The 60,948-nt window shown below is 49.8% G+C and overlaps 2 protein-coding genes across 2 annotated transcripts; one reads left to right on the top strand and one right to left on the bottom strand.

The window, feature by feature from the left end:
- Positions 1 to 3,098: 3,098 nt before the first annotated feature.
- Positions 3,099 to 37,527, top strand: GNB1L (G protein subunit beta 1 like; the record flags this gene model as incomplete). The annotated part of the gene is given in 10 exon segments (XM_079543766.1): positions 3,099 to 3,113; positions 3,115 to 3,205; positions 3,208 to 3,260; positions 3,263 to 3,288; positions 21,867 to 22,034; positions 22,236 to 22,361; positions 24,065 to 24,227; positions 27,916 to 28,014; positions 32,385 to 32,600; positions 37,261 to 37,527. Coding segments are annotated over 10 exon segments (1,224 nt in total).
- An 11,965-nt stretch (positions 37,528 to 49,492) lies between these two features.
- TBX1 (T-box transcription factor 1) lies at positions 49,493 to 56,875 on the bottom strand (the record flags this gene model as incomplete). The annotated part of the gene is made up of 8 exons (XM_079543783.1): positions 49,493 to 49,911; positions 50,285 to 50,385; positions 50,496 to 50,563; positions 51,277 to 51,432; positions 51,597 to 51,768; positions 52,699 to 52,800; positions 55,186 to 55,594; positions 56,683 to 56,875. 8 exons carry the CDS (start codon positions 56,873 to 56,875, stop codon positions 49,493 to 49,495), a joined length of 1,620 nt encoding a protein of 539 aa, XP_079399909.1.
- Between the last annotated feature and the right edge of the window lie 4,073 nt (positions 56,876 to 60,948).

Below are 60,948 nucleotides of genomic sequence, written 5' to 3'. Positions count from 1 at the left end.
CCCCCCACATCAGTGCAAGGTCCTCCCAGGCAGGTCACAGCAGTGCTTCTGTGGGGTGGCACCTCTGAATTTCAGAGCTTGCTGTGCAAGTGTGCTACACTAGGAAACGGTGGAATCAGAAGCAAAGGTGGAAGGGATGTTCCCATGTAGTTAAGAGTCTGTTTTTCCTCACTAGCTGTGTAAGGAAATGAGCTTCCTGCATAGGATGAGACGTCATTTGCTGTCCTGAAGCCTTTGTGGCCTGACTGGTCTGCTCTTTTGGGTGCCAGCAGCCAGGGCAGGTCTGTTCCGTGTGTGATTGCTCTCCCTCGTGTGCCTTGACATGTCTTCCAGGAGGATCTGTTCCATGATCTTCCCATGCACAGAGGTGGGGCTCACCGGCCTGTAGTTCCCCATGTCCTCCTTCCTCCGTCCTCGTAAATGGCAGTGATGTTTCCCTTCTTCCAGACCCCGGGGACTTTGCGTGACAGCCATGACTTTTCAGATATGACAGAGTGGCTTGGCACCCATATCAGCCGGGTCCCTCAGGTCCCTGGGATGTGTGTCTTCTGCGCCATAGACTTGTACACGTTCAGTCCCAGGAGGTGATGCTGGACTTGCCCTTTGAGCTGGGGGGAGTTTGCTCCTCCGTTTCCCGCCTAGAGGTTCGGGGGATGTGAGGTTCAGGGGTGTGAGAAATATGAGATTCCTGGCTGCCATTTCATTTAAGGATGAGAATAGTGTCTTTTTTCTTTTTAAGTATGGATCAATCATGTATGAAGATGAACTCCCACTCAGCCTCCCTTCATCCCTAATACTTTCATTTCATTCTCCTGCTGCTTGCTCTTTTATGGTTTTGTCCTTGACTGGTAACATTTCTCTCTTGTTCTCCCTTACATGCACCATTAAGAATGGGAAGAACTTCTATTAAAAACTCAAGCCTCATGTAGATCTTAAGCTGTAAATAATGTTTTATACAGATTCTAAGATTGTTAAATCCTTCCAGTTTGCCTCCCTCCTACTTCAGCCTACAGTTCATTTGATTAGAGCAGAGATATTCTTTTGAAAATGAACTATTTCTGTTTTGATTTTGCAAGCAGCCTTGAGAAGATACAGTCTGGCTGTGTGCATTGTTAATCAGAAGACTGGCCACATGAATCCAGAAACACTGCCTTCAAGAGAACTGACTGTTGGCATGTAAAAAAAAGCACACCAGAGAAACCCTGGAATTCTGAGATGTAGCTGACTTTCTAAATACAGGCAAGTTGCAATTAAAAACCAGTTATTTGGGGAGAGATGCATTCAAAATACAGATCTTTGGAGGGGGCTGGCAGGCACATCACAAGTGAAATAAATTAGTAATGTGAGGAGGTAGCTATGCTCAAGGATTAACTGATTTTGGACAGCTGTAGGAGCCAACCCACTGGGCTCTGTGCATTGCCTCACTGTAAGTATTTATCCTGCTCCTCTGGATACCAGGGCATCACAGAGCCAGGCATCTGAAATGCAGCTTTTCCTTACGAATGCAACTAAACCAGCTGCCGCATTCTGCAGAGATCCTGACACTGTAGTGCTGAGCTGCTCTCCATCCCGCTTGATGAAATCTGCTCGCCTCAGCCTGCGTGTTAGGGGTATGGCCAGTCAGTCAGGCTTTGCTAGTATGGGGCTGAGCATGGAGAAATATCCTCAGCGATATTTACTGCAAAGCTGCTGAAAGGCTTCACAGTAGACAGCCTACGCAACGAAACTATCTCCTCCAATTAGTCCATGGTCATCAGTGAGGTAAATGTCTCTGCCTTCTGACCCAGACAGGGTGGAGTTTTAATAACAGACATAAATCTGTTGTGCTTCTCTCCTCATGACCTAACATATGCTGTCAGGGCAATGCATGCCTCAGAGAAGTAGAATTTATGTGTACGATAAAACAATAGAGCTTCAGTGCTATCAGCTGTTTGATGAACTTTAATATACATCTGCTATAAAAAAGGCAGCGAGCACCAGAATGTGATACTCAAATAAAAACCCTTGATCCATTTGCATGACAGATCCTCAATTTACTCACATTCACGTGAGGGACACGCATAAAAATTATATCCACCCTTAAATTCACTTAGAAGCAGCCTGAAATACCCCCCAGTTGCAAGTGATACTGCAGTTCTTAGCTAGTACTCATGTTTCCGTGGCTTTGCCTTCATGATTCTTCCAGTGGTTCCTTTATGTTTTCTGGTATTTTGCCAAACACCTGTGAATCGGTGCACAACAAATATTCTTGCCATTTAATTTAGACTTGCACAGAAAGGCTATAGTAGGCCGGCTGCACACCTAATCCCAAACCTCTAAAGAGGTTTAAGGCACTCTGGTTTCACCTAATCCCGAAACCTAAACCAGAATCATTGAAAAACTCCATGACACCATAGGAATGGGCAAATAAAGGGTTTCCACTATGAAATTATTAAAGGGACACGGTGTATCTTTTGGATTTGAGACCTTAGGCTTTACCTAAGGAGCTTGGTGTTCACAATGCAGTGTTTGTTTTGAAGACAGGAGGTTGAAAGCTTTATTTAACTAGAGATTTGGCTTCTTCCTCCTGCCCAACAAGAGGGTGATCCCTTGGAGGAATGGAGGACGGGTAGGAGGGGGACCTGCTAGCAGGGGTGGCTGTGCAGCACAGCGGGACACACAGGTGTGGGCTCTGCAATACTGGTGGTTGGTACTGGGGGTACTGGGAGTACTGGTGGTTGGTACTGGGGGTACTGGCAGTGCACTGCTGCTGCTGGGAACAGAGATTGTGCTGCTGAGAGCTCTGAGAGGGGCAGCAGCGTGTAAAATCCTGCACTGTGATGGGACTTTCAGCGACAAACTGCACCCGACTGTGGCACATTTCAGCTGGCGTTAATTCCAGTTCCATTAATTGCATTCTGACCTTCCTGAATTCTTGCCCACGCCTCGTTATCTGTGTCCTGAAGGGGTGCTGCACGCTCAGGATGGCTGGGGCCGCAGATCCGCACCCCATTCTAACCAACACCTGCCGAGCAAACCGAGCGCGCTCTGCACGCGGCCCAACCGTGACCGGCGGCGCCCGGCTGCTCCGCGGCCCTCCATCGCGCTCCGCTCGGCGCATGCGCACCGCACCGCCATCCCCCGGCGGGTGCCAAGAGCGGCCCGCGGGCATCACGTGGGTCCGGCCTGCCGCCGCGCGGCGCTCCGCGCGTGCCCGGTCCCCAGGAGAGGCCCCAGGTACGGCGGGGGAGCACCGGATCGGCGGCGTTTCGCTTCCCACCCCCCCACCCCGAGGCGGAGCGACGCTCGGTGAGGGACGGCGGCGGGGCGGGCGGGAAGCGTCGGCTCGGGGGAGGCGGAGTGCGCCTGCGCGGGGCGTCGCCGTGACGACGGCGGAGCGGCTGCGGGGCGGCGTGGAACGGCGGCCGTCCTCGCGCAGCGCCCGCCCGTCCCGCGCGGAGGGGCGCGGCTCCGTCTCGCTGAGGCGGCGGAGCGGCCCCTGGGCCGGTGCTTTCGTAGCCGCCAGAAGCGCGTCTTTTTAAGGCGTTTAAAAGGGAGCGGTAACGAACGAGCTCAAGTAAAACCCGCGCGGACGCAGGTGGGGCACGGAGCCGAACCCCGCCTTTCGGGGCCGGATCTCCCGCCCGTGCAGAGCGCAGCCCCGCGGAATCCCGCTGAGGTAACGCTGCGCCGCAGCCGGCGTCGGCGCGTGCCGGCACGGAGCGCTGCGAACAGCCGAGGGCGCGGAGCTCCGCGCTGCGCTGCAGCCGGGCCCCCGAATGGCCGCACTGCGCCCCCTGGCGGCGGCACGGCTCGGGAGCGGCGGCCGTGGAAGTGACGAACGTGTTCTGTGCGGCTCCTTCACGTGCCGCTTTCCGGTAGAAAGTCAGCTCATGCCCAGATCCAACAACTTTTGAAATAAATAAGGTAAAAGAGAAGGGCGTGCTGTTTGGTAGCGCTCTGGGAAGAAATAAAGGCTGTGAGGGATCGGAGTCGGGGTGTCCTAGTGCTCCTTTGCAGCCGTTTGTTGGAGCCTTGCGGTTTCCTTGCAGCCCGCCGGCTGCCTGCCTGGGCAGGACGAGGTGTGTGCCCGTGTGTGAGCCGTAGGGCTGGGGGCACATGTACTTCTTGTTGTCCATATCGGTACATTTTAAATAAAATACTGACTTTTTAAAGTGTTTTAACCTGTTTTTAATGATTTCTGTTAAGGGTTTAATTGGTCTGCAGGCAGGCTCGTCACTGTAACAACATCCTGTGGTCAGGTAATCTAAGCTGGTTCCTTCAGATGTGCCGTTATCAGTTATCAGTCGATTATGATGGTTTTGCAGATGGAAGTGACGTTTCTGCACACGCTGGGATAGCTGCCAGCTTCTCATTTCAAGCAGACTGGTTTTGGTTCACAGCTGCAGTTTCAAGCATTAGAATTTAACATAGTGCAGATCAGATCTGTGGTCTGCATGCACCGCGCCTTTCCAGAACCTGCTGGTCATTTCAGAATACAGCGAGTGTCTTTTTGCAGTGAAACCTTTAGGACTCGCTCTGACGTTCTGAAGAGGTGTCTGTTGTCACATACATCTGCTGGGTTGTGTTTTGTGTTTGCATGCTTTCATGTTTATCTCGAGTGCTGTTTCTCTGCAATAACATTTCAGTGTAGTGGTGAGAACTGCAAACCAGTCAGTTGTTGCTAATTAGCAGGTGTGGGAATTTAGAGCTGAAAATTCTTGCTTTCCAGTATTTACCTACGAAGCATTGTCTTTGTGGTGGAAAACAGCTGCTGTGACTCTGTGTGCTTTGTAGTAAATGGTGCTGTTGTGGGCAGGCTGGGTTAGAGGTGCGCGTTACATTCCTGGGGTTGTAAAGACAAATCTAGAGAGGATTAAAAAACATTCTTTTTACTTTTTGCACACCTTTTCTAAGGTGTAGTACATTATGTGGTGCTTGACTTTTGTACGAGTTTGAACCTTGGCACAGGATTGCGTGGTTGTGAGGATGTCTTTACGTAGAAAAAAAGTAAGTTTCATAGCAGTAGTAGCACTTTGATCCAAAAATTCAGTGTGGATGGATTTGTTTTCTTTACGTGAATACAGTTTGACTCACTGCAATATACCTGATAGTACAAATGATGGGTTTCCAATTAGTTATACCTTGAACGCCTATTTAACTATTGTTTTGTGGGTTTGTTGTTGTTTCTTTCTTAAAATACTGGTCTCTATGGAGCAGTAGAAGTGCTCACAGAGCCATGAGAAAGAAATACATCTACAAAAATGTCTGTGTATTTTTTGCCTGAGCAGAAGAGCTTCCTTTGGAGCCTTGTGCTGGCACCGCTCTATGCTAAAAGGAAGCGGACTCTGCTTTTCCTAAGCAAAATACGTGTGTACGTATATATATTATTACTCTCTCTCTATATATATGTATATATATATATATATACACACACACTCATATATGTTTCACAACTTTCTACAGCACGTTTTGTTGATGTGCTGCTAACGATGGCACAGCTCATCTTTCCTGATGTTGTTTCATTTCTAACGCTGTTTTGCTGGACGCGTCCTCACAGCGAGGGGCTGTTTGAGAGAACTGGAGCTTTGTGGGATGTCAGGTTTGCTGTGCTGTGAAAAGCAACTCATAAAGAGCAGATGCTGTTATCAAGGGTGCAGGTCTTTGTAGGTCTTGGGTAGGTGGCAGACATGACACAGATCTCCTCAGGGACGGAGGTATTACTGGCTGTTGTTTTCAGAGGCACTTATTATCCTCAGCAGGTTGCTGAGCACTCGGCTGCAGGCTCTGGGCTGTGTTGTGGTTCAGGAGTTCAGGTACCAGCCTGCCTCTTCTGCATCTCAGAAGTGGGGGCTGCAGAACAGCCTTTGCTAAGGGCGGGTTTATTCTCACTGCTCTTTGGAGGGGCGTAGGATCGGAGCGTTGTGCTGTAAGCAAATGAGGAGTCCTGGGAGTAAAATCCTTCCAGTCTGCAAATTCTCTCCCTTGTAATTTATTTTTAAAGGTCAAACTGTGACTGTTACAGAAAAAAGAAAAGTAATTTGTACAGGAAAACCTTTCCAGGTGATACTCAACCCTGACCTCTGCCTTTAGGTTTCCCAGAGCTGCTGGGTGGCTGCTGGCTGAAGGGCAAAGCTGAGCAGGAACTATTTGCAAAGAAATGCAGAGCGGTGCTTTGCCTTTACATTTTTTTTTAATTATCATTTTAAGTTACTCTGTGATTTTTTTAGTAGCCGTTAAATTCTTTGATTTAGAGAAGGAAAGGATTCTGCTTTAAAACAAAGCAGGTAGGAATACCAGGATGGCCGTTTCACACTCAGACAGCTGGAGCAGCTGTGTGTTCCCCACTGAGATGAAAACGCTGCTCTCTGAGATTTAGAAAGGTAAAAAGTGTGACTGGAGCATTAACTGGGAGGGCCACATGATACCAAAAGTTAGCTCTGTGTTCATTGTAAAGAAAATCCTCATTGTAGAAGGGAAAAAATGAACTTGTTCCACCACTTTCTTTTTTTCCTCAGGAGAAAACACAGAATATATCCTAGGTAATAAATCTGTTTTATGGCTCACATGAGAAAGGGTGGAGAAACTCCCATTATTTTCTTCCCAGAAATTGAAATGCACATGAGCTAACATGGAGACACTGGGATTTTCATCCAGCAAACGCACAGCTGGCTTCTGCTTTTATTATTTTCCTAAGCCTAATAATTTTTCATTTGATTAGCTGGTGGCTGACACAGCTATCACTTGCTCAGTGTTCTGTATATTTAGTAGAGTAGGTGTAATGCAAAAATGATAGTGTAATACATACCCAGAAGCATAGCTCAACTTGCTCGTTTGATGAGCAGTTTCTGCTTCCCTCTCTTTAAAATGCCAGTTTCTATCTTCAAGTTTTGTGTTTGAGCAGAAAAAAGTAACTGCTTGAGGACTGGAGGCAGGAGAGCTGTGTAAGCATCTAAGAATTCATTCTTGATATTTGCGTTATGGAGTCAGTACAGATTTGCGTGATGCTGTGTGCATGGAAAGGGATGGCAGGGATGAGGTGGAAGTCTGCAGGGCAGCTGGGCCTGTGGATGTGCTGGGAGGATCTGAGGAAGGAAAGTCCTGGTGAGAGTGAAGATTTTTAACCTTGATGAGTTCGTTAGAAATCTTGACTTCTGCCTCACTGATGTCAGTTTGGTGCTCTTTTATACAGTGAGTGCCTGGGGAAGGAGTGGTTTGTAAGGATTAGTAGAACCTGTGTCCTACATATCTGCATTCTGACCTGAGTCCATTGCTCTCAGTAGTTGCTGATAAGCTCAAGCTCTGGAGCTGGAAGGTGATGACTTTGCTAAATGCCACGAGCCAGTGTATGTTCCCTGCTAGAGAAAATGACCTTAATGGAAAAAGGGGAGACAACATTGTGGAAACTCTCTTTGGCTCTCTCTTAGAGACTTCGTGCCTGCTGCATACCAGAGTACCAAGCGCTGGTGTCTCTGGCATGGGAGGAGCTGCCATGCTGGCTCCTGGCTGGGGAGAGTGCTGCGTCTGGAGGGGAGCAGCTGGGGATGCTGGTGGGGAGGCGTTGGGGCAGGCATGGTTTGCTGTGGAAGCACTCACCTTTTCTGCAGCACAGCACCGTGGCCCTTCCTTTGCACGCTGATCCCTTGCCCCAGGTGCACAGGGCTCCGACTGTCCTCCTGTTGAGGCAGTGCGCAGTGCTGTGCTGCATAGACGTGGTGCAGGGAGATGCGGCTGGGAGCAGTTAGGCTCAATTGAACAAGACTCTCGAATTCGAGATGAATTGGGAAAATGTGAAACATGCAATATTTTCATGTTTACTTCTTTTTTTTAATGGTGCATTCAGGTCCTCCTCCTTTCACTTCAACAATTGAGGGTGTTGGTTACTTCCTCCCATGTTTATGTAAGGCGAGCTTTTTATAGTCCGTTTTCCATTGCTGTATGCGTTATTCTTCCCACCCGCTCACAGCCAGTTGCACTGATAGAAGGCCTTCATTTGTTGCTTTTTTTAATCTGGTTTGTTGTGGTTTTTATGGTGTTTTTTAAATAATGGAGCTATGGGATTGGACACGGTCATTACTCCTGCTTAGAAATGTGGTTTTTGACAAACTCTGTTTTGTTCTCAGTAAAGGAAAGCCATGTAATGTAGCAAGGCATGATCAGCCATGCTTAGCTGACAGGGCGTTTGGTTTGAGCTGCGCGCCTCCAGCCCAGTTCTTGCTTGGCTGAAGATCCGCCTGGAAGAAAAAAAAAAAAAAACAAGAAGAGTTTTGTCAAAAATGGCCTGCATCCTGTTTTTTTTTTTACAAAAAACAAATTGTTATTGTAATGCCAAATGTAAAGAATTTTTCATTATTATCCATTCCAACTTCCGTAGGAGTGACCTGTGTGAACGTAGTGTGAGGTGGACCGAGCTGCCTGACTGCTCCGGGTCTTTGCTGTGCTTGGTCTCTGTACAGGCTGCTGCTTTTCCCAGTGACCAGTTTGAAGGTGACACCGGGGTTCTGAACAGCAAGGTCAGGAATTCACTCATTTGCCACAACTGTCCACCAGCTGCACTGCAGAGCTGCAGCAGCGACAACCAAAGGTAGATGTGAAGGACGCCGTGCCTGGCCCTGAGGAACCTTGCATCTCACAGCCCTGCTGCGATGCCCGAGGGTCTGACGTTTCCCCCTCTTGCACTGTCTGAGTCCTCTTTGGAAATAACTTTTTAAAGGTACTTGTTTATTTTATTGCTCCGTTGCTGAATTATTATAATCAACAGTCAGCATTTAATTATAGCAATTTTATGCTGTAAAGGTTGTGTATGGCTGATGATGTAATTGGACGTTTAATAATATCCTTAATTTAAAAGTAAAAAGGGAGAATCTCTGAAATGAGTGCTGTGTGCTTGTGCCTGTTAAATCTGTTATCGTTATCTAGTGACAACGCGTGCTGTTCACAGCTAGAGTTCTCTGTCATGCTGGTGCTGTCTTTGTGCTACATCACTCCTGACTGAGGAGCACCTCGGGGTGGGAAATGAACGCGTCCCCAGGGCCTCCTTAGATGTCACCTTTGGCTGGGGGGGAATGGCAGCAGCAAGGGCTGAGCCCTTCTGTCACTGCAGGCAGCACAAAGCAGGCACAGGGCCGTGCGTTTGGTACCTGGGAGTCACAGGGAGCGCGGTGTGGGCAGCGGGGTGACGCTGTTTGTCATCCATGCGAGGGCAGGCGGGCAGGAGCGCGTCTGAGTCACCGCGCCTCCGGGGCGGCGCTGCTGGGGGCGGTGCTGCCGCGTGCAGCCCGGTGCAAGACTGAGCCTGAAGGCTTCGCAGGCCTGACTGCGTGTTCCACGGCAGCCTGACCTTCTGGTGATGACTTCGATATGATTCAGTGTTTCTCTTTTGCCTGATCTTGTTGATGAGCCTTCATGCCCGATCCTTCCCCCTGTCGTGGCAGCACGCAGGCCGTCCCGTGCCGTCGGTGCGGTTGCTGCTCGGCTCAGCAGCCGGCATTGGCGCGTTTTGGTGCATTGCTGGCAGCGCTGCTGTTTACCGCAGTGGACCAAGACTTGTAGAAAAATGAGTGACCCTGGAGCTGCTCTGTGAACCTTTGTAACTCTGAGGCTCGCTCAGATGATGGGGGCAGAGCGGTGTGCAGCACTGGGTCCTGGTACTGCTTGCCAGTTCACGTTCGTTGTGATTGCCTGAAATTAGAGCTCCTGAGGCAAGTGTGTGCGAAGGGCAAAGCACCCAGTGCTGGGTGGACGTGTGGAGAATGGCTGGGATGTAGGTTCCTGTGGGTCACAGTACTTACTATAGAATACTAATAATAGCAAACAGACTCATTCCATTCCCACATCTCTAGGGTTTTAAAAATCCAGCAGAACCATCAAAATACCTAAAGCTCAGCCAGTGAAATCCAGCCAGATTTTGTACAGATTACAGTGCTAGTTTCAATTAAATATAAATTGTGCACTTAAAGCATACAGTTTGCTTAAAATGAGTTACTTTGCCAAACCGTAAATGTACCAATTACTAAACTAAGAAATAGCAGTTTAAGGAATCCACGTTTATGAGGTTTGGAAAAAAAGCCTTTCAGGTATTTTTACTGCTTTTATTTAACCATGTGATTCATGTTTAAACCTGGTTAGACTTAATTCATACATAGATATCTTTATAGCAGGCTGGGCGCTTCTCTTTGGCAAGTGCCTGCTGTGTCACCACTTTGTTCAGCGAGGGCTGGGGGGACAGAGTACAACTCAGTCACGTCGTCTTATGCGTATATGAGAAGTCTGTCTCGCATTATACCTACAAGAAATACACGGGTGCTCATAATTCATTCATATCTCATAAAATGTAGAAGAGCGTTCTGAGACTGTAAATGAAGGTAATTTATGTATAAAACCTCATCTGTGAAGAATTTATTGCTATAGTAGGTATAATATGCTTTGGCAGTCTTCTTCCCTGAAACTGGGACTTGCAGATTTGAAAAGAGAAATTACCTTGCAGGCTGACTTATACCTGCTTTTATAGAAAGCACATTATGATGAAGACTTTTGTGTTCGAGAGAGATAAAGACAGCTGCTGGGTTAGTGTTCCTTGGCTGCTGCTCACAGATGTGCGTGCACATCTTCACTGCATGAAGTCTTCTTAAAATCTGTGTTGCTTTCATGGTGCTGCTCTTGTGTAAAATTACTGATGTATTTTGGACCTTGGTGGGAACTGTTTTACCAGTGAGGAAACTGCAGAAGTATATCTGCAGTTACAACATTTTCTGGAGCATCCTATCTGAAAGTGAATGTTGAAGCAGTTTCATGAAATCCAGTTCTCATTTCCTCATTCAAGGGCTTCACAGGGAGCACGTGGGCTCACCCTGCCCTCCGTACTTGTGCAGAGCTACCGGAGAAGGACCGTGAGGTCCATCCATCTCATGGCCTATAAGACAAAGGTGTTTCCAGGTGACCATGGGGAGATGTGGCTGATGTGTCACAGCAGATTTTGGATGTGGTGGTGGAAGGGAGGCTGGAGCAGTGGTTGTGGTGCAGTGATGCTGTGCCCAGCCCTGGGGAGGTTGCAGCACCATCTCCTCCCTGTGTCAGAGGAACGCTGACAGAATGGCATCTGACATGGGAGTCTGTGGGGCACAGGTGTGTCATTGAGCTCCTCTGTGCAGAAAAAATGGCACCCACTGGCATTCATTGATGCTTGCTGATTGATGATGGAGACCCAGCAGTGTCTGTGAGCTCAGTGAGGGTAGTGACAGTGATGTGAAAGACAAGCCATGCCCCACACAGCCATGCAGGTTGTTACGAGCACAGCACGCAGCTCTTGTTCATTGTGGTGAAAGTGCACAGCTGGGGGTGGTGACTGTGTGTTGCAGCTGAGCATTTTCTCCATCCAATTATTGTGCTCTTAGATGCAGTTCCAATGGCAGTGAATAGGAGGTGTTACTTTTGGAGCAAATGGTGTATTTTTTTGTTTGTTTGTTTCTTGTGCTGGGATTCTAAGATTACATTGTGCACGTATGATTTTATAATGTTTGCCTCTTTTGGCCTGAATGCTTCACTTCCATTAATATTGGTTTGCTTTTTCTCTCAATTTTCATCTCATACAATCATTGCTACTCCAGATTTTACACATAGCGCAAAGTAACGTTAAAACAGGGAATGATCTAACTGTAAATTATGCCACTTAAATGCATGTAGCTGGGAATGAAGAGAAAGAGCTGATAGTGTATGTTAGAGGGTCCTGGTCCCACGAGGCAGTGGAGGCTGTAGGGCTCATCACTGCAGAAATGGACCAAAGCTCTGCGGGTTGATACAGAGCAGGTGGGATCTTTATTCTCTTCCCTGACGGACAGACGGTTATGTAGGGAAGCTAGAAGCATGCAGTGCTTTCCTTTGAAAAGGTCTGGTTGTTAATGTGCTGAATTCTTGTGAGGATAGTCAAGAAATAATTGGTAGCAAGCCTGTTAATACTGCATTGTTGGTACTGGAAGTATTTTAATGTTTCAGAGTCTGATCCATTGATAGTCAAATGCCTGCCTGCTACTACACGTGTTACTGACGTGACATTTATTTGGAAAATGTACAGATCGCGAAGCAAATGTTGTGTGTGTGTTTGTGGTTCTTTTCTTGGCAGTGAGTGTTGGCTATCCCTGAAGTGAAGAGCCAGGTGCTGCGCGGTGCCCTGAAGGTGCAGGTGGTAGCTCTGCAGGAAGCAGTTTCTGGTTAGGAGCAGTTTCCTCATGCTGCAGTACTGCCCGAGATGGCTTTGTGCTCATTTCAAGTTGGCCAGGTGGAAGGGTGAGACAGAAGAGGGACTGCAGGCTGTGCACACCCACAGGCAGGCCCAGGGCTTGGGGCTCGATTGCCGTGCGCCTTCCTGTGGGCCGGGGCATCCACACACACGTGGTGCCTGCCCAGCTCCTGAGGCCCAGGCAAACCCTGCCTGTACGTGGGGTGCTGCTTTTTGTGCAGCACGCAGCAGTTCTGTTACTTACGTCAAGTTTCTGTGGACTCAGACGTTGTTTCGTAGCATTCGGAGGGCACCTGCGAGGGGGGGGAAGCAGCACTAAAACACCTCTGTATAGCAAACACAGGTTTTTAAGAATGTCTGGGTTGTATTTTTGGAAACAAAACTGTGCTGTTTTAATTAGAGGATGTGGGTGTTCTTGTCAAATGGAGAACTCCCCATGCCTGTGTTGCTGCCCTGGACACAGGCTTTGGGCAGAGGCCCTTCCATGCGCTGTGACATTCAAGGTTGCTTCGCTGCGTCTGAGGAAACCCAGAGTGGCACTGATGAGAAACCCAGCATCAAGAAACCCTCGGCGATGCTCTCAGAGGTGCTGCTGGGAAACGTTTGGTTTTGAGTCGAACGAAACAGAGGCCCAATTCTTAGGAGTATCTTCTTTTCACCCTTCAGTTCAGTGCATGTTAGCACAGACGAGGAGCTGAGCTGTCTGAGCAAAGCCTGAGCGAAGCGAGCCTCCGTCCGGTGAGCGTTCTGATGTCATCGCCGTGTTTTCCAGGGCAGCGCTTCGGCTGCAGGGCAAAAATAAACGCAGCCTTTTAAGTCTTCACACCTAAATATGTTTGTGCATATTTTTAGTCACTATTTACTGTTTGCAAATATATCTCGATGTGAAAAAAAAAAATTCAAAGTATTGTTCTCTTAACAAAGGTTTGACCCTCGCCTCTACAGACACAATTTCACTATTTTTCCTCCGGCCTTTAGTTCAAAGGAGCTTCTAAGCACGCAGGCATTGTATGAAGCAGAGATGTGTGCTTTATGTCACAGGAGTTTAGAGAACAATGCGAAGGTCAATTGTGTTGCTTGCTCTCCTGTCACACGGTGGGTGTGTACATGAATGCATCCCTGGAATTCCACTGTGGGATTTGCATCTTTGAAGCCGCTGCTAAAATTACTGGCGAGGCTCTTCCAAAGGCGGATACTGATAGAAGATTCAATGGAATCGAAGGTCGCCAGCCTGGTAAGCGTTGAAAGATACCTGGCTATGATACTATTTCTGATTTAATAATGCGAATGGGAGGCTAGCCCTTTGTAATAATTAGGACTAATTACTGAAGAGGTGTTGACAGATGGGCTAAGAGGAAACAAACTGCCTTTATCCAATGGCTTAGAGTCAGATTACTAGTCTTGTGTTATCTGTTTCTCAGAAAGTAGAGGCTTCAATCATTCACTGAGTCTTCAAAGGGGAAAGGGATCCTCACAACGTGCAGGATTTGGGATGAAGCTATGAAATACGTCTTTGACTCAAAATAGCTAGATTAATCTCCTTTCCGTAAATTATCATACTTTTAAAGTTTGAGTTACAGATGGAGAATCTGATTATGGTCCTGCAGAATAAGTGAAATCAATCTGATGGATGTCCTGTTGTTCATTACCGCTGCTCGTGGGCTCGCCTACCCTCCATTCCTCGCTGTTTGTAATGTCACGATTTCTTTGTTTTCATCTCGCGCCACGCTTGTTACCCAGATGAGAAGGAGACCAGGGAAGATACGCAGCAATCCCCCACGTGTGTTTTATGCAGATCTCACCTTTGCTTCTGGGCAGAAAATGCATCTTCCAAAAGATGACAGTTCCTTACCTTTTTAGGAGGCAGGATCACGGGCATTTTAGGGAGAAGAAAACGGTAATTGGGTTTACCAAGTAATTCCTCACTGACGTAACATTTCCTTAAAATATTTCTCTCCTTTCGGAGGTGGTGGCCATCCAGTACAGCTGGGGAGGTGGGTACGGCACGGCTGTGCGATGTGGATGGGCTGGCAGAGACATTCAGGGTTAATCTGTTGCCACAAGAGTGGGGCTCATGCGGCTTACTGAAGGCGAGGGCTCAGCAGCCCTCCCTAAGCCCCGTTTTTTCGGAGAAGCACGAGATAAATACAATTGCATTTAATAGCATCAGAAGAAGTAGCTTTCATTATTTATTTACTTTTTAACAGAAGCAGCCTTTCAATTAGTGTTTAAATATTTAATAACAGTTTTATTGTGCTGTAAAATTGGTTATACTTCGATCTAGCTTTTCTGGCTGGAGGTAATAGGACGGGTGAAAGTTTTCCTAATGAATTTGGTCAGAAGATGACATAGTGTGATGATCTGGTGAAAGACACTGCAGCTCCTGCATGGCAGCGCCGTGTGCTGGGGCTGATGGCGCAGTCGGAGGCTGGGAGTTCAAGTTCAGGTGCAGCAGAGTTGTTCTGAGCTCCCATGAGAGCAGCGACACAGCTCTGCATTTCACTCCATTTTTTCGCCAGGAAGTTTATTGCAGGTGACAGGAGTGAAGTTTGAGGTCACGTGTGTGAACCATGGAACTCTGGTTTTACGTCTGTCCGTTTGCTAGATGTTAATTAGCAGTATTCCTTAAGGCAGGTCAGCTAGTTGGTCAGAACGTCACAGACACAGGAAACAGTGCTGGGAGCTGAGAGCTGAGCATGGTCACTATTCAGCTGCTGTTCAGCTTGGCACCCACTTTTCATTAATATTAATTAAAATTAATAGATTAATATCATTAACACAACTGTTTAGTATGTGATCAGGCTCAGAGCTTTGGACATGAGAGCATATTTAATGAAAGCATCCTACGTGCTCTTTCAAAATGGATGTAGCCTTACTTGGTGAAACTGGCATGAAAGAACAGCTGCAGGTTTGTATCTCAAGTGCAAGGTTAGGTTAAACTGTTACAATAAACTTTTTTATTCTATATTCAGGTAATATTTGCCTTGTAAACGTCAGCCCTGTTTGCACTGGTATTACAGTGGTTCTCATTAGATTTCTTAGATTAATTTGTTCTCCAACAGCAATTTGACTTCTCCAAATGAAATTTGTTTGCACTTTATTGGAATCTTAATAGACAAATTATTAATGAATTTTGGGCGGTATTTCATAGCATAACAGTTCTTTATAATCTTTGATGTACACTTGAACACAGCGTAGGTAATGCTCCCCTTTTTTGTCTTTGTGCTCGCAACCTCCTCCCGCTCACAGCTGGGCGCGTTCGTGTTCTCTATGGGGCATTCATGTCCAAAGGAGCTTCAGGACTTCGATCTGTAAGTGGCAGTAATTTTTATTTCAAGTGTGGCCAAAGCAAAATAGAACACACTGCTAAATAGCTGTATACGTTTCTGTTTTAACACAGTTAGGCTGCTTGTAGAGTAAGAAGAGTTGTAGCTGCACGTACGGTAACCTGGTGTAAGATTGAAATGTGGCTCTCATAAAACTGCCTGAAACATTACAATTAACGTGATTTGAAGATAAGTGTGACGATGAGTTTTGGCCCCATCCTTCCTCCGGGGCTGTGAAGCCACGTTCGGAGCATGTTTCTGCGTCGGTTTCCGGCAGCTCCAGACTTGGTCCTGCGCCCCAGGAATCGATCGGTGAGGCGCGGCTGATGCCTTTCAGAGGTGCACATTAATTTCCTATAGGCTGTTTTTATGACAGCAGATCATTTTACGCGTATTTTGCTTAATTCCGCACTCTTCAGTTATATTTCACACTGAAGAAAAAAGCGTAGAAGACAAAATGTCATCCGCTGTGTATTGTGTTTCCTGTGCCCTGTGGGAGGAAAAGAAAAGTAATAGAACAGACAAATAAATAAAAGCGGTGTTGAAACTGCTGTGACAGCTTCTGCTCTTGCACCACGGAACTGCAATCAATTTTTTGTCTTCGTTGGTCAGGTGCCAGAATAACAGCATCATATCTTACAAGAGTAGATTAATTAGGGCAATTATAACAGAATAAATTAAATAATCATAAAAGTTTGTCATGGGAAAAATATGTGTTTAGAATTAATTAGTTTTCAAATAAAGCAATACTTTAATTGGGCAGAGTTACAGAATCCTTAATTGCAGGCACAGTTCCGGCTCAAATAACTTCAGTTGCTGTAACAACTTGATACATTTTTTCTCTGTCAATTCTTTTAACAGTTTGTTACCAAAGAAGATTACTGCAGGAAATGTCTGCTCAGACGTCCGCAGGGTTAATGAAGCCCCGCTACCCGAGGGCGCTGTGAGCTGTGAGCAGCAGGCGCGCCGTGCAGCATTGCTGCTGGCTGCAGGGCTGGGGCTGCTCTGCTCCCGGCTGTGCTGCAGCAGTCGGACGCCCGCAGTCCATCCCGCTGTGTTGCAGTGAGGCAGCTGGGTGAAGTCTTCTTTGCACTGACGTTCTGTATTATTTTCACATTCTCTGGATTTTCTAGGAGATCCGGCCTTGTCATTTTGTTTTTCAATATTTTTTTTGGTGTTCCCTTTATGGAGGGTGTGTCGCAGAGAACAACTGCTGTGTTCTGTGCCTACATCACCTCATGTACCGAGCAGGTAGTGGTTCCCAGAGTACATCGTAGGGCGTCTTTCCTCATCTGCAGCGTGAAGCTGTTGATGAAACAGCAGAACTTTGTGCACCTCAGCTGTATTTCCACACTGCGTTTCAGGCTGTCCTTACTGAAAGCCAGTGTGCTGATATCGTGAGGGAGGGGTCTTCTGATTTCAGCCTCCATATCTTTAGTGTGAATGTAACTGTGATATTTGGCTGTCTTCAAAATGCTGCCTTCGGTGAGACGTGCAGTGCCCCAAAGGTGTAACGGTGCTGGAAGAGGCCAGGCAGCCGATGGCTGAAGGCAAATGTGTCAGAATGAAAGGCTGAAAAAAATTATCAGTCTGACACAGTGGGAGTATTAGAATGATTAATGTTTATGTTAATTTATGGCTTCTACATATTGATTAATAGCTTTTTGTTTCAGTGACCAAAGTGTGTAAGTGGCAATGAGATCCATATGCTAACTCCATGTCTTGCAGATAATTACTGTCCTTCTTCCTTTTGTTCCCATGCTGACTCTGTTTTTGTCTGGAAAATAATTATTACAGAGTGACTTTAAAAATTGCAGATAGAAGAATTTGAAGGTGAGCCTCAAGGCAGGGCTGCAGGGCTCGGCGTTCCTGAAGGCAGTGCACTCTTCATGCAAACTTCGTTACTTAAAATCATAACGTACTGTGCTGTCGTGTCTTCCTGCTGTGGGACGCTGGTGTTCTGTGAGGTGCTGACGCTGGGTGAAGCCCATTGCGATGTGCTGTTGTTGCAGGCGCTTGTGGGGCTTTTCTTCCTGCTCCCATCGCATTGCTTGGCGTCCCGCCAGCTGCTGATCTGCAGTTTTGTTTGCTGCCGATCCGGCGGCTGGCTGTTACAATTAAAATGTGGAAACTTCCACCACTGGTTGTGTAAGTGTGAGCTGGGGGAGCTGCTGTCAGTGACACGGGGCTGCACGGCCAGGCGGTGCGAACCTGTGCGTTCTCTTTGACACTGAGGTGTCTCTAGCAAGTTTCTTGAGCAGAAGCTTTCCGTCTGGAAATGTGCCTGGATTCTGCGTCCTCAGTGCACACTGCTGAGTGCTTCCCGTCCTGTCCTGTGATTGCTGTGTTTTTTTGTGTTTTTTTTTTTTTTGGGGGGGGGGGGGGGGGGGAGGGGGGTGTAGGGTAAGTTTCAAGGGCAAATATAAAATACAAACATACCTCACTGTGCCTAATTTGTACTTTGGTTATCATTGGTAATATGGAAAATAACTAGTTTGAATAGAATGCATTGGTTATCCTTACATCTAAACATTGACTGCTTTATTTACACATTTTGCTGGCTACATCAGACATCGAAGTTCTGCTTGAAATCAGTTTCTCGATTCAAAGATTTCTACTGATTTCTAATTTAAATTTGAAATACATATTCTTAAAAATAGTGCTAAAGAAATCCTAAGAGTACAGTACAGGTTCGTATCTGCATTTAGCACCAAAGACTGTAATTGGAGCTTTAAACTGAAAGAGTAACGCAGTGGTGTTGGTTGGCAGGTGAGTGAGTTCTGAGTGTGCTCAGCACTGCGCAGCGCTCCCACAGCTCCCAGCCGTGCAGGCAGTTGCTGTGCAGGCTTTCCTTCTGGATCTGCTTTCAGCAGTGCACGTTTCTGTGGCTGCACACAACACAGACTGTGTTTTTCAGGGCTCTGGAGTGAGAATGCCAAAATCGGGCTGCCTGGCTTTTAATTTGGGCTTTAAATCTCAGTCCCCCTTCATTCTTCCCTAAGCGTTTCATACGTGCTGACTTGATGCTGAATGCAGAAAGGCTTTTCTTTGTGCCGTTCTTTTTCACCCAGGTGCAAACAGATTTCTCCATAAGATTGCCTCGTGTTTTCTCTTTATTTATATTAACAGCTGACTTTGCTGTTTCACTGTAATCTGTCATTGTCACTGGTGTATGCAGAATGAAGAACCGGGCTTAAAAATTGCCAAAACGCACCTAACAGCGTTTGTGCACCAATGCTGTCAGTAAAATACAAGCGCTGCTGCTGAGGTGAGCTGCGATCATTCAGCTCGTGCCCCGAGTGGCAGCAGTGGCACCGAACGGCGAGGGCAGGTTTGTGCAGCAGCACAGGCTGAGAAGAGGCTTTGTGTGAATGAAAAAGGAGCCGTGGAAGGAGGAGGAGGATCAATTCATTCACATCTTTCTCAACTCGTGCTGTGCTGGGTTTTCCTGTGGCAGGGTGGCATCTGGCAGACTAGGAATTAAGAAATCCCTGTTCTGTTTTTTGTAGCTAGTGGTGAGCACACCTGGATGTGCTGAATTTTCGCAGTAGTAATTGCGCCTGCACACCTGCTGGTTTCAGTCCCCAATCAGTTTGCCAGACGTGCTTAGAGATTTATTTCACCTGTGCCTGAAAAAGTGCTCTGACAGTGGAGTTCTACTGTGAGTGAGCCTGAAGAGCAGAGCACCTTTTCCATGTTTTGCTGGAGCCGTTGGTATCTCAAGCAGAACTGTGGAGTTTGTAGGGGGGGAGAGGGTTTGGATGATATTTTAATAGCAATTTGTTTTTGCTTCCATGTGTGATAGAAATACAAGTGACAGGAGTGGGAACAGGAGAGTTGCTGAATTCTGCTGGAATTTTTCCTGTGGGAATCTGTTAATGTTTTTAATTCTCTGAGAGATTTTTCTAAGGTAATCCTTTTGACATTTACATATTTTAAATGACTCTCATAAAATAAAAGCTTAGCTTTTTTTAATATATATGTATAAAATGTGGAAGTGATGATACCGGAATAGCACTGCACAGAACTCAACGGGCTCAAAGAGTATTCTGCAGCCTATAGAGGATCAGCTCTGTGCAGGAGATTAATAGTGAGTTGTTCTTCAAAATAATGAAACTTTGGAGGAATTCAGTTGTTGTGGCACTTAGCAGAAGCACGTTTTCTGGACAGAAGAACCCTTTTTGTACCTAACGTGCTGCATGTAGCCATTTGCTGATGTGAGCAGCTGAGTTTCCCCTTGTTGCTCACACAGGGATTTAATCGGGAGCTCAGGGGTTTGCAGCACACCTTGTGAGCAGTGCCTTCCGTGGTTTGTGCTGTGCTGAGGTGAAGCTCAGAATCCAAGAGATGCGACCGCGAGCACAGGAAGGCCAAAGTGGGAAAAATAAGACAAGAAAGCTTTCTTATGAACTCACGCAGCTTGCTGCTTCAGGCCCCTGAGCCAGATTTCGATTTCAGACCAGCCTAAATGCTAAGCAAATCGTTTCATTAAATTTGCTGCAGATATCCCCAGTTAACAAGAGCAGATTGGTCTCCCTGAGGCTAAATGGAGCTAACGATAAAATAAATGTTGTGCTAATTAGAGAACTCATTTTCTGACACCTGGGGTGAAACTTTAAGAGGTCCTAGAGATTTTGGACTGCGCGTTCATGGATGTGAGCCTTATACTTGTGCTTCACGTGGGGGCTTCTGCAAAAGGTACCCGAGGGTGGTAAGATCACACAGGCTTCGCATTCAGCATGGCTGTCGCTGTGTGTTGAAGTGCAGCATGGCACAGCTGCTGCCTGTCAGCATCAGCTCAGCGCTGTGTGTTCTGTCATCTGTGTAAGGGAGCAGGGAGCGCTGAGCCCCTCGGCGCTGTGGGTGCGCTGCCACATCTTAGAGGATGCTCCTGTGTGTCTGCAGGAGCTGGTGGGTGCTTTCTGGGGGTTTAATTTCATTCAGGTTCTCGTGGGACTTTTTGCTGGCTTAGGTACCTGAGAGCAAGAATGTATCAAAAGTTCTTACCTGATTTGTCCAGGCTCATGGATACAGAAGGCACCACAGACGTGTTTTTATAGTTCAGCACTTGCAGAAAGATAAACGAGACACTTAAGACTGTCATACTGCTGTTCACTTGTTGAGTCATGATAGGAAGTAATAAGAAGTCATTTCGTATGCTCAATAAAAAAACAATATGGGCTTAATATTAAGCTTCGTTTCATAATTCACATACCTGAATTGCAAAAAAAAAAAAACCAACACCAAACCAAACAGAAACAAAACAACCAAGCAAAGAACCTGGCTCCAGAGAGCAAGACGTTGCTTCATTTGCTTATAAATGGAGATTGTTTTGTTTTTTGTTTTGCTGTAGCCAGTCTGAAGATTTTTCTGAGGCGCTGCCCTTGTGAAGACATGCACTTGCAGTGTCTGCCTGATGCCAGATAAAACCCTTCCCATAGGCAGGCACACAGTTGTGGTCTGTCAGCAAAACTTCTGTGTCAGTAATTGGAAAAATGCTATTAAAAACAACCTGCCCAGTAATCCCCGCCTGCTTTGTCTTCCTCGCTCAGCGTGGTCTCAGTGCTGTTCCTCCCTGCAGAAGGACCAGCTCCTCTGTCGAGCCGCCCAGCTGTTATTTCTGTGGCTCCACAGAGTGTTGTTTTGAGGGTGACAGCACGCTGCTGCCCCAAGGTGACCTTCTGTGACAAAATTCAGGATTAGAGCGCAGGTGAAGCGTGTTCGTGATGGGTGTTCAGAGCTGGAGCTCACCATTCCTGCCCCGTGGAATAAAATGTTTAACTCGAGTCTAGGTAGTGTGAAAGAACGCGTTTCTTTTTTCAAGTAACCATGCCTGCAACCAGAAGGTGAAGCACTGGGGAGTGATGGAAGTCTTGTGTAAAAATGATCACAGCTCCGATCTCATCTGAAATTGTTCTCACTCGACATACATCCTGCAGTACTTTTCTGTAAATGGTTGTGGTTAGAAAGCACAAACAGAGCATTTGATGGTGAAGAAAGGGAAAGACTTTCCAGGAGGATAAGTGGAACGATAAATTATTGCATTGAGTTTCTTGCGTTTAGTGTCTGTTCCTTTCTGCAGCAGAGAGAACAGCTGAACAATTCTGTATTAGGGGTGCATGCACATGGCAACTTGGCAACCAGCGAGCTTAGAAGGAAACACCACCTAATGTCAGCTTGCAGATTGGGTGGATGCTCAATCGCTCAGAGCTAAGAGGAATTACTTCCAAAGGATTGTATGTTACCAATTCCCAATATTAGATGCTACTTCTAAGAAAAGCTAATGTCTTGATCCAAAAATATTTACAGCTGTAACTTCCCTGCAGGCTGCCTTGCCCTCCATGGTATCCGTGTTGTTTTGCTCTCCCAGAGGCTCGGATGGCTCAGCCACCTCCAGGCCCACGCTTTGTGCTCAGAGGTTCCAGTGCTGCTGTCCATGCGCTGCGTTTTTCCTGCGGAGGTGAAGAACCTGCCGTCCCCATTCTCTTCTCTGGGTGAGTAAATCTGGATTTCTGGCTAAGCTGAGCGCTGTAGAGACGTTTCCTTTTAAAATAAAGGATGTTATTTAGATAAAGAACAAAATGGATGGCTGGTGAATGATGGGTCTGCTGTCTTTGTATGTGTAACTTCTATGTGGGGGAAAAAGAAGGGAGGAAGTATTGGATTGTCTTATCAGCATTTGTTATTGCTGCCAGGTCTGAGAATGGGTTTATCCATGTCTGGAACCTGAAAACTCACAGAGTGGACGCGGCCCTGGATGGCCATGGAAGAAAATCTGTCTTCTGGTTGGAAAAAATGGATGGTGAAGACAGGCTCCTGAGGTTAGTGAGGCTGGCAAACAAAGTGAAAATTATTTTTGTCCCTGTTATATACCTGAGTTTAAAAAAAAGAACAACAAAAAAATATAAGGAGCAGGACTATTTTATTTTTGGAGTCACTGATAGCCTCCCCAGCACATACAGAAAATGTACAGAAGTACAAATACCCAGAATTACTATGATCAGTTAATTTCTTCATGATGCACGTGAGACTGCATTGCAGTGTGACTACACGTGTATCATGAAGAAATTAATTGTACCATTTTTCATTGTAATTTCCCAGTGTCCTTTTTACTGCGCTGACATCAGGTGAAGTTTCTGCTTAAAGGAAATGGGTTCGAAGTTAGGTGCTTCACAACTGTTTTTCAGGGAAAATCAAGTCTGGTACAGTACAGAAATTGTGAGGAGAAGGAGGAAAAGGGGAGGAGAAGAACCAGAGATGGGAGAATGGTGCGAAATGAGCAGGAATGCTGAGCTGCACGCCCGTGTTGCAAAACGCCCGTGTTCTCGTTTAGGAACGGGAGGTTGGGCAGATCTGTGTACCTTGGATTAGACAGGTGATCTGAGCGAGTGGATGCCAAAGTGTCTGTATGACTAGGAGGTGTTCTGACATGTTTATCTGGAGAAGACATCTCTTATAATGCACAGTGGAACTCATTAGCATTTATATTTGTTATCTACTTAAGTACAATTATCAACACTCTCCCCCATAAAATCCTATTGAATGAGTATTGTTTGTATTCTTATAGAGCTTTTCATTACCTCTATTTTTGGTGTATAACAGTTCATACAGCAGTGCAATTTTGGGACACTGTTTACCTGTATTCTTTGCTATTCTGCTCTAAATCACAGCAGTTTCTTGCAGTCCCGCCACATTTTTGTATTCCTAGCACTGTGTTTTCATAGCTCGTCATTCAGCTGAACAGCAGATGGGAGTTTCTGTACTGATGTTGAAGAAGCCCTAAATCAGTCAGATTTGCATCTACTCCTGTTCTGTTTACGTGGTTCTGTCAAGCAATACTGCTAATTCAAATAAGAAATGGACAAGGAATTTCTGATGACCCCTTCTCCCAGGCAGTAACAGGATGGGTATCCTGTGCTGCTGTAGTTTAACTCCAAAACTGCTGCTTCTCCACAGCAATGTTTTGTTCCGGGGCAACTGGAGCTGGCTCAGTGTGCAGCGAGCCGTGCTGTGCTCTGACTGGCCTTCTTGGCCGCTCTGTGTGGGACCACAGGGGCTTTCCCTGGGACGAGGAGGTGTCTGAATCTGCTTCTGCATGTGGCTGCGTGCAGCTGGCCACTGAGGCCACTTTACATTTGTGGTCCCTCTTGTCTCGCTCTTTGTCTTTCAGCTGTCAACAAACCTGATCATTCCGTTTCACTGTTATGGTGAAAGAGTGCTAAATATGCTGATGTGTAGTATTCTTGTCAGGAAAATATTCAAGTACTCATTAAAAAAATCATAAATAGTTGCATATGTAAATAACATAACTGTGTTTGATGGCTCTCTCTTGGTAGGAAAGCGTGGCTGACAGTGAGGGTGGTGTGTCTGACTCTCAGGTCCTCTCTCCTCCTGGTAGCTTCTGAAGCTTTACTAAGCTCAGTCCTTATTACGTATTAAAGTCCCAACTTTGAGATACTGACCTGCAGGAAGGCAGGTTTCCTCAGTCCTGCTGCTCACAGGACAACTTGCTTTATTGTAAAAGTCAAGGTCGTGACCAGAGGATCTGCCTGTGGGATTTAGCAGAGGGACGGACTGCAGTGACGGATTCTGTCTTCACGGAGAATGTGGGATTCTGCAGAAGCTCGCTGTTGAAGGTGGCACAGGGACGCTGGCTGATGGCCACGGCAGCCAAGGCCCTGGAGGAGGTAGGAAATGCTGCTTTTTCCGGTGCTTGGAATGTTGCTTTTGTTTCTTAAATAAGAAAGTTTGGAAGGAGAAACATCATTGCTCTGAAATCCGCTGCTCGAGAGGGGGCAGCACGAGGAACCTCCGGGGCTCCTAATCACCATTACCTGCCAGAAAAATGACTGAGTTATATAACTCATGCTCTAATAACAAGGATACCACCCCAAGTTTTGTGTAACGTTTAAGTATTTGCAGCTGCTGATGGCCTTTCATGTGCAGGAGGTTTGAAAGCTCCTGTGGTGCCGCTGCTGAATGCTGTTAAAAGGGGAAAAGAGTCCTTCTGGGGAGCTAACAGTCAGAAGTCTGTCGTCAGATGGCCGTTCTCATCTGCTGTCTCTGGCTGGAAGTTGTGCATGCTGAGAGGAGGGGAGGTGCAGGTGATTTGTAATGCGATATGTGGTCTTTCACCTCGGGCTAATTCTTTAACTGGTACTTTGGCTGGAAATAGTGGAATTACTATTAGCAGCAAGAGGTTTGCTCTGTTTGAAATAATTGTAGGGTTCACTTCAGTTCCTACTGTATACACCCACATTGCATACCCATTATCACAGCAGTCATAGACTGACAGCTTTGTTGGCATTTTCCACGTCTGTTTTGTACAAATTGTATTTTTGTTTTCTTTAAAGACTGCTTGAGGACATGATACAAAATTAAATTGATTCACATGCTTGACATTAAAATACCAAAAGTATGAAAAAAGAGGTGATATGAGTAAACAAAAGCAATGTTGTAGTTAAATTGCAAGTTGTTCATAAGCATAGAAGATCAGGAGCTCACCTGGACTGCAGGATGTATATCCTGGAAGTTACATTTTGTGTGCACTAAGCAGTGTGTGGGATGGCGCCCGCACTGCGAGATGTGGGCTCTGTCACTCAGAAGCTGAGATGTGTGTAAGTACTGTGCTGGCCCACAGCCAGAATATTCAGCATTTTACAGAAGTGAGTAAGTGGAGAAACAGCCTCTGTGCCACGAAATGAAACCGTTCTCGGGCGCATCCATGTTGTGATCAAACAGAGAACTGCTCCTGTTTGACAGAGGTGCTCAATGATATTTAACTTAAACCTGAAAAGTGCTGTCTTGCATCATGTGGAGAGGAACTTGTTTCAGGCGAAGTGCGCACACTGTTCACAAAGAATTAAACAGTCATAGAGAGGAGCTGCTTTACCCAAGTGTCTCTTGCAATTCATCTCTGGTTTACTTTCATTTGTTTGCTTGGGCTTTGCAAGCTGGTAATGATTTGCTGTCTCCTGAGGTAAGATTTCCTCTCTCTGTGTGAACTTGACACTGGAACTCTGTCAGTTTTCAATAAATGCACATACATACGCTCCCATAATATGCAGTGTTTCCAAATAGGCAGCACTGTGAGACACAGTACATTTGCAGCTTATGATTAAAATTAAGACTTAATAAGTGTTTATGCTTGGCTGGTGCCCAAAGAAGAGTAATTTTGTCTTAAAGCAGGTTCAGTCCATAAATAATGAGATCTGAACAGGCATTTATTTGTTCGTGATTGCATTTAAATCACCAATTATGAGTTACATGCACTTTTCTTGCCAGTTTGCCAGAAACATGTTAAAAGCTTTATTAATGTGGAAAAGAAAAAGGGTGTGTTTCCTTGTGGCCAGTTTTAGCCACCCAGGAACACTATTAACCTCAGGCAAAGGAAAATCTTTCTCCTATTAAGCAAAACCAATATAAACACAGAACTTCAAGTTTTAGGTTACAGATGTCAAAATACATGAAATAGTATTTATTTCTAAGGCTCAGTTGTCTAATGCAGGCAATCTCTGGAACTGTCAGTCTAGCACAGGCAGCTCACGCCCGATTGCCTTCTGCAGAAAAAATCCTCTTCTCTGCTTTCCTTTGTCCTTCGCAGGCTCAACCGTAGCCCTTGTAAGAGGTCTTTCCTTTTGAATCAAGGTAAAATAAAGGAGTGGCTTTTTAAGAATGACTCTTAACCTGCAGAGGTGCATTTATCCCAGTGCGTTCATCTTCCCTTGTTAACTAAAAGTTGCAGTCCTGGTTTCCTTGTAGTCTGGAAGATGATGCCCCACGGGGAGCCAGTGATGAAAGGCACAAGATGAGAGTGGGTCACCTCCATGTTTACAGCTGGTTTTCTCCAATAGCTAACTTGGTCATTATACTGATAGCAAGAAAGTTGCCAAGAGAAAAGAATCTTTTGTTAAGAGCACAGCTCCAAAGAAGCACAATTCCCAGATGCTCCAGCTTTGGTCTGTACACTGCAAGGCTCTGCTATAGCCTCCATCTGTCAAATCTGGAGAACAGTTTCCTGCTCCATTGCTAACTGGCTTTAGAAAATGCTCTGTATATTGTGTTTAGTACATCATTGACTTGCAGTCCTAGAGTGCAGCTGGCTTTTGGCAGGCTAGTTGACAATCTCTAGAAATAGGAAGATGTTCTGGCAAGCTTTGAACTAAAGGTATGGGATTGGAAAGCCATTGCAGCTGCTGCAGTCTTGATTGATGGTTCCCAGAGGAGCCATATTTGTTTAATACCTCATCTCAGATGCTTAAGGAAATTCACATGTCTTGGGCTGTCCAAAAGCACTATTGGGCCTTCGCACATTCTGAAATAATCCAGAGTGGCTGGTGATGCTGGATTTATCAAATATTTGAAGTCCTTTACTTTTATGAGATAATGTAGGCTGTTGCTTATTTAATTAAAATAAAAGATCACCTCAGTGATTAAGTATGTGTCTGAGAAAGATATATATATATACGTGTGTGTGTGTGTGTGTGAAAAACTTGCTTCCAGGAGCATCAGGTCTTTCTTCATAGTTCCAAGCTCAAGTTCAGCCCCAAGTAAAGCATTTCTGTGTCAGGCAAGAGACTGAAGACCTTGCAGTGCCAAACTGCAAAGGCAGACTCCCTGATCTCGCCTGCCATCATCCTGCGGTGGAGATGAGCTACTTCTCTGGCACAAGAAAGACTTTTGCCCCACTTTTTTAAAGACAAACCCATAATTCATTGCCTTCAGCGCAAGAAAAAGTGGGGGCTGCTACACAGACAGAGAACAGGTGTTAAGGACAGAATTACCTGACCCTGTTCAAAGCAGGGTCAGACAGCACTGTGGTACAAATACCAGGATGCTGTCGGTGCTCCAGCCTGCACTGAGCAGATGATTTGGGGTGTTAAGTTCTGCTAGTGCAGTCAACCAGTGAAGGAAAATCCACTTCAGATATATACGGTGGCTGTACCTCCACACAAGCTCTGTATTGCCACGCAGAACAGAAGAGACAACAGAAGTGTCCACAACTGAACATAACAGAAAAACTTCACTACAAAGACAGAGAAAGGGGAAGGAAGCAGGGAAGTGTTTTCAGACTAAGCTGTCTGCGTTCTTACCTGCTGTAATGCACATCACCTGCTCTAAGGAAAGAAGTCAGAAGAGGTAACAGAACAGTGGAAGATGAAGTTACCTCCTAGCACTTCTGTCTGGTCTTTCATAAAACTGCTCACCTGTAGATTCCCCTACAGCTTCAATTTAACATGTATTCCCCCGTTTCCTCCAGACAGCTTATTACTGGGAGTACTTACACTAGCCTTAAAAACACAAGTCTTTTAAGGTGATTAGCAGCAGAATTTCGACCTGGAGCATGACCAAATACTCTTGTTTTCCTGATGTCAGGTTCAGGTTTTGGAGCTACCATCCAAGACGTCAGTCTGTACCTTGAAGCCAGAGATGGGTGCCAAGCTGGGCATGCCCATGTGTCTGAAGTTATGGCAGGTAAGGCAAGAGTGCCTGCTAATTGTGAAATGTTTTCCCTGTGATTCATTTTATGTGAAGCACATGAATCTTTCTTCACTTGGATTTTGATTTATTATCAAACCAATCAAGTAATTATACTATTAAAGGGGGGAAAGATTTGTGAACATCGTTAATGTAACTTTCAGAGCTCTCCAAGCTTTAATGGAAGATTTGCAAATACTTAGGGAAGGCTTTATATCCTTAGGATAGGCACAGTTTTTGCATCAATCAAGAGGAAAAATGAGTGACTTACTGAAGCCAGTTGTTTGATACAGCTTCTCGCCTTATTAATGACGAGAAACGATTGGGTTACTTAAAGACAGTGATTGTAGTGGCAGGCTACGTTCACTTTAATGCCCCCAGGGTAAGGAAGCACTCTATGAACATTCCTGTTACCAGCATACAATAGGAACAGATATTTATGGTTGTACTGGCTTTGAACTAAAAGGTAAACAAAAACAGCTAATTAAAACAACAAAACAAAAAATAAACAACAGAAAAGTACATTTGCAGAGCACTTTGCCAGCAATGCTTACGGGATGTCAGCAGGGAAAGGCAAGTAGCACAGGAAGGTGGCAGCAGAGAAAGGAGTTCAAGTGGTGGGCTTTAAATCCCCAAAAATTAGTTGCAATGCAGACTCCCTGCTTTACTCCCTGACCGCTGACAGTTACAGGTGTGCAGCACCATCTGAGTTGATTTCACCTACATGATTCCCTTCAGTTCCATCTGAAGATCTGTGTTGGTTTCAGCTGCACAAAGTACTGATCCGCTGCGCATTTGAGGCACCGCTGTCTTCACTCGGGGCCTGAACTGGGTGAAGTCCAGAGGAATTCAGTTGCTGGTATCAAGGAAAAGTAGGAGAGGCCACAGTGTAAGTCCCATGGAGGAATAGCTAGGGGGGAAAAGGCAAGTAGACTAATTAGGTTTTCATTAAACAAAGTTTATTCTAAAAAGGCAGTCGGTACTCAAGGAAATGAACGTGGCTTTCTGTGGCCTGGACGTATTTTAACAAGATGAAGATAATTGAGGGAAAGTACAGTGTTTAAAACCTTGTTGCCCGTACAAGGAGTTCTCTTTCTCACCATGCTTCCCACATGAACTAGTCTGCTGATCCTCTAGGAAGCAGAGCAGGTGCAGAGTCTTGTTTTTAAGTAAGTTTTCAATTCTATTGGCAGTAGGGATGAAGGATAAGACTGGGAATTGGGAGAGGTGAGTTACTCTGTGCAAACTAAAACTTTGGTAAGTTACCACAACTTCCTAGACTGCAACAGACAAGGACAGCTGCAGTCTCACATTTATTCTTTTATTCTTTTTTTTTTTTTTTTAAATTCTTTTACAAAGGTGTTGAACTCAGTTCACAGGCACAGGAGAGGAGGATGCTCTTTAAGGGCAAGTAATTATTTGGAGCACCAAGTGCTGCTTTGTGTTCTGTTTTGTGGTTCCCTAAGTGGGCCATGAGTAACCCTGTAACCATGAAGCAGGACGCCAGCTAACCCAGCTGCACCCTTCCTGATCAGAGGCAGCTCAGGGTCTTACAGGCAGTAGCATGAGCTGGGAACTCTCATATACACAGTGGACCTGAGATGAAGCTTGTGTTAGGCTTGTGGATCAAGCCACGCTCGCTGCTTCTAAGCGGTTTAAAAGATATCAACATTTTATTTTGTTCTGAAACTTTTTCTTTCCTCTCATTTGACTCTAAGTCTGTCCTTCACTTATTCAGTGCCTCATTCACTTTTTTCTTTTCTCTTTTGAAGACTCACAATCTTGAATACGTTGTTCCTTCAGCTTCACACCTTTCTGCTATTACTAATTGGGTGGGGTAAGGATTTGCAGGAGTAAATGTGGCCTTCCCTTCATTTTCTGTACTGTGGGGAAGGCATCGTCTTGCGTAAGGGCACAAACAAAATAATTCAGTGGGAACAATACATGTAGAAACTGGAAATGCAGAGTTATTACTTTATATAAACTATAGCAATTATTCTTGTTGAGCTGACAGCAGATCACCTTCTCTTCCTTCCTTGACAGTTATCCAAATGCAACATCGAACTGCTCTGTTTAGGAAGAATGATGATTTGTACTTTAAATTTTCCACTGACACCAGAACATGGCTGGCAAAGTCATCTCTCCAGAAGTGTCCATTATGTACAGCTGAAATAAGTGGGCTGTTGTGAAGCACTGCTTGATAAGGCCAGGCATCAGACTGAGAGCTTCTCCAATCTTTCAATAGCTGTTATTAAGTTCAGGTATATGTATTCATTAAAGTATTACACGCTCGAGCATGTCAGGAGGAACTACAGGAGCCCTTGCTTTCACAGAAAAAAACACTTTTTAAAACAGACCAATCTCTCACTGCAAATTCCATTTCTGAAGTTAAGTTGAGATACCTGCAGCAGAAAGAGAAATGTTTCTGCTGGCCATTTGCTGTGATGCTGGGCACCCACTGTGAGATGGGGAGCACCCACAACACTTGGCCTCCCTGTTTTGAGGCAGAAAACCCAGCTCTGCCCATCCCAATCTTGTTTTGTTGGATGAGGAAAGTCTGACCATCCAAGAAGAGCTTCAAGAAGAGCAGTGTGCTCACAGAAGAGCACTACAGTAACAGCTCTTCTCAGTTTTTCTGTCCAAACTGGGGGCTTTCTTAAACTTAATGTACCTATAAAATACTTTGTTGTTTTTTTTTAAATTAAAATTCATTTTATTTCAGATTTTTATTCTTTTCTTTACCCCAACGTTTAAAAAAAAGAGCACTCTCCATCCAAAATACCTAACATTTAACACTGTGAACTTGCATATATTTGACAGTTATTCTTTGCTCTGATGTTATTTTAACAAATTAAAAAAAAAAAAGGATTGTGCCCACATGTGGCCAAAGCAAGGCCCCTGCCTCTTCCAAAGAAAAGGAACCCTGAAGTAAGGAGTGAGACTCGTACAGGATCTGAGGTGGGGGCAGACCTGCTTTGTTTCCTTATTTTAAGGAGCAGTTTTGTTCCCTGCGTGGTAAGATTTATTCCTTGTTTAAATGTTTCTTTGGGCTGGATAAATCTGAAAAAGAACGCAGTGCTTTTACTCAGCAGCTTTATTTCCCAGACCACCCATCTCTTGTTGGTTAAATTCCCCCTGGAAGAAATAATCACCCGTGGGAGAGCAGGCTGGGCCATTAATAGAGGTGGTGAGCTGTTGGTCAGTGCAGGCTTGTAGCACACCACTGGCAGCAAGTCCATTTGAAGAACCTCATTCAATCATGCCATGCCAGTGACAACTATTTCTTTATAAACATCCTTTAACTTGAGTTTGTTTCCAACACTAAACAACAGATTGTAGGATCAGGACAGGTTTGGAAATAACGGAATAAGCTCTGGGATGCGTTTCTTAGGTTGGTGTCCCTGCAGGAGGTGGTCATCATCCCAGTGTCTGTTTGGTGCGTTGTCTCTCTCCTATTAAAAAAAAACCCGGCAACAGATGCTTGTTATTTAGTTGCTTTTCATTCGGGATTTGCATCTTCACTCACGCAGCCCGTTGGTGCTTACAGGGTCATTAGTCTTTGGCTGGAGCGATGATGAATATTTTCCTTAAGTGTGACATGTAATCCAGTAATGTTCCCCTCTTTGAGTTATTTCAGAGGCTTAAATAAATTAGGTGTCTGCCCAGGGTGCCGTGCCCTTTGGCCTGTGACATCATTAATCAAAATAGCCTTCAGTTGGTTACACTGGGACTCGGGCGCCTGTTAACCCCTTGGTGGCTCGCCCAGAGGTCTCTGAAGAGGTTTGGTGTCCAGCCTGATGTGCTGCAGTGCCTGCAGTCCCTGTGAGCAGCCGTGCTTTGGCAGCGTGCAGCTGCACTGGCGCGTGGCTCTTCTCAGTGCCCGCACGGTCCTGCACAGCTCGATGCTGAGTCAGTTGCTCTATTTATTTTTCTATTTCTTATTTTTTTTAACAATTGCAATGAACTTTAGGCCACGAGTTAAAGCTTCAGAAACTTCAGGCAGTCTTTTTGCAAGCGATGTACAGGGCTATAGATTGGACTTTCAGTAATCTTCTGTGTGTGAGTATAATATACATGCATGCATTAGATATCTGCTACATGCATCAAGTATAAAATGTTACGTGTTGATACAGAAGCTGAGTGCTTGTCAGCAGTTGCTGGTAACGCTGTTAGTAAAAGTGGTGGAAACACAGAGATGTGCCCTTACTGGTGGCACTGGCAGTTAGACTTCTAAACTCTTCTCTATTACATCTGTCAGCATTTTCATTTACTTTCTCGATGCTTGATCTAATAAAACCTAGTTGGAGGTGAGAATTTCACAAACAGACTGCTCACTTTTCAAACAGTTTTATTTTTCTCTTGGTCAGGGCAGCTGTGGTTCACAACCGTCGCTCCTGGCCGGCTATGAAGATGGATCGGTGCTCCTTTGGAATTTGTCAACGGGAAAAGTGTTGAGCCAACTTATTTGCCACCAGGAGCCGGTGATGAGCCTTGACTTTGACTCAGAGAAGGCCAAAGGGATCTCGGGCTCATCCGAAAAGGTGCTTAGCATCTGGAGCCTCAATGAGCAACAGAACCTGCAGGTCAGTGCCGCTGGCCCTTCAGTGTCATTTATCCCACTTTGCACTAACAGTTTGATAGACTAAAAAATTATTTAGTCATGGAGAAGAGTTGTTGCAGACCTCTAGCTAATTAATCACAGACTGGTTAGAATGCTTGTGCTATGTGCCTAGACTTAACAAAGGACGGTGAGGATTTAAAAAAAAAAAAGGCTCTCACATGTTTCTGGTTTTACTGAAGTTGCAGCAGGCGTGCAGGCCTAGCATTTCTCAAACCATTGCCTCCATGTCTTCATTTATCACGTTAGTAGTATCCAGCTCTCAGAACGTCTCAAACATTATAAATGACTTACAAAAATGAGAAACAAAGGATTGCTTTTCCAGAGGTTCTGCTTGAATGGATAGAGTTTTCCTTTTGCTGTGGAGAAAGACAGAACATTGCATGAGATACCTGACAAACTGAAAGAACAGGCATAGCCTGGCTAAGAGGATGCGAGGTGTAGGCAGCTGGCTTCCCTTTGCACTTCTAGCACGCTAGCTGGAGACAGGGAAAGAATAAGTTCATATTGGTTTATGTAGGTTTATGCCTGAGCTATATGCACCTGGAGTGGCAGGTTTAGGGCTAGGTCTCGTAATCACCACCAGTTCAGTCTCTGCTCGTGAATGGCAATAAATATTGCTTAATCTAGACAACTTAAGCAAGTGTTCCAACATTGCCAAGGGGTTAAGGAGGTTTTAAGTAGGTGTGGAAACAAATTGTGTAAATAAAGGCTCTTGAAAGTGAAAATGGCCCATCCATTGCCCCTGCACTGCTGAGCGCTTTATTTTATGCAGTTGTTGATAAGGCAGTTGTTCCCTGAACACACATTGCCACTGTGTGCCCCTGTGTATCTCTTCAGAACAATTGGGTGCATGGATTCAAGGAAGAAACAACTGCTCTTAGCGCTTGCAGCTCTTGTAGATTTTGTGAGGTAGCGTGATGAGTTGATGCCATTTTCTGAACAGTTACAAGAACAGCAATTCCCCGGGCGTTTGGCAGGGACATTTTGTGGGGACGCCGTCAAGAGCCGCGATCTGATCACCACAGAACTGACGGATCAGCACGGCGCTAGCATTCAGTACGTGCTTTACACATACACCCAACTGAGGTGCCGTTCGCAGCACACAGAGCTCACCAGGTGCTGAGGAGAAAGCCAACTTTAATATGCAGTTAGCCACGAAATAGGAGAGGCACTCTGGATTCGGAATGAGAAGCAATGAAGTAGCAAGTGAATGTGATTAAAGCAGAGTTTAACAAGTCTGGTGCATAGCTGTCCTAGTTGGGCTTTGTCACGTTTGCCCCCACAGCCCACACCTGGAGTCCATTGCTCAGGGAAGCTGAAGGACAGTGAGTAGGCAAGGCTCAGTAAGAGACCTGGTATTGAGCCTGGATTTCTAGAAATCTGACACCATGACAGGTTTCTTTAAGATTCGGATACTTGCTGTTGGAAAGGAAGTCATTCCTTCCTATTAATTATAGCAGGGCATTCAAAGAAAATCCTGCTCTTCACAGCACGTTACACTTATGAGTTAATTGTAATGCAGGGTAGGACTCGGGGAAAAATAACAAGTTGTTCACCTGAAATATTGCAGTTGTTTTCCACAGAGCGCTCACGGTCAGTTACGCCTTCAGAGCATCACACTGATGGCCGTATTTCTCAGGAGAAATTTAAATGCCAAATGTTGTAACCCATAAGTAATGCCTTGGTGCTTCGTGCGTGGTGTGAATTCCCCAATAAAGTGCATCTTTCATGTGAGCACTACAGGCTGTCAAGGACATAGCTTGTGGGGTTTTTTCTCTACTATTACATTAATAATAAAAACCAGATGGGGACTTTTCTTTTTTGGCATTCCAGTTACCTGAGGTAATGGTAGATGGTGGAAAGCCACTCAGTGGCACGTTATTTTTATTCTAAAAGGTTTTAATAAGTAAACGTGGTGCATAGCTATCTGCTGTTGGAGAAATAATGATGCAATGATGGTACTTCAGCTCTGTTTTAAGTGGCAGCGTTCCAGTGTGTCAGTGAATAGATGATGAAGGTACTTCATCATTTATCGCTATGGGGAAAGTGGTGCATTGTCTTGTACAAGAAAATTGCTGAAATCATCTCTGTCAGCAGATGACTGGATTGGTTATGAGCCTTCTGATTTGGCTGAGATAGTATAATTAAGTGGTTACATTTGTGATGGAAAGTAGGAGGTAAACAGCTTCCACAGGTGAATAAACGAAGCAGAACTAAAATCCAGTCATCAAAGGAGCACTCGACTTTTATGGGGCAAGAAAGAAAATTCTATGAAAGCTGCAGTGTAGGTAAGCATGCAGGTTCTGTTGGTCGGGTTACCGAGGTTTTTCCCTTAAATGCTAAAGTTGAAGTTGCTGCTGTATTTGCTACTTCTTAAAAAAACAGCTCAAACACATAATTTGGGTGTAGGAGAGGCTGATTTTAATAAGAAAAATCGTAGATGGCAAGTGTTGAGGAAAGGAGAGGTGGATATCTGGTCTCAGCATGTCAGAATTTCTTCATGAATCTGCCAGTAGATACAAGTGTCCTTGGCCACGACTGGCTGGAAGCAGCTCACCTGTTCGTGGCTTTGTTTTCTTAATTCTAAATTAGCTTTCTGATTAGGAAACAATGTTGGTATGTATTTGGCTACAGTGTTTGCCTGTTACTGACGCTGTGGCCACATCCTGGCAACAGGATTTCACCCGGCTGCAAAAACCTTGAGCAAGTTGTTCTCTGTTTTTCCTCTCTCACCTCCTGGATTTGCAAATTGTGCACAAATGCCCACTGTTCCCTCATGTTCCATAGCCAAAAGGCATCTCCATTATAGGCTTCATTTTCAAGTTGTAGCGTGCTGCTGACATGCAATTTCACCCAGTCGTCCTGATTTTGCTGTATGGATCTCACCTACATAATTGACAGTAATGATGGGAAGCACCACACCCAGGACTGGCTATAGCCATTAGCTAATAATCTCAGTTACAGAGAAAGGCCCATCTCACTTCCAGCTGCCAAGCCGGTGATGTAACAGCTCCTCCCCTTCCAGTAGACACATGGCAACGAAAATCCCACTGAAGCTATGAGATATTACTGCAACTGGGGAGTTTGGAAGTATCTACCAGCAAAAAGCACAAGTTCTGCAGTAGCAGCGCTGCAAGGAGGCCCACAGACAGCCTCCTACCACTGAACAGGCTTAGCAAAACTCGCTGTCCCTTGTGAATTGGTTGAAGACACACTTGTCCTTTAGAGGACTGCATGGAGAAGGCAAGAAGCAGTCACATGTCGTTTGGTCTTTTTCTCAGTGAGGTGCACGCCTTGCTGCTTGAGCCGGGCACTTGTTACGTCGCTGAGAAGTAACTGCTTCCAGCTTTGCTCCTGGAAAATGCCAGTATGCCTTCAGTTGCATGTGAAAGCAACTCTGATGTGTGGCTGGAGTTTCAGTTTTCTGAATTCTGTGTTACAGTTAACACAGCCTGAAATTAATACGTGCTGCTATCCTGTACTACAGTCCCGTAACATCCTGGAATGTTCATCTTGAGGGGAAGTTACTCAGATAAAAATGTGCTTTTAAGTCCCTTTTCCTGAAAACAATAGATAACATGCATTGCATTAGATTAAGCTTTGCTTCAAGAGATGGTTGTTACACATTTAGTCCTAAGAAGACAGCAGCATGTGTCATTTCTAAATGTAATCCCTAGTTGTGCTTACAAATAACCACAAGTCGAGATCAGCATACACTTAAAAAGGTGTCTTCCCATTGTGACAAAGCTGGGCTATTTCAACACAAGCTGCCTGTGGGACAGACTGCTGACTAATGTAAGTTACCTGAGGTGAGAACAGCACAACTGTATGACGTGGGGCTTTTCTGGTGTTTCAGGGGAAGTTCGTGACAGTGAAGCAAGCTTTTCTTTTCAAGGGCTGTGCCCAGTGAGTCAAGAATGAAGTTTATTACCTTTCAATTTAATTGTGCCCCTCGGAAACTTGTGCTGCAGTAGTCTGCAAGCAGAAACAAAAGACTTCAAGGTAGAAATCAATAACTTGTTTGTAATCCCCTTCTTGGAATTTGCTGTAAATAAGTCCCTTGGGGAGAGGCACTGGAACTACAGCTTTCCTGACCCTGTAACGTAATTCCTGGAAGCATTCCTTTCTCAAGAATCTGGTAAATACTGCTACAGCTTACTGGGGCTTTTGTGAGGGGTTACAGTAGTAGAAATAAGTAGCGGGTAGTTTAAAGGACAGTTCAGAATCTCAGCATGGGAATATTGCAAGAGAGGGGAAGATATTTGGCCAGAGCTCTGAACGTTGCCACTCATGAAAGAAGAGCTGGAAGGGCAAAGCTGCGCAGTCTGATTCTCAGTCTCAGACCCTTGCGCCACAGCTTCACTTGTGACCAAATGTAAACAGCTTTAAATGCAATACAAATTAAAAACACACAAGGAACATTCAGGGAATGGCGCTGGAGATAGTTAAGGTCAAGTTAAGTTAACTGTTCTCATTAATGCTTTATCTGCCGTGTGATGAAAAGCATCTGTGTGATGCCAGTGTGCGTACGGGTGAATGGTCTACCTTCAAAATCCCAGAAGGTTCTATCTTCTTCTGCTTGCCTGAAACGATCAGAGCTCATCTATGACTTTCTCACACAGGTTCAGAAAACGCACAGACTTGTCAATGCTGGCATATCTGATATCACCATCCGTCCAGACAAGAAGATTTTAGCAACAGCAGGGTGGGATCATCGCATCAGGATCTTTGGCTGGAAAAAACTGAAGCCCTTAGCAGTGCTGGACTACCACACCGCAACTGTCCATTCTGTGTCCTTCTCAGACCACAGCAGCCCCACTGACAGACTGCTGGCAGCTGGTGCAAAGGATCACCGCATCAGCATCTGGTCCATATACACTCAGACATGACACGTTTGCATTGTCATGCACTGGGAAGTAGGATCGATGAAGCCATTCCTTACACAGTACCTCAAACCTGGACCTGGTGAAGTAGTAGAACTTTTTTCCAGGCAGAGGTGAGTGTCTGGAAATTGCTAGATTAAAATTCTGTGCTGACTGTTCATGTGGAAAGTTCCATCTCCCATGGAGGGGAGTTGACTTCTAAAACTTACAACAGGCGGAGCAAGGCCAGTCATGAACAGTGACAGAGGACGAGTTGCTGAGTTCTGCTGCAGGTTTTGCAACAGCTTTTTCTTTGGCATATTGCTAAAATACCTTGGGCCAATTTCTGGAAAAAGAACTGGAATTTCTCAGCCTTCTGTGGGAGCAGAATGTCTCTGTTCGTAAGTCACTTGTGTATCTAACAGTCTGTATCAGTGTAAAATACCTCTCTTCTGTGAGAACTTACACCCATTAAACCAGCTCCAGTGGTTTTTCATTGTCAGTTACTTTTTCTTCCCTGTAAGTGAAAGGCTATCAGAGCAGCCTTGATTTGTTCGCACTTCTGTCAGTTTCTAACTTAAACCAACAGCCAGGAATGTGACTTGGGACGGCCTTTGGCATTTATGAATTTCATTATGTCTCCCGTCACCTCAAGTCTCACAATTAATCACAAGAAGAAAAGGGGAAAAATAACCTTCCCCTGCACTGCACTGCAAAGCTATGTAAAGCCTTTTACAGAGCCAGTGCTAAATCCTTTCCATGGACTGACTAGCTGAAGGATTTAAACTCAGCAATCCAATTAGCGCCTTCTCCTTGGAGAGTTAGGGTAAGTTTCAGCATGGCAAGGCTGGGATTCAGCTACACGACTCACATTAACATGTAGGGGAATTTCATGGATAAATCCTTACCCACACGGTGCAGATGGATCCGTTAACTTGTCATCTCCATGGTCACAGAAGCTGAAATTCTTTCACGAAGGAGGGTTTTTCTGAATGGTGAAGCATTAGCATTCTCTGACTGCACCAAGAAGATCTTTGTGAACAGACTGTCCTGCGTTGGTCCCTTTGAAGTCACACAACTGCAGCTGTCCCATGGAAGCACTCAGCTGATGCCAGGTTGTTGGGGACCTAATTTCAGAGGGGGTGCGTCCTAAAGACTATGGAACAGCTCCACAGACAGCAGTGCTCACGTTGTGCAGGTTCTGCACCAGTGGTATTTTGCTGTAAATGTTTTTCTGCCTTGTTACAAGGTTCATAGCAGAGAAAATGTCACCAGAACTGTAGTGAACAGCAACATCAAGAGATTCCCAAAATAAAAGCCTGGTGTTCTTGCTCTCACAGAAACAGCACCCTGTTCTACCAGCTTTTCTAAAGAAAATTTGGTCTTGCACCTTTTGGAGTGTGACAGCACTTCAACAATTCATTTCTTTGAGTGTTTCTTTACTGTTAGGCAGCTGCACCAATGATCACACTGCAGTAAAAAAGGCAAATCCTAATTTTGAGTGATCCTGAGTCAGAGGGTGGTGCTGGTGCTCATTACATCTATCAGACACTGTTGCCTAGATGGTAATGGCTCCATCTGCACACATGATCCACCTCCCACACAAAGGAGGAGTTGGCTGTGCCATACACGAGTCTCCAGGCCAGGAGGACAGAGTCCTTCCGCACAGACCTGCTGCTAGAAGAGACTGCCATCTCTTCCTTCTCCCATGCTCTGCAGACAGAACTCACAGGAGTTCTGCTGTATGAGAACAATTTCACAGTCAGTTTTTAAAAGGACACAGCCCAGGTGTAACCACTCAGGTTTTAGTCTCCACTTAACATTATAAACCAATCGCTCAAGTTTTTAATAAGCTGTAAAAGCCACGTCCCCATCCACCCTGTGCTGTGCAGTCACAGCCCCTTTTCTTATCAGTAGGCTTTATGTGAGAGATGAAGGTCAGTGCCCCGGAACTGCTGTCAGGCTGGTGGCTGGGCACAGTCAGCTCTCCATCTTCTCATGCAGACTCCGGGCGCCCTGGGACACAAGATCAGCACTGCACACCACCTCTTCACACCTTCTGCTGCCCGAGGTGCAGGAAGAGCTGCTGCTGTCATTGTGATCGAGGCCAGAGTGCTGCCTCGGGATGCCTGGCACCACAGGCACTGGACTGCTCCCTGCTGGAGCCCAGCATGGGTATTCAAGAGGCACGTGGATAAAATGCCCTCAAGTAATACATACTTTAACTGGTTGCTGCAGGAAATAAGAATGGCCAAATCTGCTCCCTGTAGAGAAGAAAACCACTCCAGCCTCGTGTTCTCGAGCCAGGTCTCAAAGCAGTACACAGAGTGTTACTGTAATGAAGCCACAGCATGTAGCAAGTACCTTGATGCAAATACTGGCACAGAGGCAGCACCCAGCCACCCGCTCCAGAAGAACAAACACATGCATTAATTTGAAGTGCTGTTAGCTCACAGACACTGTTAGAAACTCTTCAGTATATTCTTCCCTCAGAAAACGCCACTTGCTGTCAAGGTTGATCTAAATTAACTACGGAGATTCACTAGGGGGACAAAGATTTACTAATAGGTCTGTTGGAACATACACTATGTGCCACTGCGTTGGAATAACTGCCTTTTGCTAGGGGTTACATAGTTGTATTTATCTGACTAGACAGATGTAAAAACTCAGTCATGCAAATACAAACTGAAAACGAGAGCACGAGCTGCATCTGTATCCTTAGTAGCAGGCAGAAGAGGCAAAGAGTCTCATCAGCTTCAGGAGGAAGGACGCGTGCAGATCCACTTGCAAGAACAGATCCATCCTACACTTTGTTCTTTTTGCCTTACCCAGGCACCATCCATGACACGTTAGTGCTGTAGATCACTGGTAATTTTTTTTAAACAGTAAAGAGAATTTTAATTTTTTTCACATTACAGTTTCCTTGAAATGAACAACCAGACTAGATTAGTTTGGTTTAGAGCTGAGCCTGAATGCCATAGTTTGAACTAGAATTACAGTTTTCTAAAAGTTTATTTGCTTAAGGAGCAGACCTGGACCTTCCCAAAGCTGAGTAACTTCCACAAGGACGGTGTATGTTCATACAGACTGTAAAATGCAGTTATCTGACAGCATCTAGAAAAGTACAATATTTCCAGAGGGGAGGGGGGAAATATTGCTAAAGCTCCTTGCAACTGAAACACAAGCATGGTCATCTGTCAACATTTCAGCTGACTTTCTAGCAGGAAGGTTTGAATAAAGAGCCAACTTAAGTTGCTGGCATTAGCTCTGGAACATCCCTGTCCAGAATGGAATAGGGCTAGCCTGTATCTGGCCTGAAGGATTCAGGAGCAAAGGTGATGACAGCCAAGTTATTACAAAAGGCTTCCTCCCGAGAATCACTGTCTTTGCACTACAAGAGGGAAGAAAGCAACAAGCATCCATAAACTAATAGAAAATAAATCCCAAACACTAACATTTGTTCAGCAATTACACAGAATATTTATCACCACTGCAATGAGTGGCCATCTCCCCCCAGTATTTTCTGCAAATGAACCCATCAGTTCCAAACCTTTCTCTTATCAGCACCTGGGCCATAAAGCAAGCATTGCTGACTTCGGTGTCGATGAGAGGGAAGAGGAGAGTAATGGTATATGAGTGAAAAAGGAAGGAGGCTGAGGGCCTGCAACAGGACCGCTGTTGAGGTCAGCCCTGTGCTGCGCATTGCGCGAGTGACCACGAAGGGAGGCTGTGCAGCTCAGCTGGGATCATATTTGAAGGAGCAGATTTTTATAGTGAAGACAATATTGGTTTCTGAACCGCTCTGATTTTGAGCTTACTTAAGATGCACCTACAAAGCCAACTTCTTAAAAATTAATAAATCTTTCCTTTAATTCAGTCTGCCAAGAATGAAGATTGAATGCTGACTACTGCAGGAGACACCGCAGTGATGCAAACCAAAGGACTAGGGATTAAACAAGGATTACTGAGCACTAAATCAATGTGCTTCCCTTTGGCCTGTGTGTCTGTGGTGTGAAAGTGTGGATGATTACATAAAACATGGCCCGTGACTACCTGGATTGACACTAGCCCACGTTAAAGCAGTGCTGAGACAGAAGATTTGATATTTAAGCATAACCATTCTGTGTATTACCAAGAGAAATAATAATAATGATGGCACGAGTAAGGAATAAAGAACAGCTTTTTCTTTGTAGTAGTCTGCAATTCCAGCCTGGATCCCCACGCTAGAGTGATTTTACAAGTAGGCCTGGCTCCATTTAATCTGTGCACTGCAGGTTTATTTTATAACGTGAAGAAAACTAACAAGAATGAAGATCGCAGCGGTTTTTGGCAGTTCATTTGAGGATCTCACAGTATGAAACTAAACACAACAAAAGCGTGCTGCCCTATTGGCTACAGGAGGCAGACCTGAAGCACACTTGTTGTAAGACTTGCCAACAATACCACATTAAACACAGCAAGTAGCCAAACTGCCCGTCCCCTGGCCGCACCACGCACCGCCAGCCTTTGGTCGGGCACACAGCTGTTGCCGTGTCTGGCTTTATTACCAGCCCCCCTTACCAAACAACACACATAACCGCTCCATTTGGATGGAGCCATCTTCTCCTCTATTCATTTTTAAAGGATATCAGCTTCATTTACTCAACCTATTACAATTTCTTTTTCCCAGAACAGCATCCTCACATCCCCGGTACATTTTGTGCTCATGTCTGAAGAGGTAAATTTTAAGTTTCAGCTATCGGTGGTTTATTTTCCTTCAATACAATCCATCACAAAAACATTGATGCTATGTGTTATTAAACCGCATAGTTGGGAACATGGCAACACAATTTCTCAGTTTTGAACACTCCACTCCCCTAATTAATTGAATACATCTGTATGTGATACCAACATTACTGTACAGTGCCTTATTCTGACTTACCGCATAGGAATTTGATGTGCAGTTCAGTGTCATAAGAGGAAGAGAAAGGGAGAGGACACGAAACTCAAATGGAAGCAGCCCTTATAAGAGTTCAGATCTCCAAAGAAGAACCTTGAAGCCAAGCACCTCCAGCAAGGTGCCAGATGCCCTGCAGGACAAGGACAGCACATGAGAAGAGAACCCAGATTGAGCAGGAGGTGAAGTGACAGCCTGCCTTTTAGAACTCGTACAGCAGCTTCAGAAGTACTTGCTGTCGCCAGCCCACATCCTTGTTTAAAGGGGTTGGACCATTAGGAAATCCTACAGACAACCACGGGCACCTGCAAATGAGCGTGTGCTCACGCAGACAAGCACTCAACTTGTGCTCTGCTTCCCACACCAGTGGCAATAGCAGCAGAAGGGCTGAGCTCTGGAAGCAGCCACACGCACTGCAGCAGCACCGGCCCAGAGCTGCACCAACTCCTTACAGCAGAGCAATGCAAATACTTACTCTGACAATTGCCTACTCAATTAGAAATTCTAATTTAAAAAGATGGTACATCAAACTGAGATTACAGCTGGGATGCTATTTGTTCTCAGTTTTTATTCAGAGTGCATAAATCAGAACATTAAAAAAACCAAAACGCTTTCCATACAGACACAACCTCTCTCCTACCAGCTGTGGGGATGATAGATCCTGATTACGTCCAGAACAGGGAACACAGGGAGGATCTTGAAATGCTGAGCAAGACCTGCTCTCCAGCTCTGGCATCCCATGCACACACAGTGCTACTCGCTATAAACGAGTTCTGGCATAGATGGAGGAAGGTGAACTATATAATAACTTCCAACATGGCAGACATCAGACACGTGGTATTTGTCTTGCTGGTTAACTTGAAAGAATTGCTGATGTGAAATCTTGGTGAACACATCATGCTCACAGAAAAGCAGGTAGTCTGCTTTTAACACAAAGCTCATGGCAAGTGTTGTCTCTTCAGGTGCATTTTGCTCAGATATTTTGATGGCATGCAGGCTTGGCATCATGCTAAACAGAGACATTGAGTCCCTACAGCGTTATCAGCTGAGCCCATCTGGCTTGAAGTAGATGACAACAAGCAGGAAAGGGAATAGCATGAAAGACTCACTTCGTGTTTGCAGAAATAAACCCATGAGGCAGCGCTCAAGTAAAATCAGAGCAGGAGGAGAGCTGCTGCGCTCCCTCTCACCGTCCTGTCCAGCCCTAAGGCGTTCAGCACAGGAAGGTTTTCACACTGGGTACCAGTGCCAAGTGCCTGCCTGGTGGGGTGCAGGGAGGGGAAGCAGCTGCCCAGCAGCGAGGGATGATGAGAGCACTATGCGAGCAGAATAAAGGAGGCAGAACTGAGGCAGAGCCCAGCCACCAGCCACGTTACAGCCACTGAAGCAACTCCTCGTGCGAGGACCCCAATCAGTGTGCTTCAGTAAGCTCCACATGCTTATTCCATGTTTAACTTCCTTTTCCAATTCAGACACAGCCCAGGGACTTCCTCCAAGTTTATGCCAGCACCCATTTCAGCAGCAGCAGCACGATGCCCTGCCCCTGCTACAGCCCGGGCTGTTAGCACAGCTATCCCCACAGCAGTCTGTTGAGCTGCAAAAACCCATACATACCCCTTCCTTCCCCAGGGACCAGCAACCACTCAGCACGTTCAAACAGCAATTACCAGATCCCCTACCTAAGCTCTGGCTACACGCAGAGCAGGGCACTTGTTTTCTCGGTGAGGTGAACAACATGGAACGCCCATCCTCTCACGGAGTTGACAGCAGCTCTCCTTTATCAGCTACAGAAGCACGACCTGAGCTTAAGCTGCAGGCTGGTATTCAAGTTTCTGTGATTTTACACCAGGAGCCTTAAGAATGCATACATTCTCTTCACCATTACAATGCTCTGTATCCTTATAGAATTAGGTCCTACATGTGACTTCTGTGGCTTTTGTTCTTTATCACTTTGTTACTAACTCTAAATTAAATTTTAACTTGAATAAAAGTGAGTGATTTATTGTAATTATTTTGTATAGGCTGCTCTTCATAAACTTTTTTTTTTTTTTTAATCTGGAAAAACATTTAATTTCCCATATGGAAAGAACACATTCATCATACTTTACTTGGATATACTTGGCCGACTATTGCACATATATGCAAAACATATGTGATATATTCAGGGCTGAATTTCATAAAACAGAAATGCTATGAAATGCGATATAACAAATATATTACACAGACACATGCGGCCAATTTATAGAACTGCGGTATCTTTGGTAAATTCACAATAGGTCATTTCCATCAATGGGGGGAGTGAGTGCATTTTTTTATAGCACACGCAACGCATGCACGACTTTCCGTGCATTTCCTGACAGGAGGCAGACCTCTGAAAAGCAGCATTTTGCACTACAGCACACGAGGGCACATCCACGTCTTTCAAGGTAACAGATACCTTCAAAACCAGCTCCTGCTTTTCACCTCGATCGCATGTACAATACACTGGGCAAAAGATGAAGCATGAAATACTGCACGTGGAGCTCAGCAAACCTCAGGTACTGAAGAGATTCTCACAGACTGTGGGTGTCTGCTGCTTCAGTCGAGAGCACGTGGCAGAAGCACGTGGTGAATTCATGGTAACGGCCATTCACAGCAGTCCCTGGGCATGGTTGCTTTCACCTGGGATCAGGTGAAATTAATTTGCTCTTGTAAATTAAATATCTTACTAATCAGGGGAAATACTATAACTAACAGGAAAAAACTCCGATGTTTAATAAAAGCACGTAGGCAGGTAGGTATGCAATGCTATTTTGGCTGCACGTCTCATAGCAGAGCCTTGCAGCAACAGCCGAGTTACTGCTGGCCGATTATCGCACACGCTAACCCACAGGTTGCTACACTTCCTTATTCGTGCCCACGTGCTTTGAAGTTCACATCTCAGGTTCCTAAGCCAAATCTGTATTTCTCTCTCCGATTGCGTATCCGCAAGCTCGGGCACAAGTTTTCTTAAGGGCTCGTTCCCCAGGCGTTCATCCGCTCGGTGCGATGCGCTGCTCTTCCCTCTGGAGGGAGCTTGCTCTTCGGGCACGGCCAGCGGCCGCCAGCTGCAGGGATGCCCGACGCCGAGCAGCGCACGGCCGCGCACCAAACCCCCGCGAGCGCTGGCGCAGGGGCTTCGCGGCGCCGCTCCCCGCCCTCCAGGCCAGCGGCTGCGCGGAGGGGAGCCGCAGAGCAGAGGGAACCTGCCGGGGGGGAACTCGGGGAGGAACGTCACGGCGGAGGTCCAGAAACGTCGACCTGCCGGCTACCGGCACGGAATCCGCTCCCACCAAAATCCTACGGCGCAGGAGGACAATTCTGCAGGTGAATATTTGCTCTCTGTGACCACGGAGGAGGATCGCAGCCACCAGAACAGGCTGAGGAAAGGACAACGGGGCTCAGCAGCTGTACAGAGCAAGCGGTGACCAAAGCAGATACAACATCCTGCCCAGCCCAGCAGCTGCAATCCGACTTCTGCTCTTACTGCAGTCCTCAGGTCATTCTGCACACAAAGGACACTGATGCACCCTGTGCTCGTGGGCACGTGAGATGACCGAGAGCCCAGCCGTGCTGACAGGTGCCTCCTGCTGACCCCCTTCAGTTCCACCCAGATTATCACCATGCACAAGCAGAAAGAAAAATAAAAATTAAAACAAACAAACAAACCAATGAAGTGTGTAAACAGCATTCATGAACACAAAGTACAGCTCGGTCTCATCCCACACTCTCATCCCTACACTGAGTTTAGCTGGATCCTCCAAAAAGGAAAAACAGCAAAACAAGCTCCCAGAAGCCTGGTAACTGATCAAGCAAAGACCTCCCTTGTTTCACCTGTGAGTGCCTAATCCTCTATTTACCCACTGCAGCAAGCAATGTGTTCTTCAGACCTTTGGAGCAACCAGTAAATTCAGCCTGTACCTCTGGAAAATGGAGCCACATGGCTAATTTATTCTCTAGTGCTCTTTGGGAGAGACAAAGGATGCTTGTACCCCTGGTGCTCAAGCCTGTTTTACCAGCAGCTTTTAAATACACAGCATTATGTGTGACTTGAGGCAACTGTAAGTGGAAGCATTGTCTGGAAATGCTGCAGGTTTCTTTCAGGTACATGCCACAGGTCTCAGTGACAGCAGGTACTGAGTGAAGTTTAAACATACATGTAATCAAACCATACAAAGTCATTTTTCAAATGAAACTGCAACACAGGTATCACGCACAAGCCGTGCCTCGTTTATATCTCGACTAACTGGCCGACAGGTAACACGAAATTAATTACAGCTCTGTGCAGTTTTCAAGAAGATTTCCACTGCTCCAAGTGCTGTGCTACAAACTTCTTCATGTTTGCTCGTTGCAAGTGAATTTTCTGTTGCAACAGAAATATAACCGATTGTGTCTCTCATATCTGGAAGTCTCATCCAGTGAGACGTGGACATCTCACAAGGAGGAAATACTGGTGAAAGCCCTCAGGCAGCGTGCTTTAAGGGCTAAAACACGATGCAAAATGGGCCGCTAGCAAGACTAATACTAACATGGGAAAGAACCTTGCGAATTGATAGTTTAAAAGCCATCAGTGAAAGGATGGAAACCATTTAAACGCTTAAAATGATCGGCGTGACACAGTTTCATGTTCTTCTGGTTCCTGAGCAGGACTCCCTGCGCCTGCAGGACAGCACAGAGGACAGCCTGGTGACCCTCGGGGCCCAGAGCCCAGAGCCATAGGTGGAAATCCTGTGATATTCCTCTAAAAGAGATACATTGTGCTTCCTACAGACAGGGCAAGGACCTCGAGTCGCTTTCTGCAGGAGCACAGTTTGGTCCTGATGTCGAGTCCTTCAGTCCTCTCACTGCTTGGGAAGCAAAATGCATTTGAAAAAGCATGTGGCCAGTCTGCAGTAGAAGCCAGCAGCACCTCCTGCTGCACTCTGTATGTTTTAAGAAAACAGGTGCCAACAAGCATAAATAGAAGCGTACCATATTCATTTCAATGTAAGACCCCAACCCTGCAAGCTGCTGCATAATGGGAGACCACCAGCAACCGGGGAGACAAAATGGAGGGGGCAGCCACCTATGAAGCCCCACTGTTTGCTCGGGGTAAACAACTCCTGGAGCTCCAGTGGAGCATCCCTCCTTATTTAACGGCCGCCTCTTGCAGGGGAGGCTTCAACTTTGGAGCAGACAAACTGATGGCAATACAGAAGTAACCAAACAAAGAAAAGAAAGAGAGGGAAAGAAGAGGAAAAACATTTATAAATGTCATTGTCTGATGTCTTTCCAATTTAAACGTAACACGATTATCTACATATATCTACAATTATCTACACTATTTGCAGATACGATTCTTTGGTTATCTTCATTTTTCCCTCATGTTGCAACTATCAAGGAAAAAAAAAAATGTTTGTATAATCTTTGAAAGAAATAATAAATATAACAACTTCATTAAAGGTTTGACCAAAGCTTTGGCACTAATCCATTTACAGATAGCAATTCATATCTGAGAACTGTGACACAACAGTGGCAAAGCAACAGAGCACATCAGAGAGCTAAGCACAAAGCTATTTTACATCAGCCTTGCTGAGAACATCAATTATGGTTTTGTCAGACACAAAGAATCTCACAATTCACTGCAAATGTCAAAAAAATACATATTTCTTGCACAACTCTTTTTCATGGATCCAGATATATTTTTATAACAGAAAAAAAGAATACATGACATGCCCCCGTCAGCCTGCACCCCTCCTCACACCCTTCCAAAACGTTTTATGAGCCCAGTGCCAGCTGCCAGAGACAGAACAAGCGCTGCTGCTAACACTGCCACCCGCACAGCACAGGTCATACTCTAGAAGACACCGGTAACAGTAGCAGTTTGAAGTGAAAATGCACAAACACGAACAGAGGACTCCAAAAAAAAAAGAAAAAAATAATAATGACCCCTCTTCTTTTCATAGCGGGAGAATCAGGAACGCATTTATAATACTGTATACCAACACGGCAGAGCTGCTCAATACCTTCTCTGAACACAAAAGGACTGACAATCGGCAACCTTCTGACAAGAAATACAAGCCAGCTATTCAAAACACACCGCTGGTAAGTGTGACAGACAGGCTCATCTCCTCGACAACTAAGGAAAAACCGAGGAGAAGTTTAAGGACAAAAACCAGGAGTACTTACCAGCTTTAAGAGGGAAGCTGCAGCGAGCAGGGAGGTGCAGATGGGCGCTTTGGGACTGCCGCCGCTCGGGGCGGCCGCATAGCAGAGGGGCATTCTGGGGAAGCGCCCCTAAGAGGCGCTGGGGGGGGGCGGGAGGTGGAACACGGCCCCAGAAGCGCAGGGAAGGACGCAGGGGCGGCTCACACGTTATGGCTGCGAGAGCCTGAGCCCCGCGGCCGTTCGCTCCCTCGTCCCCTCACCGTTTTAAATCTCAGTCTCGGTTTCCGTGCCGTCGAGGAGCCGCACGTGGCGGTGCTCCCGGCCGGGCTTCTCGTCGCAGCTCCGCAGAACGCGGCTGCACCCGAACGGCCCGGCAGCGCCGACACCACGCGGCCTCCGGCCCCGCCGCCGCCATCAGCCCCGCCGCCGCCCACCCTTCCCCTCCCCGCAGCACAGCAGTACGAGGCCGCGACCCGCAGCGCCCACCCCCCCCTTCCTCCTCTACCGCTGGAACCCCAGAGCGGACGGCGCCGCTCCCAGCCCCGAGCCGCCGCCTGGGGCTCGGTGCCCGCTCCCTCACTCACCGCTCCCCGTCCTCCCGCCCTCTTCCCGGAGCCCCACGTCCCACACGCCGGACTCCAGCCGGAAGCGGGGCGACAGCAGCACGTGGCTCCGTTTATCAAAGCGCGGCTGCGGGGCAGACAGCGGCCCGCCGCTCCTTCGCAGCCCGGCGGCTCGGGATTGGCTGGTCCGGACGTCGATCGGATCGAGCTGACCAATCGGCTCGCTCGCGAGGCGGGAGAGAGGGAAAGGCGGGAAGGGATTGGGGGAGGGGAAAGAGAGGACGGCTAACGGTTACGGCACGCGCCGGTCCCTCGCGTCGAGGGCGCGTTACCGCGGCCCGTAGTCGTAGTTGGCGGGCGGGGCGGGCGGGGAGTACACGTTGGCGGCCGCGTTGACGTGGTGGTGGTGGTGGTGGTGGTGGTGGTGGTGGTAGCCGTGCCCGCGGATGCCGGGGAGCGGGTAGGGCGCGGGCCGGCTCTTCGCCCCCAGGTAGTGGTCGTAGGCGGCGGCCGGCGGGTACTTGTAGGGGTGGTGGTGCAGCGGCTCCGAGGCGGCGGGCTCCAGGCGCAGTTCGTGGTGCGGCGGGCTGGGCCGGCCGCCGCCGCTCAGGGGCACGAGGCCGCCGGCGCCGCCCGGCAGCGCGGGGCTGAGCACGCGCGACATGAGCTGTTGGTGCGCCGCCTCGGCCTGCAGCGCCGCGCCGCCCGCCGCGTCCCGCTCGTAGTCCCGGCGGCCGTCGGCGGCATCTGCGGGAGCACCGCGTCAGAGCGGCGAGGAGCGGCCGGGGACCGCGGCGGGGGAACGGGACGGGGGGTGGGGAGGGGACGGGGCCTCGCGTAGCGCCGAGCCGCCGCGCGCCCCGAGGCGTAACGCGGCACGGACGGGACGGGCCTTCGTTCCGCAGCGCCGAGCCCGGCAGTGCGGGACGCGGGCGGGAACGGGGCGGGGGGCCGAGAGCTGCGGGACTCGGCGGGACAGCTGCTGCCGCCGGAGCGGCGCTGAGCGGGTGGGAGCTGGGCGGGCCCGGCCGAAGAGCGGAGCGCGGCGCTTCGAACGGCCGGCGGCGGCGCCGAGCTCCGAGCGCGCGGCCGCGCATCCCGCCCGCAACGCGCCGCTCACCTTTCTCCGTGCCGTTCTGGTGCGCGGGGGACGACACCGGGTTTCGGGATCTGGCGAAAGCGCTCATGAGAGGGAGGGCCCCGGGCCGGTGGTTCCTGGGCCTGGAGGGAGAAGGGGAGAAGTGACGCGGGCCGAGCGGACGGAGCCGGGCCGGCACCCGGCTCTGCCGCACGCTGTGCGCTCGGAGCGGGGCTCCGTGCTGCGGCCTCACCAGTCCTCGGGGTCACAGTCTCTGAATCCCTTGGCGAAAGGGTTGCTGGCGATCTTCAACTGCGTGATCTGCGGGGAGAAGCGGGAGGTGCTGGAGGACAACGGGTGGGCTGAGCGGAGGGCGCCCTCCACGAGGGCCCGCGGGCCGGGCTGCCCAGCGTGGGCTCCAGGCTCGGGAGGTGTGAGCGCACCGGTAAGAAAGTGCCACGTCGTGTGGGTCACCAGCGGAGCAGCTAAGCGAAATCGCTGGATAAATCATACTTATGTATTTATTTAATTCGCCGGGGAGAAGGCGGGACGTTCTCTATATTTAAGCAAATCCACGGATAATGAGATTGTGAGTTTCCGGAATGGGTTGAAAAACAAACTCTAAGCCCCTCAGTGACAGTTCCAGCCTTAGAGGTCAAACTGATAGAACGCGGGAGAGAAGGAGCAGCTGTCCGGAGCCGTCAGGCAAATGCCAGCCGGGCGGATCTCGGCGGCCCTTAAAGGCGCAGCCCGACCCCGCGGGTGGCACGGGGACACGGAGCTGAGCTCCGCCACGACGTCCCGGCGCGGCTCGGACTGCCGCTCCGCGCTGCCTGATGCGAGCGGGCGATCGCAGGGCTGCTGCCCGGTGAGGGGCGGGCCGGGTTGGTGTCAGGCGTGTGACCGCGTCCGAGGCGGGAGCTCGCGCGTCTCTCCAAACAAAGCGTGCGTGACGCTTCGCTCCGTGCAGCCGCGGCTCGGTTCGTGCACGCAATGAGGTCCCTCCCGCCCCGCCCCCGGTGCCCCCGCCTCACCCGGTGGTTCTGGTAGGCGGTCACGGCCGTGAAGCGCGTCTCCTCGAAGACGAAGGTTTTGAAGTTCTCCTCCGCGTATTTCTCGCTGTCTTTCCGGGGGTCCACGTAGACCACGTGAAAGCGCGGCTGGTATCTGTGCATGGAGTTCAAAATGATCTGAATGATAAAACGAGCAAGGAGACAATAACTGATCCAGGCGGAGCTTCCAGAGAGGCGAACGCGGCCCCGGCCCCGCCGCCTGCCCGGCCCCAGCGCTGCGGGCGGAGGGACCCGCGGCGCGGAGACGTCCCGGGCTCGTCCCCTCCCCTCGGAGCGCTTACATGGCCGTTATCGTCCAGCAGGTTGTTGGTCAGCTTGAGCTTATCGAAGGAGACGATCTGCTTCATCCACTGCGCCCCTTTGGCTGGAGAGTCCGGGTGGTAGTGCACCCTGCCGGGCGTGGCGGGGTCGGCCTTGCCGGCCACGAGCCAGGAGGAGCTGTGGAAGGCATACCTGGGGGCGGGGGGGCGCCGTCAGCCGCAGCTCCGAGCCCCGCGGCCCCCCTGGCTCCCGCCCGCAGCCCCCGGCCCGCCGAACCGCGGGGAGCGACGCCGCACTCCTTGCGGGGGGAGAAACGGCATCTGATGGCGTGTGCGGATGGCGGGGGGAGCGCCGTGCGGGACGGGGCGACGCGCGGCCGCTGCGTGGCACAGGGCGGCCGCAGCTCCCAGAGGAGGGGGAACGGCAGCGCTGTGAGCCGCGAGCCGAGCCGTGGGTGCGGGTTTAGCAGTGGGTGCGGAGCTCTGCCACCCTGCTTCGTTCTTTCAAAGTCCGCATTCAACGGTAACGGTTAAAACAGAGAAACCAATCTTCTATCCGCGTGTTTACTTTACAGCCCGTGTTTGCACAGGGGGAATTAGACACCATTGGGCTCAGCAGAAACATTACTTTTTAAAGATATACTCAATTGGATGTTATATATCCCACTTCCCTTGACAAGCAAACATTTCTAGGACGCCCTGAGAATTTGGATATCTGTCCAAATATTTATATATCGGACCCTGCGGTCCCTGCGTGCACTGCCTCCTTGGCGTCCCGAGTTGAAGCCAAACTCGTAACTGCGCCTTCCAGGGGCTGCCACACCGCTGCCCGTGCCGCTCGGCGAGGCCTTCCGGTGCCGCCGCTGGAAACACGGGCAGGGCCGGGGCTCGGACAGCCGCTGCCTGCCCCGGGCACTGCGGGAGCCTCGGGGGGATTTCTGGGGGCAGCCGAGCGCTTCCCGCTGCGCACGGGGAGCGGCAGGCGGGGCTCCGGACTGAGCAGGCGGGGAGCTGCGCCCTCCGGCCCGGCCGTGCCCGGGCGCTGTGCGCAAAGCGAGGAGAGGGGAACACCGCTGCCAACACAGAACTCGTTATAACGGGGCCGGGGGGGGGGGGTACTTACCGGTAGCGCTTGTCGTCTACAGGGACGAAATCCATGAGGAGCATGTAGTCAGCCATGGGGTCCATGCCGAATATCTTCACCTGGAAGGTGGGGAACATGCGCCTGCCACAGAGAGAAGAAAGCTGAACTCGGGGCCGCAGGGAGTCCCGAGAGGTCGGCCCGGAGTGCAGGCGCCCGCAGTGCCCCCCGGCCCTTCCCCTCGGGCTGCCCCACGGGTGCCCCGGGTACCGCTCGCATTCGGGTTGGGGCTGTCGTATCCCCGGTGGCATCTAGAGGAATAAGTCCCGTCCGGATTGTGCCGAACACCCTAAAACGCTCAGGGGCCAACGAGAACCACCACCTCTACTTGGCAAGGGGAGACACAATGATTTTATCCCGCTGTTTCACCACATTTTCAAGTGAACTGACTCGAGAATGATGCAGAGCCGAGCCGGGACAGGGACCGGGCCAGCACATTTCCCAGGGAAATGAGCTTCTGCCACTCCAAAATCGAGCAGTTTTACGGCAGCACTTAAAACGGCGGCGCGATCCCTGGGGCCAAAGGGAAAGTCTCCAGCCCAGAGGGGCGAACGAAACCCTCTGGCCGGCAGGGATGAGAGTATAATCGAGATCTCCCCGCGAGCCCCTTCCCGGTTCGGCCCTCCTCCGCTGCCCCGCCGGTCCCGGTCCGCATCTCTGCGGGGCGAACGGAGAGCGGGAGGAACCGGACGCTCCGGGGCGGTGCGGGGAGGCCCCGGGCTGCTCCCGCCGCGCATCTCCGCATGGAGCTCCGCGGACGCGGCTGAGCCGAGGCCGCGGGTGCCGCTCTGAGGGCAGCAACGGAAGGGGCCGGGGCGGCCCCCGCGTCCCTCGCACCGTGGTCCGGCCCGGCCCGCATTGACTTCGGGACGCGCCGAAGATGCGCCGCCGGGGCAGCGCTCGCACGGCTGCCGTTCTGCTGGATGAATTTTCTCCCCGGATGAGAATCCGGGAGAGCGACAGCGGGCGGCGTTTCGGGGAAAAGATTTGCAGCCGTTGAAAAACCAAACTCCGAACACCTCCAGAAAAAACGCCCCGATCCAAGCCGGCTACGAAGGGTTCTCTCCGGCTCGTTTTCACGGCACAAGTCTGCGCTGCCGGGCGCCTCCCAGGGCCGTTTAGGTTGCAGGAGGGCTGTGTGCCCCCGGGCTCCGCACCCGACCCTGCCGATCCTTCGGCCCGCACCGAGCAGCGCCGCGAGCCGCGTCCCCTTCCGCGTACCGCTGTGAGAACTCCGGAGGCCATTTCCAGCAGTTCCCTCTGTTATTATTTTTAAAAGTGTAAAAGCCCCCATTAGCTCCGGTTCCGGTGTTTCTTGTTTTAAAACGAAGTTTTTAAAACAAACACCCCGAGTCGATAAGAGCCACCTAGACAAACAACGGGGCCGGCCCCGAGGCGCTGCACAGAGTGCGCTTCGCAGCGCCGTCCCCGCGCCTCGTCCTGCTGATTTTACCCCCGTTTATCCTATTTTTACCCCCCTCCCCCCCTCCCGTCTGAAGATTTGTCATTGTCATCAAATAAACGAAGAGGAGGAGGAAAGCCCGGGATTCGAATCGATTTCTCTCCTTTAGGGGCCCTTTTGGAGTCGCCTACTCGCAATCCTTTGGCTGTCCTCGGCGACCGAGGAAAGCAGCGCGGGGGGTCCCACCGGAGCGGCCCTTTCACCGCGGAAAGCAGCGCCGGGCCCGGGAGCCGCACGGAATGCCGCCGGGTGCCGCCGGCCCGGAGCTGCTCCTCGCCGGGCGCGGGGAGGCTCGAATGGAGTCACTTAGAAAACGTTTTTGAAACGTGCGACCGCGCACATGAGAATCTATTTACATTTTTGCGTCTTTTCTATCCAAAATCGCCGCGGGGAGAGCAGGAACGCGCGGCCGTTTCGAAGCCGCTCCCGGGGCTCATCGCAGCCACCCCGGCTTCCCTGCCGCCCCCCGCCGGGACGTCGCAGGAGGCGGCCCGCAGCTCTGCCCGGAGATCGCAATGAACTGAGGCGATTCCCGATCAGCATCGGGATTTCTCCTCTCCCCGCGTTTTGCCCGTTTCGAACGAGGCCGAGGCCTTTGTTCCCGGCTCCGGAGCAGAGCTGCCGGCAGAGCCGCGCTCGTCATTCGATCCTCGGGAAACGCGCTCGTCCTGGAGGACGCTTCGAGGCTTTACACCGCCAGAACTGGGGGCTGTTTGCAGTCCCCGCCGAAAGGAAAAGATCCGCCCGTACTGGAAATGTTTCAGTTAAAGGAACCGCGGTGCGGGCCGTTCTTTTTTTTTCCCCGCTCCGCACAGCGCGGCCCGGCGCTGCCGCCGCACACGGAGCCTTCGGGCCGGGGCCGCCCGCGCGTTTCGTACCGGGAGAAAGGCGAAGATGGACCGCCGGCAGCCCTGTGCCAGCCGCCCCGACAGAGCCCCGCTCCCCCCAGCGTCTCGCGAATGCAAGGGGCTCCGGGCCGAGCCTCCCGGGCGTCCCTCCGCACTGACCTGCCGGCCTTGGTGACGATCATCTCGGTGCCCAGCTGGTTGAACTCGTCCCACAGCGCCTTCATCTCCAGCTGCACGCTCACGTTGGCCACTTTCGGATTCTTCTTCACCGGCGCCTTGGCCGCGGCGGCCGTCCCCGCGGAGCAGCCCGAGACGGCGGCGGGCCCCGCGGCGGCTCCCCCGGCGCCGTCGGGCGGTTCGGGGCCCGGAGGCGGCGGGTTGGCCCCGGCCGCCGCCGCCCCGCCGAAGGGATAACCGTGCTGCGGCTGGGGCGGCGGGTGCGGGTGCTGCTGAGCCGTGCAGGGCTCGTAGTGCGGCGGTTCATGCTGTCCGTACGGGTCCCCCGGGGAGGGGGAGAGGTGGTACCCCCCGGAGGCGTTCAGGCTGCTCAGGCTGTTGGCCGTGAAAGCTGCAACATCGCAAAAATGGGACAGCTGGGTGAGCCAGGGGCTGGAGATAGCTGAAATCATTCCAAAAACAGGCGGTCAGGGCTCCGCTCCGGCTCCCGCTTTCCCTCCGGCTCCGCGCCGCTCCGCGGGGTGCCCTCCGCCTCCGCGCCCGGCCCAGCGGGGCCCTCCCCCTTTCCGCTCCGCTCGGCCCCAGCCCCGCTCCCCCCGGGGCAGGCGGAGAATTCGCCGCTCCCGCTGCTGCCGCCTCGGCGCCGCGTTTCCCCCTTCTCTTCTTCTTTCTATTCTGTTTCTTCGCAAACCCGAGACATCTGCCAAGAGCCCGCGTTATCTTTGCTGAAGGCCTCCTTCGCCGCAAGCGAATCGGGACAAAAAACCTCCCGGCACCCCTCAAAAATAAAAAAAAAAAAAAACAAAAAATCCTCCATAAACAAAAGGAGGAGGAAAAACCCAAAGAAAGAAACCGGTTCTTATTTCCGTGTAGCGACGGTGCTGCAGGTAACGTCCCTAGCTCAGGAGCCGCGAAGCCGTGGCTGCCGGGGGCAGCGGCTCCGCTTTGCGTCTGTTCCCCCCCGGGGAGGCCGGAGGGGACCGGAGCGGAGGAGCCCGAAGGCACCGAGAAGCCTCGCACGGCCCCGGGAGTGCAGCCCTCGGCCGCCGTTCCCGAGCGGGCCTCACGGAGCGTGACGGTTGGCCGGGGAGCGGGGGGCTGCCGCGAGCCCTGCCCGATCCTGGAAGGCACCCGGAGGGTGCGGGGGAATCTCTCGGGTTATTTCCGACGGAGCCCCCGGGCGCGACGGCCGTCTCGGAGCCGGCGAGGGCCGAGCCCAGGCCCGCCGCCGCCCCGGGCACGGCCGCGGCCGTCGGGGGATGCTGCAGCGCTTCGGGGAGCCGCGAGGACGAGGGGGCGCGAACCGGGCCCGGCTCTCCGACCGGGATTTGAGGACCTCGTCCCGGCTAAGTGGGGAGCGTCGAAAGTTGCGGGCCCGTGGCACCGCCGAGCGGCCCCAGGTGCCCGGCCCGGCCGCGGCGCGCGGAAAGCCCCGAAAGGCGATGGCGGAGGGTCGCGGCCCCGCCGCCCCGCGCTCACCTTCCATGTCCCTGGTGACGGTGCTGAAGTGCATCTTCTGCGGGCGGGCGGCGGGGCGGGCGGGCGCGCTGCGGCCGCCGCTGCGCTCCTCCAGCGCTCCCTTCCCTGCGTGCTCGGCGGCGGCGGCGACTGAAATCAGAGAGGCGATACTGAAAGCATTTGCCTTGGGAGACAGAGGGCTGTTTTCGTCCATAGGGGAGACACCAATGCGGCAGCAGCCGCCGCGGCAGCCTCCCACCACGAGCCCCCCCGCCCGCCCCTCACTCCCCTCCTTTCTACCGCACCATCCAGGGAGGTGCGAGCGGGACCCCCCTCCTTCCAGAAGGGGGGCGGGGGGGAAGCTAAAAAAAAAAAAAAAGAAGAAGAAGAAAGAAATCCAACAAAAACGCCGCAAACAAACAAAAAAAAAACCAACAAAAAACAAAAACCCAACCCCAACCCTTCCTCCCTCCCCCCCCGGGAAGGGCGCTGGGGAGCACGGAGTTTCCCCGGGGCTCTCTGCGCAGTGCCGCGCACCGCAGCGGCCGCATGGAGCCCTGCGGGAGAGGGGAGCGGGGATCGATGGAAACCCCACGGTGCTTTTCCCCGGGGCCGCCGTTTCTCTCCACTCAATTTCTTTCCCTGCGGTTTATTAATTTATTTCCTCTCTTCCCTTCCCCCCAACCACCACCTCCTGCCGCCCGCCCGTCCCCTCCTTTTCTCCTGCACGTAGGGAAAGTGGCTCCCTTAGAGGCGCGTTTCCCCGTTCAGCGGCTGGGAGGCGTCACACGGAGCCGGGGGTGTTTGCCTGCAGAAGCAGCGGCGGTGGCAGCGGCGAAAGCGAAGTGAAACTCCTGCCGAGACGGTGTCAAAGGGCTGGGGAGGCCCTTCCCCGCCTCCCGGGCACGGCGAGCGGCCGGCGGGGAGGGCCGGGATGTGCTCGGGGCGGGCGGAGGGGCGGCGGTGTCAATCACGGCTCCGGGAGCCGACGGGAAGGGAAGAGCCGAGCGGAGCCGAGCCGAGCCCGGAGTCACGCTGCGGATGTCCGGCACCGAGAGGGAGATCGCTCCCTTCCTCCGTTCCGTATCCAGCGGGGGCTGCGGGCTGCCACGGCCCGGACGGGGCTCGGCGGCCGCGGGCAGCGGCGCGTCGGGTGCGCAGCAGTACCGCCTCCAGCCCCGCGGAGCGCAACGGGACCCCCATCTCCGGGCCAACAACAGTCACACACGAGCATCGGAGCGTTTCCTTCACCACAAAAAATAAAATCAAAAAGCGGAGCGAACGGAACGCAGCCGGCGTGGCGGAGGACGAACCCTTGCGCGGCTCGGCGGCAGGACAGCCCGCTCCGCCGCGGCACCTGCCCGGCCCGGGTCCGCTCTGCCCCGGTTCCCCTCCCGGTCCCGGCCGTGGCTATACTCACCGCCCGGCAGCGGCCCTTCGGAGAGCCGCGGCGGCCCCCGGGCCGGTCCTCCGCATCGGCGTGGGGCGAGGCTGCACCGCCCGCCGGGCCCGGCCCGGCCCCGCTTCCCGTTCCTGTCCCGGTCCCGGTCCCGGTGCCTCCGGACGGGCGGCCGCAACGAAGTCCCGGGGGAAATGCCCCGACGGGGCGGGCGGAGCCGTGGGGCGCGCCGGTGGCTACCGCCGAGATGGGGGTTGCATAACCCGAGCGATGTGCGGAGAGTCGGAGTGAGCAAGCGGGTTATATATAGCTGCCCCGTCTGTAGCCTGCGGGGCTTGATTCTTCTGTTGAAATATTATCTTTGGACGTGGTAAAAATATTTGCAGAGAAAAATCTAGACTACTCGTACATATTTGAGCATATGTTCCTGCAGCTAAAGGCATAAGGGCAGAACGTGACACGATCGGGGTTTATTTCCCCGCCGCTGCTGTCAGCGCTGCTCCCGGCCGGGTGCGTTCCCTCCCGCCGCACCGGCACAGAAAGCGAAGGCGCTGCCGCTGCGGCCCCGCGCTGCTGCCGGGCTGCGGGCGGTGCGGGAACGGGTGTCGTTAGGAACCACGGAGCGAAATCATCGGGGCGGAGGGGGAAAGCGGAGAGACGGGAGGGTTACTGCCAACGGTGCGGGGAGGCCACGAGCTGCCGCGGGCGGGATGTGCCCGGCTCTGGGTCAGCCTCTGGCGCGGGAGGAAAACGAAAATCTGGAAATGAAGTCCTGCACCACAGCACGACGGCTGCTGCTCGCGCTCTGCTTGCCCGGGCCATTTCCCAGCTCATCCCCGTATCCCCGTGTGCCTGCCTAAAGCCCCGGCCGCGTTTGCCGGGATCTCGCCAGACCCCCGGGTCCCCGTCGGAGCTCTGTGAAGCGAATCCCCGTCTCGCTGAGCATCGAGAACTCGACGCGGGGGAAAGAGCCGGACTCCCCCGCCCCTGGCACACATCTCCTAAGCCCCCAAATCCTCAGGCCCCGGAGATGGAAGAACCAGCGGCGGCACTGGAAAAACCGCTCACCATATCCCATCCCCGCGGCCCCCCGATGGCAGCCTCGGCCCCGCCGGTGCACCCCGAGACCGGGCATCGCTGCTTCCCTATGATCCCGCTGCCCTCCCCGGCAGCAGTTGGGGCCCCGCACCCCAGACCTTTCAGACGAGGCGAGGGCTGCTCCCTTCGTACTCCTCGCGGCACCAGTCAGCTCCGGGGCCGTGCCGCTCCGGGCCACTGTCCTTTGGATCCCTCAGGCCGGCCTTCCCCCCACAGCCCGCGCCCGGGCTGCTCCGCAGGTGTGTGCCACTGCCCCGACGGGCTCTCCCCGCAGAGCCCCCCGCCGCCTCATTCCCTCCGTCCGCCCTCCACACTCACCCCTCCGCCCGCATCTCTCCTCCCGGCCCTCCCCGAGCCCTCCTTTCTGCTCGCTCCTCGGCCTCTGCCCGGCCCCGCTGTCTCTCCCGCCCCTCACCTCTGAACCCCGACGGCCCCCGGCGAGGCCGAGCTGCGGGGGGGCGGGGGGGGTTTCGTACGGTTCGACTCGAGCTGAGAACCGCGGGGCTCGGGGAGAATCGAGCAAATAGCGGGGGGACAGCGGCAGCGGGCCGGGCTGCGCGACCCCCGCGCTTCCCCCGTCCGAGAGCTGCGAGCGGCGCTGAATAACGGCGGCACGAATACGGCGTCCGTCGGGCTGTGGTGGCCGCCAGGGCGCTGCTCGCAGCCGTTCGGCCGGACCGAGCCGCGGGAGTGCGAGGATTCGTTGTGAGCGGGGAGAAAGAGAGGAGCGCGAGGAGATCTCGCAGGTGACAGAAAGCCGCGGCTCTTGCGGGACTCGGAAAAACGGGAATTCCTGGCGTTTAATTAGAGACCGTTATCGATGAGCGCTGTTATTACTCAGATAGCCACCATCGTTACTATTCCAATTACGGCAACTATTACGGGTATTTTGCAACTGCCGCTTGAACTGTAGGAACGGAATTAACGAATCTATCAAAAAAATCCAAACATCAAATGTGTCGCTGAGCGAGTCCCACTGAGACAGACTGATAGACAGAAATAGAGAAGGGGGGACCGGCAGAGAAGGAAAGGAAGAAGGAAACTGGAAGGACATAAAGAAACAGAAACAGAGAAGGAAGGAAATGAAGGAGAAGAAGGAGAGACGTATGAAAAGAGAGGAAAAAAGAGAAAGAAAGAAAGGAAGAAAGGAAGAAAGGAAGGAAGAAAGGAAGAAAGGAAGAAAGAAACATAAAGAAAGAAAGAAAAAGAAAAAGAAGAGTGAAAAGAAAGAGAAGAGTGAAAAGAAAGAAAAAAGAAAGAAAAAAGAAAAAGAAGGAAAGAAGGAAAGAAAGAGAAAGATGAATAAAGAGAAAGAAATAAAAAAACAAAAAGAGAAAGAAAAAAGAGAGAGAAAAAGAGGAAAGGAAAAGGAAAAAGAAAAAAGAAAAAAGAGAAAGCAAATAAAGGACGGAAAGAAGACACCGGGGAGACGGGCAGAACGACCGCAGCGGACGGAACGCAGGGAAGCCGCCCCGCCGCCCGCACCTGGAGCGGTTCGCACTCGGCGGTTCGGTCGCCGCCCCTCCGCGGGGCCCCGCGCGTCCCCCGGCCCCGGCCGAAGTCGGACAGCCGCCGCTCGCTGCTCCCCTCGGGCCGCCCCGAGCCGTCTCTCCCGTTTCGCGGCGCCGCGGCCGTTACGAGCATCGACGACGACCGCTCTGCGTCCGGCGGGGGTTCAGCCGCCCGCTCCGGCAGGTGCGACGCCCGCGACGTGCGGCACGGGCACCTGAGGCCGTGCGGGGAACGGCTCCTGTCCGGGCCTCCCCCGCCGCCTCCCCGGGCCGCCGGCG

This window comes from Tetrao urogallus, assembly GCF_951394365.1.
Source record: "Tetrao urogallus genome assembly, chromosome: 17".
NCBI classification, from domain to species: domain Eukaryota; kingdom Metazoa; phylum Chordata; class Aves; order Galliformes; family Phasianidae; genus Tetrao; species Tetrao urogallus.
This window is presented reverse-complemented; position numbering and strand designations above follow the sequence as displayed.